The 60,948-nt window shown below is 45.9% G+C and overlaps 1 long non-coding RNA gene across 1 annotated transcript; it reads left to right on the top strand.

Annotated features, from left to right (window-relative positions):
* Positions 1-348: 348 nt before the first annotated feature.
* On the top strand, positions 349-5,949 carry LOC137528440 (uncharacterized). Its single transcript, XR_011023395.1, has 2 exons — positions 349-450; positions 5,028-5,949. It is a non-coding gene; the product is annotated as an uncharacterized lncRNA (long non-coding RNA).
* The last annotated feature ends 54,999 nt before the right edge of the window (positions 5,950-60,948 follow it).

The following is a 60,948-nucleotide window of genomic DNA, read 5'->3' as shown; positions in this document are numbered from 1 at the left end:
GATTGAGTTGGTTGTGGTTTGTGGAGTTTGGAGAATGTGTGATTTGGAGGAGATTGTGCTTTTGTCCATGCTGAACAATTTGCAGTTCTTCATGGAGAGGATGCGGAGGAGGAGGATGATTCCACCTCGTAGGAGACACCGTTTTTGGGTGCATCCTCTGGTGGTGGAGAGGCCTCTAAAAGGCCAGTTTACACTCCTTTATGATGATATCCGTAGCCACCCTGTGAAGTTTTTCAATTATACACGGATGAGTACTACCACATAAGTATTTACTGTATCTTAGTTTTAAGCTGTATTCGAATCTGTGGTATGTATTGTAAATGCTTGTGGTATTTTGTTTTCAGTTTCGTTTACCTGCTGCAGACCTTGGGATCACATTTATTTAGGGAGAATACCTGGTACCGTAATGCGGTGATCCTGGAGGAGAGAGAGACTTTTGGTGACAGTAAGGTGAGAAGGTGCACTCTTAAATGTCTGTCATCGGTACATTGTTAAATGCTCGTCCTTAACAGCCGCTAGGTGGTCCATGCACGTAGCCAAAGTCTCTCTGTCTTCACTTCCACTTACATCATCAATGCAGCAGTTAAGGCTGAGAGGCTTTGGCAACCTGCATGGATCACCCAGCTGTTCACAAGGACTATTTACTGTTGTTCAGCACTGTCATCAATGGCTAAGCAGCTATATTAACAGCTTGGTTCACATTTGTGTTTTCCTTTTGAACTGAGGTCAAAGTAACACTGTCCAAACCATACCGATGTAAATGGAGGCAATGTCGAGTTGTGGATGCATTTTCACCTGCCTGTTGCTACGGGTAGGTTTTGGAGCACGTATTTCAAAAGTGCACAATGGCACTTAATCAGAGGGTCAGGAGGTAGTGGGGTTGCTGCAGTAGGCTGGCGGGCTCCATCTTCTTCTGGTTCATGTGGGCCACACACATATTACTTGACTTTAAATGGTGAACAAAGTACACAGACAACAGTAATACATGAATCATTTTAATATCATGTTTTAGTAAGGTATTGAATGTTTTTAAGGCTATCTTGTGTTGTAAGCACAAAAACAGTGCTACACTAGCAAGTAGTCCAACGTGGTATCAAGAGCTACCTTTTGTTCACATTCGCAAGGTTTTTAACCAAAATCTAAAAAATTAAACATAATAGAAAGTGCAACCAAAACATCTGCATCAGCCTTTCAGACATTCTTATTCATAGCATATGTTGAATGGGTGTTCAACTTTAAACATACAGTGCCGTCATGAAAGGTACAGCAAGGAGAAGTATACAGCAACATCAATGGTTTATCAACACATTTGCATGTTTTTCACCACATAAGTGGATATATAAAGTTTTACAAATGAAGGGCCAACTTTTTGCGGCCACGTAAGGAGCAGATCCTGCTGTTGCAATCTGGACGTCATCGATCGACTTACCCTCCACAACCGCATTTCTTTGTGATCCCCCAGATGCAAACTCTGTGGTTCTTTTTGACAGCTGAGTCATGTGAGTGTGTCAGGAGCCGCTTTCATTGCCTCCTGACCCAGTGTTGCGATGTAAGGCAATGGGAATGGCTAATACACAGGGTAGGGAGGCAATGAAATAGGCTTCAGAGTAGCTCACATGACTGTGCCGTAATACAGACAGACAGAGCCTGTGAGATGTGGTGTGAATGGTCTGCTTTCATCGGCCCAATCGGCATGGAACTGAGGAAAAGCGGGATGGCCGCAGCTACAGCTCATTCAGATGTACTCCCAGACAGGCAGGAGGCAAACAATAGAGGCCTTACATCTCAATCAGTACCGTCATAAAGTGAAGGTGGCTCCGGGTCCCCTTTTCCGTGCTGCACCGTATGCTACAATCCCGCACCACTTGTCCGCATCCCAGCGTACACTATACTTTCTGTGTCACTCCGGTGACCAGAAAGTTCAAATACAGGAGTGACACAGGAAGTATAGTGTACGGTGGGATGCAGACAAGTGGTGCAGGATGGTAGGATGCGGTGCAGCGCAGACAAGAGGACCCGGAGCCACCTTCAGGTAATGTATAGGGGGGGGGGGGGGGGAACAGCCGCCAGGAGCAGCAGCTCAACAGATTTTGATTGTTTTCATGCTGAAATCGAATCGCAATCTGATTGCAGTAAAGGCAGCCATACGAACCCTCTCTGATTACATTTCATCAGATAGTGATCTGTCTGTTGGTTGCATCTGATGGCAAATCAACCAGTGTATGGCTTTACCAACTGATTATAAAATGTAAAAAAATTAGAAGCCCAGTCACAGTGGTCCTGGAATAGTTTACCTTGCTATTCATCACATCAGTAATCATTTGTCTCCTAATGTTGGTATGATGGCTTAGGTACCTGCCTCTGTAGTGCAGTCAATGCACTGTGCATAATCCAAATAAAAACAAAATAATGAAACTAACAACAGCAAACATGTAACATGTTCGATTTACTCCGTAGCATCATAATCAAACATTAATCTTGTCATGGAGATTTCTGTCGGTTGTGAAGCTAAGGATGCTGATTGCTTATCTAATTTATGATAGGAACGTGTTTCAGGAAGTGGAGTTGGGTTCCTATTATACAATTCGGGCAATTCTGGTCCCGACCGATATGTTGATGATGTTTCTCTGTGTAGCCGGGGCATTGAATGCATCTGTGAGTGAGGCATGTTACTGTACGTTTGCCCTTGTTGTATCCACGAGTGTTGAGACTCTGACCTATGAACTGGCATTGAGTTATCAGAGGGCCAACACTCTTGGTAGGTACCCTGATTGTGACCACGATAACCACTACCCTCTAAGTTGGACCCCTGCTTATTACCCTGGTTTTCATCACGGTCTTTCCGTGTTTTCTCTAGTTATTTTCTAGCCACTTGAATGAATTCCACATGTACATCGGCATAGTAACGTGGGTCAATGTCCTGTAGTTAAGGGACCACTGAGGTAGCTATTTTGTATGGCATATTCTCCACGGTTGCCCTTTGTCACTCACGGTTTTCTTTGAAGTAATCCAAAATGTCCTGATAAGTTTTGTTAATTTGTGCCATATGTGCGTTCTCCTCCTCCACTGCTGCAGGCCTCACTCTTTTTGGCCTAGTTGCTGCTCTAGGTTGCAGTCTCACTGTGGTAAGTGACGAGTTTACACTCCCACTTGTATGAGTGGATGCCACCTCGGAAATATTTTCCCCAACATCAGAGTTGGTGTGTGCAGAAGCACAACTACTGTCGCTGTCGCCCTCCACATTAGCTGAAGTGGTAAAACTATCCTCTGTTCTGAAAAATAAAAGGAAACAAAGACCCCAGTGTTTCATTATATGTGGCAACAGATGTGGTGTACATTACTAAATTAGCCAGTATCCATGGCAACAGATATCTAAGTGGATTGGGCATTTACATACACATGGGGGTACAGAGTTTGGTTGAGGGAGACCTGACACTTGTTTTGGTTGTAGACCAAACTGGCCTTTCAGGCCTGATAAATATGTGATGTACAAGCTAAGCAGCTGTTAGGCCTCCCTCAGCCATACTATATATCTCAACATGTGTGGCATTGGCAAATGTATGTGTGTGTTGTAATGGATAGTGGCTAATAGGGATGGTTGGAATGCCAATTTCCGATTCCGTGGTAAATCCGCATTCCGTCATGTACCAATTACCGATTCCGCTTTCCGCTACCAATTTCCGCATTCCAAAGCGGAATTTCAGCTGGAAATCGCGGAAATTCCGCCCGACTTTAACATCGATTTTCTCAAAAACTATAAGGTATTTTTGAAAACTTTTTTTGCATCTTGTTAAGAAGGTTCTGTTTAATGAACTTTGAAAATTTGGTGTTTCTAGGACTTACAGGGGCTTTGCTATTAACCACTAAAGTCGGCGGATTTTTACTGTAATGTAAAAAGCAGAAAACAGGCAGATGCAGATTTTCTGCATTTTACATTACAGTAAAAATCCGCCGACTTTAGCGGATAATAGCAAAGCCCCCTTAAGTCCTAGACACACCAAATTTTCATGGTTTATGAAACTGAATCTTGTGAACAAGATGCAAAAAAAAGTTTTCTAAAAGTCCTTATAGTTTTTGAGAAAATCAATGTTAAAGAGGAACTGTAACGACAAAACGGCCCCTGGGGGGTACTCACCTCGGGTGGGGGAAGCCTCAGGATCCTAATGAGGCTTCCCACGCCGTCCTGCGTCCCTCGGGGGTCTCGCTGTAGCCCTCCGTACAGCCGTGACGCAATATTTACCTTCCTGGCTCCTGCGCAGGCGCTCTGATGCCTCTCGGCGCCGAAGTAGGTGGAAATACCCGATCACCGTCGGGTCTGCTCTACTGCGCAGGCGCAAGTTTCCGGCGCCTGCGCAGTAGAGCGGACCCGACGGACATCGGGTATTTCCGTCTATTTCCGTGCAGAAGGTCAACACAGCGCCCCCGCTGGAGCCAGCAAAGGTAAATATTGAACTGACAGTCGGCACAGTCGCCGGCTGTTCGGAGGGCTGCGGCGAGACCCCCGTGGGACAGAGGACGGCGTGGGAAGCCTCATTAGGATCCGGAGGCTTCCCCCACCCGAGGTGAGTACCCCCCAGGGAATCTTTTTAATGTTACAGAGTCTCTTTAAAGTCGGGTGGAATTTCCGCGATTTCCGGCGGAAATCCGCCTACGGCACTTGCATTACTGATTTCCGCATTCCGATGCGGAAATGCAATTTCCGATAGGGAATTTCGGAAATTGCATCTCCGGGGAATCCGAATGAGCATCCCTAGTGGCTAAATGGTTTTATTAGGCAACAATTACCAATCTGAGATGTTACTTTACCTTCGTGGTTCATATATGGTGCGCAGAAAGGACAACAAATTCAAAGTTCTTGTAGGTGGGTGCTGCTGTAGCAGCACTACCACTTTTCTCCAATTTCCTTAGTTTCGTCAATTCTTTTTTGTAAATGTCCCTTACGGATCTCCACTTATTCATATAGAATTTGACTGTAGAGAAAACAGAAGGAAACATAACATTACTGGTACATTCCTTTTTCTCCATAGGTTTTTGGCCAATGTCCAATCTTTTGCATCATTGCATTTCGCCTACTGCTTTGGAAAGAGTACTATCTCGTACATTGTGAAGGAGACGTGTCTCTTAATCTGTAAAGAACTTCATGCCACTTTTATGCCCGTACCTAACCGTCAACGTTGGGAGGACGTCTCTAATAAGTTTTGGAGCAAGTGTCGGTTTCCCAATTGCATTGGAGTAGTGGTTGGCAAACATATACGACTCGTGCAGCCACCACACAGCAGCAGTCAGTATTTCAACTATAAGAATTTTTTTTCTATTGTCCTTATGGCAATTGCTGATGCCGATTACAAATTTCTTTATATTGACGTTGGGGCGTATGGAACAGCAAGTGATTCACAGATCTTCAGGAACACCAACTTGTGCTTTCGCATGGACAATGGCATGCTGGACTTGCCGCCACCAACCCCATGGCCTAGGACCACCAATCCACCATTCCCCTACACCTTTGTGGGTGACGAGGCATTTGCTCTATCAAGACATGTAATGCGCCCATACTCATCCACTCACTTGAATGACCGGACAACACATTTTAATTACCGCTTAAGCATGGCCAGGCGAATGGTGGAATGCAGTTTTGGAATTTTGACAAACAAATGGAGGGTGCTTCATACACCTATCAATTTGAAAGTTGAAAATGCGGTGGCAGTGGTTAAAGCTGCATGCATTCTTCACAATGTGGTTATTGAAAAAGAAGGAATCTCGGTGGAGGAAGTGAATGCACTTGACGTTCCACCGCTAAGTGGCATCACTTGGAGTGGAGGTCAGCACACTAATGAAGCACTCCGTAATCGTGACTGTATGTCTCATTTCTTCCAAAGTGCAGCTGGCAGATTGTAGAGCTATACGCATTTCTGACATGCATTATACAAATAAAATGTGAAAAGTTTACAATGTTGTTGAATGATTGACTGTAAGCACTAACACATTCATATACATCAGCCTTCTGGGTGCTATGGTTCTTTGACGTTACATTACTGTACATTTGCAGCCGAATGACATCAACCTACCTACCTATACAAACTGTAAGCACACCTCACAAATGCTAGGCATACATGACATCAGCATGCACTGCGTGTATTGCTTTGGCTACGGGCGGCACACGCGGTGCAGGATCATCCCCCGGTTATCGACTGCAGAACCGCTGGGTTGTGCAGTTGCTCTCAAACATTATCAATTTTGCAGCCAGATATACATGAGTCCCCTACTAATGGGGTGGGGGTGGGGGGGGGGGTGGCAGGGTGGAATGTTACACCCGGGGTACTAACTGCATTGTGACTGTACAGTGGCCTGTGGCAAACACGAGGCAAGCATGTGGCATTCAAATTATGGCTCATTATGCAAATTAAATGTTATCAAACAATCCACACAAAGCATATCACAAGTGCACAGATCAGCAGTCACCTTCCAACTTTCTCTTGGTAGATGACAAGTCCTCCCAATCCGGAGTGAATTCCTCTGCTATGTTTTGCCAGGTCCTTGTAATCAGTGCTTTGTCCTTATAGCCTGGAAGGGTTTTATCATAAATAAAAGGATTTTCCTGTACCAAGTCTACCAGGCTCTCTATTGTATACTCCATGCCTGCCAGGCGTTTTGGAATAAAGACACAGGAAGCAGGAAAACAGGCATTTGTGGAGGAGGGGGGGAAATAAAATAAAAAAATAAATAACTAAATTTATTGTACGCGTTTCCGCATGCGATTGAGCATAAAAATACGCATGTGGATCCGCATGCGATTTCCCTATTAAATAAATTATATGCGATTCGCATGCATTCCACTTGCAGGCAAATTCTGCGGCTCTTTTGTGCATTTTTTCACCGCTGAAAAAAAACGCACCTCACCAACGCAACAGTGGAAACAGGCCCAATCACTTGCATTACATGTGCGAATCCGCATGCGTTGGACGCATGCGGATTCGCGATAGTGGAAACGAGCCCTCAGGTAAAATTGCATATACATGTGCTCCTCATGGAATACAGCCATATTGCATATTATTATTCCATGAACTTATAAGGGCAAGGCTCTCTACCCAACTATGTTTTGTTATATGCCTAGGGGTTTATATTTACCTTGTATGAAATGTATTGCTTGCCTGTGTATTTTTTACATTGTTCATATAACAGAAATTGCAGAAAAAAAAACCCATCAGCTTCTCTAAGTGAAATCTAAATTATTTCACTTAGCATTATAGATATACATTTGTTCAGAAACAGTTTTACATTTTAGATGGTATGACTAAGCGTTCCCATTTTGAACCTTAGTGGTTGCTGCTTGTGGAAAAAAAAACTGTATGAATTTTAGTCTAGTATGAACTACTTTGGGGTAGAAAAGGTAGTTTGCCACAGCATGGTTTGCCAGTGGTGTACTTTGATCCCATAACACCCAGCATGTCTTGGAGTCAGCTGGCCAATGGGGATGGAGGTCACTGTGGTACTTAAATGGGTTCTTCCGCGAATGAGGAAAAAAATAAATAGTGGTTTATGCATAAACTATTAAACATCCTTCTAAAATAGTGTAAAAAGTTTTTTTATATAAAAAATGAATGGTTTCATCAATATAAGATGTATTGTAAATAGTGACCTATGAAGGACTGGGAGGCTAATCCATTTGCTAGGGGTGTTTTTTTTATTTTCTTTTACAACCATAACTGCTGCCTACATAGTTTTTAGTGGTATAACCCACTTCTAGCAGGAATAGCCATTATAACCCTAACTGCTGAGCTCTGCTGAGCTGCTGAATATGTGTTTACATTGTTGCTAGGCAACCAGCAACCAGATCTGCAGAGACTCCTTTTGTGAAAAGAGTCATAAGCAGCTGGGAGAATCAGTCCCATCTACATCATATGATTCTTTGTCAGATTGGATTCAATTTGATTTGATTCATTGATTTGATTCAATCTGACATGTCCGATTCATGATTCGATTCAAGTTGATTCAAATTGAATCGAATCATGAATCGGACATGTCAGATTGAATCAAATCATATCAATGAATCAAATCAAATTGAATCGAATCTGACAAAGAATCATATGGTGTAGATGGGACTGATTCTCCCAGCTGCTTATGACTCTTTTCACAAAACAAGTCTCTGCACCAGGGTCTGGTTGCCTAGCAACAATTTAAACACATATTCAGCAGCTCAGCGCAGCTCATCTATTAGGGTTATAACGTCAATTCCTGCTAGAAGTAGGTTATACCACTGAAAACTATGTAGGCAGCAGTTATGGTTGTGAAAAGAAAGTAAAAAAAAACACCCCTAACAAATGGATTAGCCTCTCAGCCGTCATCCGTCACTATTTACAATACATGTTATATTGATGAAACCATTCATTTAAAAAAAAAAATCTTTTTACACTATTTTACAAGGATGTTTAATAGTTTATGCATAAACCATTTTATTTTTTTCCTCATTCGCGGAAGAACCCCTTTAAATGAATGCCATTTTCCAACTGACTTCAGGTCAGGGGTCATGCTGGGCATTATGGGATGGAAGTCCGCTGCTGCAAAACTACCTTCCCTATTTGAGGAATAAGAAAAAGTCCTTCCGGTTTGTAATTATCCCCATATGGCCCTTATAAATCGGCATCCATTGCAGTGGGATGCAAAAGTTTGGGCAACCTTGTTAATCATCATAATTTTCCTGTATAAATCATTGGTTGTTACGATAAAAAATGTCAGTTAAATATATCATATAGGAGACGCACACAGTGATCTTTGAGAAGTGAAATGAAGGTTATTGGATTTACAGAAAGTGAGCAATAATTGTTTAAACAAAATTAGGCAGGTGCATAAATTTGGGCACCACAAAAAAGAAATGAAATCAATGTTTAGTAGATCCTCCTTTTGCAGAAATTACAGCCTCTAAACACTTCCTATAGGTTCCAATGAGAGTCTGGATTCTGGTTGAAGGTAATTTGGACCATTCCTCTTTATAAAACATTAGAGTTGGGCCGAACCTCCGATTTTAGGTTCGCGAACCGGGTTCGCGAACTTCCGCGGAAGGTTCGGTTCGCGTTAAAGTTCGCGAACCGCAATAGACTTCAATGGGGATGCGAACTTTATACAGTGGCGGGTTCACTGAACAGAACAGGTATGCAGTGGCGGGTTCACTGAACAGAACAGGTATACAGTGGCGGGTTCACTGAACAGAACAGGTATGCAGTGCCAGGTTCACTGAACAGGTATGCAGTGGCGGGTTCACAGTACAGGTATGCAGTGGTGGGTTCACAGTACAGGTATGCAGTGGTGGGTTCACAGTACAGGTATGCAGTGGTGGGTTCACAGTACAGGTATGCAGTGGTGTGTTCACAGTACAGGTGTCACGAACTGTCTCCTGTCATTTCCTGCTGCCTGTTGGTGGTAGTAGCTTGGACTGCCCTGGACATTCATTGCTCCACCAGCAGAGGGCTCTAAGGACTTTGCCTTATCCTGAACCTCCACCATCCACCAGCAGGTGGCCTGTTACTGCCTTCACAAAGACTTGCAGTTCCCTGTTTGGCCTCTGGATAACTTCATGGGAGCTCTCATTAAAACTGTTCACCACCAGCTGCATCCTGTGGTTGCTGATCACTTGGACTATTTAAGGACTGCCTTTTCCCCTTGCTAATTGCCAGAACTTTAAGTTTCCAGGTCTGAGTTTCTGGACACCCTGGTTCCTGTTCCCTGCTCTGATTCCTTTGTATGCCTTCCTGTTGCCAAACCTGTTTATTCTGTCTGAGACCTTGCTTTTGTCTAATCCCTGGTACCGTGCTTTTCTGATTACCTGTTGCTGACCTTGTCTCCTGCTGACTCTGATATTCTGCCTAATCCCTTTTGTACTGCGATTGTGTATATATTTCCTGTATATATAATTATGCACTTAGTTAGATAGTCAGGTGTTGTATATATTTGTCACTGCTTCCCGGGTTATTTGTATATATTGTGTGCTGTGCATATGTTTGTGTGATATTTGCATTATGCTTGCATGTATGCTTGCATTATTGCATTCGCAATAAATCATTATTTTGCACCTTAACCACTTAAGGACTGCAGTCATAAAACCCCTTAAGGACCAGAGCCTTTTTTTCCATTCGGACCACTGCAGCTTTCACGGTTTATTGCTCAGTCATACAACCTACCACCTAAATGAATTTTACCTCCTTTTCTTGTCACTAATACAGCTTTCTTTCGGTGCTATTTGATTGCTGCTGCGAGTTTTACTTTTTATTATATTCATCAAAAAAGACATGAATTTTGTCAAAAAAATGACTTTTTTAACTTTCTGTGCTGACATTTTTCAAATAAAGTAAAATTTCCTATACATTTGAGCGCGAAAGTTATTCTGCTACATGTCTTTGATTAAAAAAACAACATTCAGTGTATATTTATTGGATTGGGTAAAAGTTATAGCGTTTACAAACTATGGTGCCAAAAGTGAATTTTCCCATTTTCAAGCATCTCTGACTTTTCTGCGCACCTGTCAGGTTTCATGAGGGGCTAAAATTCCAGGATAGTACAAATCCCCCCCAAATGACCCCATTTTGGAAAGAAGACATCCCAAAGTATTCAGTGAGAGGCATGGTGAGTTCATAGAAGATTTTATTTTTTGTCACAAGTTAGCGGAAAATGACACTTTGTAACAAAAAAAAACAAAAAAAAAAGTTTCCATTTCTTCTAACTTGCGACAAAAAAAAATGAAATCTGCCACGGACTCACTATGCTACTCTCTGAATACCTTGAAGTGTCTACTTTCCAAAATGGGGTCATTTGTGGGGTGTGTTCACTGTCCTGGCATTTTGGGGGGTGCCTAATTGTAAGCACCCCTGTAAAGCCTAAAGATGCTCATTGGACTTTGGGCCCCTTAGCGCAGTTAGGCTGCAAAAAAGTGCCACACATGTGGTATTGCCGTACTCAGGAGAAGTAGTATAATGTGTTTTGGGGTGTATTTTTACACATACCCATGCTGGGTGGGAGAAATATCTCCGTAAATGACAATTGTTTTATTTTTTTTACACACAATTGTCAATTTATAGAGATATTTCTCCCACTCAGCATGGGTATGTGGAAAAATACACCCCAAAACACATTATACTACTTCTCCTGAGTACGGCGATACCACATGTGTGGCACTTTTTTGCACCCTAACTGCGCTAAGGGGCCCAAAGTCCAATGAGTACCTTTAGGATTTCACAGGTCATTTTGAGAAATTTCGTTTCAAGACTGCTCCTCACGGTTTAGGGCCCCTAAAATGCCAGGACAGTATAGGAATCCCACAAATTACCCCATTTTAGAAAGAAGACACCCCAAGGTATTCCATTAGGAGGATGGTGAGTTCATAGAAGATTTTTTTTTTTTGTCACAAGTTAGCGGAAATTGATTTGAATTGTTTTTTTTCACAAAGTGTCATTTTCTGCTAACTTGTGACAAAAATAAAATCTTCTATGAACTCACCATACTCCTAACGGAATACCTTGGGGTGTCTTCTTTCTAAAATGGGGTCATTTGTGGGGTTCCTATACTGCCCTGGCATTTTAGGGGCCCTAAACCGTGAGGAGTAGTCTTGAAACCAAATGTCGCAAAATGACCTGTGAAATCCTAAAGGTACTCATTGGACTTTGGGCCCCTTAGCGCACTTAGGGTGCAAAAAAGTGCCACACATGTGGTACCGCTGTACTCAGGAGAAGTAGTATAATGTGTTTTGGGGTGTATTTTTACACATACAGATGCTAGGTGGGAGAAATATCTCTGTAAATGACAATTATTTGATTTTTTTTACACACAATTGTCCATTTACAGAGAGATTTCTCCCACCCAGCATGGGTATGTATAAAAATACACCTCAAAACACATTATACTACTTCTTCTGAGTACGGCGATACCACATGTGTGACACTTTTTTGCAACCTAGGTGCGCTAAGGGGACTAACGTCCTATTCACAGGTCATTTTGAGGCATTTGGATTCTAGACTACTCCTCACGGTTTAGGGCCCCTAAAATGCCAGGGCAGTATAGGAACCCCACAAGTGACCCCATTTTAGAAAGAAGACACCCCAAGGTATTCCGTTAGGGGTATGGTGAGTTCATAGAAGATTTTTTTTTTGTCACAAGTTAGCGGAAAATGACACTTTGTGAAAAAAAACAACAATACATATCAATTTCCGCTAACTTGTGACAAAAAATAAAATCTTCTATGAACTCACCATACTCCTAACGGAATACCTTGGGGTGTCTTCTTTCTAAAATGGGGTCATTTGTGGGGTTCCTATACTGCCCTGGCATTTTAGGGGCCCTAAACCGTGAGGAGTAGTCTTGAAACCAAATGTCTCAAAATGACCTGTGAAATCCTAAAGGTACTCATTGGACTTTGGGCCCCTTAGCACAGTTAGGCTGCAAAAAAGTGTCACACATGTGGTATCGCCGTACTCAGAAGAAGTAGTATAATGTGTTTTGTGGTGTATTTTTACATATAACCATGCTGGGTGGGAGAAATATCTCTGTAAATGACACATTTTTGATTTTTTTTACACACAATTGTCCATTTACAGAGAGATTTCTCCCACCCAGCATAGGTATGTGTAAAAATACACCACAAAACACATTATACTACTTCTCCTGAGTATGGCGATACTACATGTGTGACACTTTTTTGCAGCCTAGGTGCGCTAAGGGGCCCAACGTCCTATTCACAGGTCATTTTGAGGCATTTGTTTTCTAGACTACTCCCTACGGTTTAGGGCCCCTAAAATGCCAGGGCAGTATAGGAACCCCACAAGTGACCCCATTTTAGAAAGACGACACCCCAAGGTATTCCGTTAGGGGTATGGTGAGTTCATAGAAGATTTTATTTTTTGTCACAAGTTAGTGAAAAATGACACTTTGTGAAAAAAACAATAAAAATCCAATTTCCGCTAACTTTTGACAAAAAATAAAATCTTCTATGAACTCATCATACACCTAACAGAATACCTTGGGGTGTCTTCTTTCTAAAATGGGGTCACTTGTGGGGTTCCTATACTGCCCTGGCATTTTACGGGCCCAAAACTGTGAGTAGTCTGGAAACCAAATTTCTCAAAATGACTGTTCAGGGGTATAAGCATCTGCAAATTTTGATGACAGGTGGTCTATGAGGGGGCAAATTTTGTGGAAACGGTCATAAGCAGGGTGGCCTCTTAGATGACAGGATGAATTGGGCCTGATCTGATGGATAGGAGTGCTAGGGGGGTGACAGGAGGTGATTGATGGGTGTCTCAGGGGGCGGTTAGAGGGGAAAATAGATGCAATCAATGCACTGGGGAGGTGATCGGAAGGGGGTCTGAGGGGGATCTGAGGGTTTGGCCGAGTGATCAGGAGCCCACACGGGGCAAATTAGGGCCTGATCTGATGAGTAGGTGTGCTAGGGGGTGACAGGAGGTGATTTATGGGTGTCTCAAGGTGTGATTAGAGGGGGGAAATAGATGCAAGCAATGCACTAGCGAGGTGATCAGGGCTGGGGTCTGAGGGCGTTCTGAGGTGTGGGCGGGTGATTGGGTGCCCGCAAGGGGCAGATTAGGGTCTAATCTGATGGGTAACAGTGACAGGTGGTGATAGGGGGTGATTGATGGGTAATTAGTGGGTGTTTAGAGGAGAGAAGAGATGTAAACACTGCACTTGGGAGGTGATCTGATGTCGGATCTGCGGGCGATCTATTGGTGTGGGTGGGTGATCAGATTGCCCGCAAGGGGCAGGTTAGGGGCTGATTGATGGGTGGCAGTGACAGGGGGTGATTGATGGGTGGCAGTGACAGGGGGTGATTGACAGGTGATCAGTGGGTTATTACAGGGAAGAACGGATGTAAATAATGCACTGGCGAATCGATAAGGGGGGTTGAGGGAAATCTGAGCGTGTGGGCGGGCGATTGGGTGCCCGCAAGGGTCTAATCTGATGGGTAACAGTGACAGGTGGTGATAGGGGGTGATTGATGGGTAATTAGTGGGTGTTTAGAGGAGAGAATAGATGTAAACGATGGATTTGGGAGGTGATCTGATGTCGGATCTGCGGGCGATTTATTGGTGTGGGTGGGTGATCAGATTGCCCGCAAGGGGCAGGTTAGGGGCTGATTGATGGGTGGCAGTGACAGGGGGTGATTGATGGGTGGCAGTGACAGGGGGTGATTGACAGGTGATCAGTGGGTTATTACAGGGAAGAACGGATGTAAATAATGCACTGGCGAATCGATAAGGGGGGGGGGGGGGGTTGAGGGCAATCTGAGCGTGTGGGCGGGCGATTGGGTGCCCGCAAGGGTCTAATCTGATGGGTAACAGTGACAGGTGGTGATAGGGGGTGATTGATGGGTGATTGATGGGTAATTAGTGGGTGTTTAGAGGAGAGAATAGATGTAAACGATGGATTTGGGAGGTGATCTGATGTCGGATCTGCAGGCGATCTATTGGTGTGGGTGGGTGATCAGATTGCCCGCAAGGGGCAGGTTAGGGGCTGATTGATGGGTGGCAGTGACAGGGGGTGATTGACGGGTGATTGATGGGTGATTGACGGGTGATTGACAGGTGATCGATTGACAGGTGATCAGGGGGGATAGATGCATACAGTACACAGGGGGGGGGGGAGGGTCTGGGGGGGTCTGGAGAGAATCTGAGGGGTGGGGGGGTGATCAGGAGGGAGCAGGGGGCAGTTTAGGGACTAAAAAAAAAAATAGCGTTGACAGATAGTGACAGGGAGTGATTGATGGGTGATTAGGGGGGTGATTGTGTGCAAATGGTGGTCTGGGGGGTGGGCAGGGGGGGGTCTGAGGGGTACTGTGGGCGATCAGGGGGCAGGGGGGGGGCAAATCAGTGTGTTTGGGTGCAGACTAGGGTGGCTGCAGCCTGCCCTGGTGGTCCCTCGGACACTGGGACCACCAGGGCAGGAGGCAGCCTGTATAATACACTTTGAAAACATTACAAAGCGTATTATACGCTTCCTATCCGGGGATCGTCGGGTTAACAACCCGCCGGCGCTTCCGATTGGCCGGCGGGTTGACGTCGCGGGTGGGCGGAGCCTATTGCCGGTGGATGCGCGCGCATCCCAGCGCGCGATCCCCGGCCAGAGAGTGCCCCAGGACCTGACGCCAATCTGCGTTACGTGGTCCTGGGGCTGCCACTTTGCCGCCGCCAATATGAAGTAGGCGGTCGGCAAGTGGTTAATTCCTGGTTCCAGTGTCTGTATACTGCAAACAGTGGTCAAACCCTGTTTCTCCATTCAGGCTCCTGACAGAAAGTTCTGGCCATATATACACTGACCACTGCAGCTATACTGCACACTGATACCTGGCTGTTATGTCCAAAAATAGATCTGCAACAAATTGATTATTATGCATTGCTTGCTGATGAGGATGAAGCTGAGTGTCGTGCAGATTTTGCTGATTTCTCTAAAGCTGAATTGCAGCAGTTGATTAGCCAGACATATAGTTATGTCAAATTAGGAATAATTCGTACAGAAGCTATTGAAAATTTAGCCAGGATCTGGAATGATCTTGCATACCCCAAAATGACAAATATTTGCATGCAACCTGATTCTGACCAAGGTGTAGTCAGTGATTATGATCCACCGTTTGACAATTATGCCATAGAAGCTCTGATTAACTTGTTTGAAGATGACAGGGAATATTTTCTTGATCATTACTCAAACAAAGGTAAACAGACCGTGCAGGCTTGCATAGATTCCCTCCAGTCCCTGATCACTCAGGGAAAATGCAAGTATGGGAAAGCCTCCCTTTTGCTAAATGCATGGCAGAGAATTATCTCTGCAGGTTCCACAGCTCCTGCCTTACCTGTTATAAGTCCTGTCCAGGTTGATTTTACTTCTGAACAAGTTAACATGTACTATAGTTATTTGAAGACAGACAGAAAAGCATTTTTTGACTTTTACATTAAGCAAAGCTTTGCATTTGTTTCTGGATGTAAATGTGCGGTTGAGAGTCTATTGTCTGACAGAAAATGTAAGCCTGAGTCAGCCCATGCTTTGATCAATGCATATTCAGAAATCTTGTCATTATGCACACCTCCTGTTAACCCTCTGAATGCCACTCACTCCCAGCCCACTGCAGTTAAAGAGCTGCAAAGTCAGTCTCCCAGCAAAGAAGAATTTAATTTTATTTTTGACTCTGAACTGATTGATTTGTTTGATTTTCTGAGAAAGGATAGAGAAGGATTTATTAAGTATTACTGTGACAAAAGTGAAGGTTTTGTGTCTGCCTGTATACGAGCAACTGAGACATTGATTGCGCATAGGCTTTGCAAGTATGAATCCGCTTCTGCCTTAATTGCTGGCTATTTAGAAGTCCTGCAAGTAATAAATTCTTCAGTTAACCCTCCGAATGTCTGTCACATTCAGAATCCTCAGCCCACAGCTACTAAACAGCTTAAATGCCAATCGCCCATTACAAAACAATTTGATTTCATTTTTTAACTCTGATCAGATTGATCACTTATATGGTTATTTAAAGAGAGACAAACAAGGGTTTTATGAATCTTACTTTGAGAAGGGGGAATTGTATGTGTCTGCCTGTGTTCGTGCAACTGAGTCATTGATGCTGCATAAGCTCTGTAAGCGTGAATTTGCTTCTATGTTGATTACTGCCTGGCGTGAAATCCTTTCTTCCTGTTTCCACTCTCCTCCTTCTGCTCATTCTCCATGTATCTCTTCTTGTGCCCAGAACTCAGAACCTGCAATAGTTAAAAAACCTGTAAAAACAGCAACATTACAAACCGCTATCAGATCCACACCTTGGTCCTGGCAGTATCCAGTTATATCAAGAGAACCTGCTGTTCCAGTTTCCAGAGTGGTCACCAAAACCAGACGCAAATACTTTCCTACAGCTTCCATTACTCCAGTCATCTCGCCTTCCGTGCAGCCTCCAGTCATCTCGCCTTCCGTGCAGCCTCCAGTCATCTCGCCTTCCGTGCAGCCTCCAGTCATCTCGCCTTCCGTGCAGCCTCCAGTCATCTCGCCTCCTGTGCAGCCTCCAGTCATCTCGCCTCCTGTGCAGCCTCCAGTCATCTCGCCTCCTGTGCAGCCTCCAGTCATCTCGCCTCCTGTGCAGCCTCCAGTCATCTCGCCTCCTGTGCAGCCTCCAGTCATCTCGCCTCCTGTGCAGCCTCCAGTCATCTCGCCTCCTGTGCAGCCTCCAGTCATCTCGCCTCCAGTCATCTCGCCTCCTGTGCAGCCTCCAGTCATCTCGCCTCCTGTGCAGCCTCCAGTTAATGTTCCTGTGACACTTGTTATACAGACTCTTGCCTTCCTCTCACAACTCTTGCAGACTTTGTATGCTCCAGAATCCAGTCCTGCCGTTTATTTGTCTACAAAGCCTTGTCTCCAGCCTGCAGAGATTTTGCCTCCGTCTCCAGAGCCTTGTGCTCAGTCTGCAAAACCTCATTTCCAGTCTGCAGAGACTTCAAATCAACCTGCAGAATCCTGCTCACAGTCTGCAGAACCTTGTTCCCAGTCTGCAGAATATTGCCTCCAGCCTGCAGGGACTTTGCCTCAGTCTGCAGAACCTCACTTCCAGCCTGCAGAGACTTTGATCCAACTTGCAAAAGTTTGCATCCAGTCTGCAGAAACCTGCACCCAGCCTGCAGAATGTAGCCCTCAGTCTGCAGAATCTCGCCCTCTGCTGGTAGAGACTTTGCCTCAAGATACAGAAAACTGCATACAGCCTACAGAACCTAGTATCTTGCCCACACAGTCTCAGTGCCAGCTCACACAAACTGTATCAGGGTCTCAGCCAAAGGTCCAGTCAAGTGCTCAGCCAACGGTTCAGCCATGCGCTCAGCCAACGGCCCAGCCAAATGCTAAGCCAAAGGTCCAGATCCATGAAGTTATACAGTCTGTTGCCCTGCCTGAAACTACTGAGCCTGTTAACCTGTCTGAAGTTTTCCTGCCTTCTGTTTCACCTGATGTTATGCAATCTGCTGCTCAGCCTCCACAGACTTCTGCTGCTGCCCAGCCTCCACAGACTTCTGCTGCTGCCCAGCCTCCACAGACTTCTGCTGCTGCCCAGCCTCCACAGACTTCTGCTGCTGCCCAGCCTCCACAGACTTCTGCTGCTGCCCAGCCTCCACAGACTTCTGCTGCTGCCCAGCCTCCACAGACTTCTGCTGCTGCCCAGCCGTCACAGGCTTCTGCTGCTGCCCAGCCGCTAGAGACTCCTGCTGCCAACGCTCCTGATGGTGCCAAAACTACTGTCTGCCCTGTTGGTACCAAGCCTGCTGCATCGCCTGATGTCTGCCAGTTCCCTGCTCTGCCTGAGACCTGCCAACCTGTTGTCCAGTCTCCTGCCAAGCCTGATGATCCTGTCCAGTCTCCTGCTCAGCCTGGTGATGCATGCCAGTCTCCTGCCAAGCCTGTTAGTACCCGCCAGTCTCCTGTTCAGCCTGATCCTGCCAAGCCTCATGCCTGCCAGTCTCCTGATCAGCCTGATGATGCATGTCAGTCTCCTGCCAAGCCTCTTGGTGCCTGCCAGTCTCCTGTTCAGCCTGATCTTGCCCAGTTTCCTGCTAAGCCTGATGATCCTGTCCAGTCTCCTGTCCTGCCTGATGTCTGCCAATCTCCTGTTAAGTCTGATCCTGTCCTGTCTTCTACCAAGCCTGATGATGCGTGCCAGTTTCCTGCTCTGCCTGAAACCTGCCAACCTGTTATCAAGCCTGATGCCTGCCAGTTTCCTGTTTCACTGCTTGATGGTTTCCGGTGTGTGTTCCAGCTTCCTGAGGTCCAGTTTCCAACATTGCTGGCTGTTCAAAGAATTCTGGTCATATTTTGGTTGGCATTGTTTCCCTCCCTGCCCACCCAGGTCTGGCATTTGCTGTTTTCAGTACTTTTTGATTTTTTCTGGGTCCTGCCTGATGCTATACAGTTTTTCATCCAACCTGTTTCCCTGCCTGGTGATCTTCATGATGCGTTCCTGTTTTCAAAAAACACAGTTGCAAAATTTAATTTTTTGTTTACTTCCCTGATCACCCAGCCATGGTATCCACTACGAACCCTATTTAAAATTGTTTTGCCTGCCGTCTCCTGGGACCCTGGTGGTGGGTTTGTAAGGTCATGGTGGAGCGTCCTGAGGCCGCTCCTTAAGGGGGGGGCTATGTCACGAACTGTCTCCTGTCATTTCCTGCTGCCTGTTGGTGGTAGTAGCTTGGACTGCCCTGGACATTCAATGCTCCACCAGCAGAGGGCTCTAAGGACTTTGCCTTATCCTGAACCTCCACCATCCACCAGCAGGTGGCCTGTTACTGCCTTCACAAAGACTTGCAGTTCCCTGTTTGGCCTCTGGATGGCTTCATGGGAGCTCTCATTAAAACTGTTCACCACCAGCTGCATCCTGTGGTTGCTGATCACTTGGACTATTTAAGGACTGCCTTTTCCCCTTGCTAATTGCCAGAACTTTAAGTTTCCAGGTCTGAGTTTCTGGACACCCTGGTTCCTGTTCCCTGCCCTGATTCCTTTGTATGCCTTCCTGTTGCCAAACCTGTTTATTCTGTCTGAGACCTTGCTTTTGTCTAATCCCTGGTACCGTGCTTTTCTGATTACCTGTTGCTGACCTTGTCTCCTGCTGACTCTGATATTCTGCCTAATCCCTTTTGTACTGCGATTGTGTATATATTTCCTGTATATATAATTATGCACTTAGTTAGATAGATAGTCAGGTGTTGTATATATTTGTCACTGCTTCCCGGGTTATTTGTATATATTGTGTGATATTTGCATTATGCTTGCAGGTATGCTTGCATTATTGCATTCGCAATAAATCATTATTTTGCACCTTAATTCCTGGTTCCAGTGTCTGTATACTGCAAACAGTGGTCAAACCCTGTTTCTCCATTCAGGCTCCTGACAACAGGTATGCAGTGGTGGGTTCACAGAACAGGTATGCAGTGGTGGGTTCACAGAACAGGTATGCAGTGGCAGGTTCACTGAACAGGTATGCAGTGGCAGGTTCACTGAACAGGTATGCAGTGGTGGGTTCACAGTACAGGTATGCAGTGGTGGGTTCACAGTACAGGTATGCAGTGGTGGGTTCACAGAACTGGTATGCAGTGGTGGGTTCACAGAACAGGTATGCAGTGGTGGGTTCACAGAACAGGTATGCAGTGGTGGGTTCACAGTACAGGTATGCAGTGGTGGGTTCACAGAACAGGTATGCAGTGGTGGGTTCACAGTACAGGTATGCAGTGGTGGGTTCACAGTACAGGTATGCAGTGGTGGGTTCACAGTACAGGTATGCAGTGGTGGGTTCACAGTACAGGTATGCAGTGGTGGGTTCACAGTACAGGTATGCAGTGGTGGGTTCACAGTACAGGTATGCAGTGGTGGGTTCACAGAACAGGTATGCAGTGGTGGGTTCACAGAATAGGTATGCAGTGGCGGGTTCACAGAACAGGTATGCAGTGGCGGGTTCACTGAACAGGTATGCAGTGGTGGGTTCACAGAACAGGTATGCAGTGGTGGGTTCACAGAACAGGTATGCAGCCAGGGACAAGCTAAGCCTAACTAATCTTTCCCTATGAGAGAGAGTGTGCAGCAGCTCGCCCTACTCTCACTAATGCAGGCACACGAGTGACCATAATGGTCGCCGCTGCCTGCCTTTTAGTAGGGGGGAGTGGCTCCAGGGGCTAGTGTAGCCTAATTGGCTACACTGTGCCTGCTAACTGTGATGTAGAGGGTCAAAGTTGACCCTCCATGGTGCATTATGGGGCGAACCGAACTTCCGCAAAGGTTCGCCTGCGGGACGCGAACCACGGAAGTTCGCATGGAACCGTTCGCAGGCGAACCGTTCGGCCCAACTCTACAAAACATCTCTAGTTCATTCAGGTTTGATGGCTTCCGAGCATAGACAGCTCTCTTTAACTCACACCACAGATTTTCAATTATATTCAGGTCTGGGGACTGAGATGGCCATTCCAGAACGTTGTACTGGTTCCTCTGCATGAATGCTTTAGTGGATTTTGAGCAGTGTTTAGGGCTGTTGTCTTGTTGAAAGATCCAGCCCTGGTGCAGCTTCAGCTTTGTCACTCATTCCTGTACATTGGTCTCCAGAATCTGCTGATACTAAGTGGAATCCATGCGTCCCTCAACTTTAACAAGATTCCCAGTCCATGCACTGGCCCATAAACTCCAGAGCATGATGGAACCACCACCATATTTTACTGTAGGTAGCAGGTGTTTTTCTTGGAATGCGGTGTTCTTTTTCCTTCATGCATAATGCCCCTTGTTATTCCCAAATAACTCAATTTTAGTTTCATCAGACCACAGTACCTTCTTCCAAAATTAAGCTGGCTTGTCCAAATATGCTTTAGCATACCACAAGCAGCTCTGTTTGTGCTGTGGGTGGAGAAAAGGCTTCCTTTGCATACAATACAATACAATACAATAACATTTCTATAGCGCTTTTCTCCAATAGGACTCAAAGCGCTTAGGCTCTCTCATATTCAGTAATTCGTAGTAGGATGAAGTATTCACACAACAAAAGTTATATAAAAAAAACACAGACCCAGGAGCACCAATGCTGGCTTCTAAAGTTGAAGTGTGCCACGGTCCCACCCCTGTACCAAGGGGTCACAGTGATAAGTAGCTTCAATGACCGGCACCACACAGAGAGTGTTATAGCTCAATCAATTTATTCTGCCATCCAATCGCAACGACAGACTGCTGTTTCGACCATATCCTGGCCTTTGTCAAGTTGCAGATAACATACAAAATCACAGTGCTCATGTCAGACATTATATAGGAGATAAAACACACCCAAAATATCCCACAACCAATCCCAGCAGTTGTACATAAACGGACCTGATGGGAGACTGCATAGCCGTTAAGGCTACCCATCAGCAACAATAGTTCAAAAAAACAGCCTACCAATGGGGTGCAGCCCGAAACCGCCGCTCCAATAGCTGTATAATCCGTATCAGGGTGCTCATTACTCCGCCGACATCCTCCGTACAACCGGAAGTGAAGTCATGGAACATCTTCCCAAAGAAGAATATAATATCTATATGGAGGCACATGGGAAAAGGATGGAACTCTTTACTAAAACTCTTGAGGATGGCAAACGAGCTAAGTTTAACCGTGACAAGACGGATTATTCAACAGGCTATGTGTATCCGTGGCAGAAAACGTCTTCAAATTTACAGAAGAAACCTCAACGCCGTCCAAGACGGTTTCCATCAAAGAAACATCCAGCCTCCCTCAGGGACAGGCTCTTCCGAGGAGGCCGGTACCTCTAGAGAACCATCCCCGGCTCGCCCCCAAGAAGTAGGAGACGGAGGGGGGGCCGCCGGAGGAGGTCCAAAAGGGAAGCCACCTATGAAGGTGATGAACCTCCGCTCCAGGAGGGGGCACTGATGGAGAATTCTCTTGTGGTAAATATTTCCTCATATACTTTGAGTGGGATAGAGGAACGAGTACTCAACTATGGTCTAACATTCAGTTTGACTAACTTGCCTGATTTTTTTCTATTGGAGCAGGATTTATACCGTTTTTTTCGTACCATCAAGTTGAAAAACTTTTTTTGCAATATTCCACCCTCGGGGACATTCAGAGAACATGATAGTGACACTGATGGTCAATTACATCTGAGGGACTCGGGTCTTCGTAATGCGAGTTCCTTCAGACCGCCGAGTCATGCATTAATTGATTCTTATGTTGCTAAGGTCAGTGATGACCTGAGGAAACTAGAGTCAGATTTTAAGGCAGGCTCCTTTAGAGTTTCACATAATCTCACTAAAGCTGAGGATCGAGCCCTCAAAGGTTTGCAAAAAAACAACAACATCATTGTCTGTCCTGCCGACAAAGGTGGGGCCGTAGTTGTGAACTATTTTGAACTATTGTTGCTGATGGGTAGCCTTAACGGCTATGCAGTCTCCCATCAGGTCCGTTTATGTACAACTGCTGGGATTGGTTGTGGGATATTTTGGGTGTGTTTTATCTCCTATATAATGTCTGACATGAGCACTGTGATTTTGTATGTTATCTGCAACTTGACAAAGGCCAGGATATGGTCGAAACAGCAGTCTGTCGTTGCGATTGGATGGCAGAATAAATTGATTGAGCTATAACACTCTGTGTGGTGCCGGTCATTGAAGCTACTTAACAAAAGTTATATTTCTGAAAATGCCAAACTGAACATGTGGGTTTTCAGTCTAGATTTAAACACCTCTAAACATCTGACTCTTGCATACAGCATCTTCTTATGTAAAGTGTGCCGAATGGTTGAACGATGCATAGTGACTCCATCTGCAGCAAGATGATGTTGTAGGTCTGTGGGTTGACTCTGACTGTTCTCACCATTCGTCGCTTCTGTTTATCCAAGATTTTTCTTGGTCTGCCATTTCAAGCCTTAACTTGAACTGAGCATGTGGTCTTCCATTTCCTCAATATGTTATTAACTGTGGAAACAGACAGCTGAAATCTCTGATACAGCTTTCTGTAAACCATGATGGACCCTTAGGCTTCTTGCACACCAAGACGTTGCGTTAGGTGCCACGTTAAGGTCGCATAACGTGCACCTAACACAACGTATGGTGCTGCAAGAGCCGACGGTAGAGTGAGCCGCGTTAGGCGGCTCGATTCCTATAATGTCTCCCAGAGTGGCGCTGATTGGCCAGCGGGACCACGTGATGCGGAGCGAGACACTCCGCATCACGTGGTCCCGCCGGCCAATCAGCGCCCGCCAGTGCAGTGAATATTAAGTAGCCATGTGCGCGGCTACTGTAGCTAGCTCTCCCCGCCTCCTTTCCGCCCCCCACTGCGCATGTGCAAACAGTCTAACGCGGCTATAGCCGCTCCAACGCCGTAGCATGCTGCACTTTGCGGAGAACGTGCAGCGTTACATGTAACGCAACGTGGGCTGTGTGAACAGCCCACTTGTGTTACATTGCTGTGCGTTGGGGGAGCGTTACAGGCGCACTAACGTGCGCCTGTAACGTCTTGGTGTGTAAGCAGCCTTAATGTTGCTACTCTTCAGAGAAAATGAAAACGGAGGGAAACTTACAATTGACCCCCTTAAATACTCTTTCTCATAATTGCATTCACCTGTGTATGTAGGTCAGGGTTCACTGAGCTTACCAAGCCAATTTGAGTTCCAATAATTAGTTCTAAAGGTTTTGGAATCAATAAAATTACAACAGTGCCCAAATTTACGCACCTGCCTAATTTTATTTAAACAATTTTTGCACACTTTCTGTAAATCCAATAAATTTCATTTCACTTCTCAAATATCACCATGTGTGTCTCCTATATGATATATTTAACTGACATTTTTTATCATAACCAACGATTTATACAGGAAAATCATGACAACAAGGCTACCCAAACTTTCACATCCCACTGTATTTATTCATTGTTTCAGCAAAGTCAGTGAACATGTGAAGATACTATTGCTATTCCCACAGTTTGCTGGACAATAACAAAAGGTTTTGCAGTGAAGTTCTTGCATTGGACTAAGTCCACGTCTGGAGCTTTTTATGTATGGAAGAAACATAAAAATACTACAGATTTTGTTTAGGAGATTTTGGTATAAGTTCCTCAGTATGATGTAGGTGTGGCGGATGGAAAGTATTCCTGACTCAGTACAGAGTGTGTGAACCTTTCATGCTATATGAGTGATTCCTCACTGTCATGGTCCTGGAACCATCTGGCTTGTCGTGGGAAGGAATATTATGATGCATCCGGAGAGGCAGCTACGCTAAGCGGACCCTAGGGAGCATATTCTGAGCTGGTTATTTTGCATGAGGGTGTGTGATGGCTGAAGGTCTCTGACCCAATTAGACAGGTAATTGTGAAAACATGCTGTATCACTTTTCACATAGGTAATACAGTAATGTGCCTCATATGTATGCCATTACATAACCAGCCAGTTTTTGCGTACAACAGTCATTTTATAATAGGTTAAAGAAGAGCTCCGGTCACAAATATAGAAAGCTTGTTCAAGGCAAATATTATGACTATAACCTGCTATTTTTCATACATTTAATCCTGTTTGTTATGTAAATAACTTACTGTATATATACACTGATTAACAATAACATGAAAACCACTGGCAGGTGTCAGCTAAGGAGTGGGATATGTAAGGCGGCATGTGTACACACAGTTACATAGTTATTTGGGTTCAAAAAAAGACATCCATGCATCGCGTTTAACCAGAGAACAAAGTACAACACCAGCCTGCTCCCTCACATATCCCTGTTGATTCAGAGGAAGGCAAGAAACCCTTACAAGGCATGGTCCAATTAGCCCCAAAAGGGAAAAAATTCCTTCCCGACTCCAGATGGCAATCAGGCATTACCTAGTAATTATAGCCCTGGATGTCTTTCATTGCAAGGAAAGCATCTTAGACTACTTTAAAATGCAGATATAGAATTTGCCATAACTACTTCCTGTGACAATGCATTCCACATCTTAATCACTCTTACTGTAAAGAACCCTTTACTAAATAAATGGCTAAAACGTTTTTCCTTCATGTGCAGATCCTGTCCACTAGTCCTTTGTGAAGGCCTAGGGACAAAAAGCTCACTTGCCAAGCTTTTATATTGCCCTCTGAGGTATTTATACATGTGAATTAGATCCCCTCAAAGGAGTCTTTTCTTTAGACTAAATAAACCCAGTTTATCTAACCTTTCTTGGTAAGTGAGACCTTCCATCCCTCGTATCAATTTTGTTGCCCGTCTCTGCACCTGCTCTAAAACTGCAATATCTTTCCTGTAATGTGGTGCCCAGAACTGAATTCCATATTCCAGATGTGGCCTTACTAGAGAGTTAAACAGGGGTAATATTATGCTAGCATCTCGAGTTTTTATTTTCCTTTTAATGCATCCCAAAATTTTATTAGCTTTAGCTGCAGCGGCTTGGCATTGAGTACGATTATTTAACTTGTTGTAGATGAGTACTCCTAAGTCCTTCTCCAAGTTTGATGTCCCCATCTGTATCCCATTTATTTTTTATGGTGCTAGACCATTGGTACTACCAAAATACCTGCCATTTATGTGCCCATATAGCCATCCTATCCAGATCCTGTTGCAATATGTCACTATCTTCCTGAGACTCAGTTGATGATTCTGCACGATTTTGTATCATCTGCAAAAATAGCAACATTGCTTTGTACCCATTTTGAATATGATCCGTTGACCACAACTCTTTGTTTTCTGTCCATTAACCAGTTCCCTATCCATGCACACAGACTCTTCCCCAGTCCTTGCATCCTCAACTTTTGCACCAGACTTTTGTAAGGGAACAGTATCGAAGAAGGCCTTTGCAAAGTCCAAGTATATCACATCTACAGCATTCCAAATAACCACATTAGCGTTCACTACCTCATAAAAGCTGAGCATGTTAGTCAAACAGGACCTGTCTTTAGTAAACTCTTGCTGATGCTGAGAAATAAGATTTTCTACTATGAAGTCTTGTATAGCATCTCTTAGTAGCCCCTCAGATAGTTTGCATACAACTGATGTTAAACTTACAAGTCTATAATTTCCTGGATCTGATTTTTTGCCCTTCTTAAATAAAGGGAAAACGTGGGCTGGATGCCAATCCACTGAGACTCTGCCAGTTGAAAGAGTGTCTTACAAGTGATGTGGTGCAAGCAGTAAAAATGGAAAAGTGTAAGATTTTAAATAAAGCTACATACACAGTCTTACAGTGCCACATTCTAATGGTGTTGCCGCACTGCAATGCACCACCTGTGCAACATTGAGGGCCCTTTTACACTTAATGCGCTGCGTTGAGTTGTGTTGAGTTGCATTGAGTTGCGTCGCATTGGATCGCATTGCATCCCATTTGCCAGGATGCAACTCAATGCAACACATTGGCCTCGATTCATAAAGCATTCCCGCATTCGGAAATGCTGAAAACGGCTCACTTTACCGACCACACAGCAAAATCTGTATTCATAAAGGCTTTTTCCGCATGAAAAGCCGACATTCGCGAGCAGAGTGATAAATCACCGCCTTGTGCGGTGATTATCATAGCAAAAATAACAAGTAGTCAATTCATAAAGATTAGAGGTAGCGGTATGCGGACGGGTATTACCGCTACCTCTGATGTGGCGAGAAGCGTGCGGAATACAGTGCAGTGAATGGGACAGACCTCCCAAGCAGCTGCAGAGAGAACACCGCACGAAGGGACTCCGCCTGCTTCTCCTGTTTCCGCATGTCTCCCGACAGCCTTACGCCTGCCTACAGCGGAATGTCTCCGCACGCCTGTCACAACTAGCAACATTTTTATAAATTACCACCCTGAAGGCGGAAATACCGACAGCGGTGTTTCCCCGCTCGACTTTACCCGCTCCACAGCACTTTTATGAATCGAGGCCATCAAGTGTAAAAGTGTTAACAGTGCAGCATATTTTTGATTCACTGTGTGCGACTCAACATGCAGATAACGTGTGGTGCACTTTCCCACTCCGTTGAACTTTTTTTTTTTATTAAAACAATAGAAATCTTGAGAATTCGCCATGTGGAGATGGTCTAGTCCAAAAGCTGTCACTATAATGTTCAGAGCTGTTAGATTAATACTACCCACCTATTTTTTTTAGGGTCTGAAATACTGGCAGTTCAGGAAATGACCCCTCACCTTAGCCTGCATGGATTGCGGTGTTTAGTCCATCACACATTGCCCTTTTCCAATTTAAAGAAAACCTGAACTGAAAATTAAAAGTCAAAATAAACGTACGCAGGTCCAACTTACCTCCCCTGTAGTCTACTCCTCAATCTCGTTCTTCTCTTCTGCATCCTGTTTGTCCACTGTGGTCAATGGAATTCTCCGTCCGCCATTTTGAAAATGGCCATTACCCCATAACAGCTTTCTGGTCAGCACACTGTTAAACTAACATCGCCCACTTAAGCCATAGGGAAACATGGATATTACCTGGCACATCAGTTGTCCTAAAAACACATGGGGCGGTCCTGCTAGCGACGCAATCTTGCGATTTGCGTCCAACTGAAGCCTCCCACCTGAATGCTAATGGCTGCTAGATGTGGTATGGCAGGTAAAGGGTGTATGACAGTGCATCCTGATTGGCTGACGAGCACCTGCTGACGACTCAAAAGTAGCTGCATGCATGTATTGCTGTGTTCTATTGCTTGTGTGTGTCGACATCAGTTGTCCTCTCAGCTATAACTGACAGCAACTGATATATAACTGACAGCAATTGATATATTTCAGTTCTGACAAAATGTTGTCAGAACTGGAAGGGATTGTTGGCAGAAGAAAATGGTGAGCTTCTGAGAGGAACTGACAGCGAGGTAACTATTTAATGTTCATTTGAAGTTACCTCATGTGTTTATTTTAAATAATTTTACTCAGTTCAGGTTCCCTTTAATGACAAAGTTATCTATCTGGAGAAAGAGACCACTGGCCACTACAGAGAAAATAAAAGAGGACAATGTAAACCTGATTCAAAGCAAAAAATTAAATACATAAAATAAATAGCACCTAAAGAATATATCCAGTAGCAATGGGCTTGGTTGTGCACTCTAACATCTGTCTGCATGTGGTCCACTCTAGAACACTATAGGCTGGGTGTTTTGCTCTAATCCAAGAGTAGACCCACACATACAGGGGGAGTACATACAAACCCCATGCAGGTAGTGACCTAACTAGGATTAAATTGGTGCCTGAAAATAGCCATATACCCAGCCTACCTGATATACACCTTTTTTTTTTAGAACTCCTGGTTCATGTTTAACTGTATTGAATGCAGGTCAGACCATTAGCAGACCATTCAAACCAAGCCTCAATGCACCTTTGTAACTCCCATCTACTGGCTAACTAAACTATCCACCTACAAAACAATCTTTAATAGCTAGTCCCATATTAGCTTCTAAACATTTTTTCCCCACTTCTAGACTAATATTTTATAGCCCCCACCCCCCCTTTCTTTGACACTACAGTTGATTATATGGATTATTTATTACCGTATTTTTCGCCGTATAAGACGCACTTTTTCTTCCCCAAAATGTTGGGGGAAAAGTGGGTGCGTCTTATGCGGCGAAGGTACGGATTTCGGGATGCAGAGGTGTGCAGGGAAGCACTATATACATTACCTGCTCCTGCCGCCGCGCTCCTGGCTCCAATCCTGGCTCCCCGATCCTCTTCTTCCATCTACCGCTGCCCGCTGCTGCCCCCGCCGAACATCGCTGGCCGGTCTTAATTAGCCGCAGGGATACGCTATGAGCACACCACGTGCCGGGGTCACGCATGCCGCCGAACGCTGGCCGGTCCTAATTAGCCGCGCAGGGATACACTATCAGCACACCACGTGCGCCGGGGTCACGCATACGCATGTGTGACCCGGCGCACGCTGATAGCGTATCCCTGCGCGGATAATTAGGACCGGCCAGCGTTGTTCGGCGGCATGCGTGACCCCGGCACGTGGTGTGCTGATGGCGTATCCATGCGGCTAAGACCGGCCAGCGATGTTCGGCGGGGGCAGCAGCGGGCAGCGGTAGATGGAAGTAGAGGATCGGGGAGCCAGGAGCGCGGCGGCAGGAGCAGGTAATGTATGTGTACCTGCACAGGGGGACACCGGCACTGGAGGACACACGGATAACGGGGCCACAGGCACAGGGGACGCTACCACAGGGGACACTGCTACAACAGGGGGACACTGCCACAACAGGGGGACACTGCCACAGGGGACACTGGCACAATAGGGGACACTGCCACAGGGGACACTGCCACAACAGGGGGACACTGCCACAACAGGGGGACAATGCCACAACAGGGGGACAATGCCACAACAGGGGGACAATGCCACAACAGGGGGACAATGCCACAACAGGGGGACAATGCCACAACAGGGGGACGGGGGGCACTGGCACAAGGGGCTGCAGGCAGAACAGGGAAACACGGCAGGCAGAACAGGGGGACACAGCAGGCACAGGGGGACACAGCAGGCACAGGGGGACACAGCAGGCACAGGGAGACACAGCACAGGGGGACACAGCAGGCACAGGGGGACACAGCACATAACACTGTCCCCATATGTGGTGTAATAGTATGTAATGTAACTGGAAAGGGGGAGGTAGTGTTGGGCGAACAGTGTTCGCCACTGTTCGGGTTCTGCAGAACATCACCCTGTTCGGGTGATGTTCGAGTTCGGCCGAACACCTGACGGTGCTCGGCCAAACCGTTCGGCCATATGGCCGAACTAAGAGCGCATGGCCGAACGTTCCCCGAACGTTCGGCTAGCGCTGTGATTGGCCGAACGGGTCACGTGGTTCGGACCCGAACGCGCTCTGATTGGCCGAACGGTCACGTGGTTCGGGTAAATAAATACCCGAACCACGTCATATCTCCGCCATTTGTCTGTGGGTTTAGCTTTGGGTAGGCAGGCAGGGTAGTTCGCGCTCCAGCCACGCTAGCCAGGGTCCCCCCTGTCATTGTGTCACTGCTGGGAACAGTAGTACACCGCTTGCTCAGCCACACTATATAGCATTCTGTTTACTGCCACTCTGTGTACCTCGCTCAGCCACACTATATAGCATTCTGTTTACTGCCACTCTGTGTCTGCTGGGAATAGTAGTACACCGCTTGCTCAGCCACACTATATAGCATTCTGTTTACTGCCACTCTGTGTACCTCGCTCAGCCACACTATATAGCATTCTGTTTACTGCCACTCTGTGTCTGCTGGGAATAGTGGTACACCGCTCGCTCAGCCACACTATATAGCATTCTGTTCACTGTTCTGTGTCTGCTTGGAATAGTGGTACACCGCTCGCTCAGCCACACTATATAGCATTCTGTTTACTGTTCTGTGTCTGCTGGGAATAGTGGTACACCGCTCGCTCAGCCACACTATATAGCATTCTGTTTACTGTTCTGTGTCTGCTGGGAATAGTGGTACACCGCTCGCTCAGCCACACTATATAGCATTCTGTGCACTGTTCTGTGTCTGCTGGGAATAGTGGTACACCGCTCGCTCAGCCACACTATATAGCATTCTGTTCACTGTTCTGTGTCTGCTGGGAATAGTGGTACACCGCTCGCTCAGCCACACTATATAGCATTCTGTTTACTGTTCTGTGTCTGCTGGGAATAGTGGTACACCGCTCGCTCATCCACACTATATAGCATTCTGTTCACTGTTCTGTGTCTGCTGGGAATAGTGGTACACCGCCCGCTCAGCCACACTATATAGCATTCTGTTCACTGTTCTGTGTCTGCTGGGAATAGTGGTACACCGCTCGCTCAGCCACACTATATAGCATTCTGTTCACTGTTCTGTGTCTGCTGGGAACAGTAGTACACCGCTCGCTCAGCCAGAGTATATAGCATTGTGTTTACTGCCACTCTGTGTACACCGCTCAGCCAGACTATATACCATTGTTTACTGACACTCTGTGTACACCGCTCAGCCAGACTATATACCATTGTTTACTGACACTCTGTGTACACCGCTCAGCCAGACTATATACCATTGTTTACTGCCACTCTGATTCTGCTGGGAACAGTAGTACACCGCTCGCTCAGCCAGACTATATAGCATTGTGTTTACTGCCACTCTGTGTACACCGCTCAGCCAGACTATATACCATTGTTTACTGACACTCTGTGTACACCGCTCAGCCAGACTATATACCATTGTTTACTGAAACTCTGTGTACACCGCTCAGCCAGACTATATACCATTGTTTACTGCCACTCTGATTCTGCTGGGAACAGTAGTACACCGCTCGCTCAGCCAGACTATATACCATTGTTTACTGACACTATATAGCAGACTATATAGCATTGTGTGTACACCGCTCAGCCAGACTATATACCATTGTTTACTGACACTCTGTGTACACCGCTCAGCCAGACTATATACCATTGTTTACTGCCACTCTGATTCTGCTGGGAACAGTAGTACACCGCTCGCTCAGCCAGACTATATACCATTGTTTACTGACACTCTGTGTACACCGCTCAGCCAGACTATATACCATTGTTTACTGCCACTCTGATTCTGCTGGGAACAGTAGTACACCGCTCGCTCAGCCAGACTATATACCATTGTTTACTGACACTCTGTGTACACCGCTCAGCCAGACTATATACCATTGTTTACTGCCACTCTGATTCTGCTGGGAACAGTAGTACACCGCTCGCTCAGCCAGACTATATACCATTGTTTACTGACACTATATAGCAGACTATATAGCATTGTGTGTACACCGCTCAGCCAGACTATATACCATTGTTTACTGACACTCTGTGTACACCGCTCAGCCAGACTATATACCATTGTTTACTGCCACTCTGATTCTGCTGGGAACAGTAGTACACCGCTCGCTCAGCCAGACTATATACCATTGTTTACTGACACTCTGTGTACACCGCTCAGCCAGACTATATACCATTGTTTACTGCCACTCTGATTCTGCTGGGAACAGTAGTACACCGCTCGCTCAGCCAGACTATATAGCATTGTGTTTACTGCCACTCTGTGTACACCGCTCAGCCACACTATATAGCATTGCGTACTCTGCCAGTCAGTGTGTATATTGCTGGGATCAGTAATACTCCACTCACCGTCAACCACTATATGAGCTCAACATGAGTTCCCCAGAGACCTCCGCTGTGAGCAGCACTCCCAACAACAGCAACAGCCAACGCCCCACGCAAGCTATAACATCCACCCCAGCAGCCAGTGGTCAGCAGCAGCCCTCCCCGGAGGAGAACGTTGTGTCCATCAGTCCGTCGCCAGAGCGATTAATGAGGGCTGCCATTGAGGAGATGATGGGGCCTGATGTGGAGGAGGAGGTCTGGCTCAGGCCAGCATCCCAAGTTAATGTTGAGGACGATGAGGGGTCTGTGTCTGGGGATGTTGGGGTGGCAGAGGTGGTGGGTGGGTCAGACTCAGGAGAAGAGTTGTATGATGAGGATGATGATCGGGACCATCTGTATGTGCCTCAGAGTCCGACCCCGGAAAACATGTTGTATCGTGTGTTTAGGTACTAAAATCTGCGTTCCCTCCCAGTAGTGTTGGGCGAACAGTGTTTGCCACTGTTCGGGTTCTGCAGAACATCACCCTGTTCGGGGTGACTATATAGCAGACTATATAGCATTGTGTTTAATGCCACTCTGTGTACACGGCTCAGCCACACTATATAGCATTGTGTTTACTTCCACTCTGTGTCTGCTGGGAACAGTAGTACACCGCTCACCCGCCACTGTATAGCATTGTGCTCTGTGTCACTGCTGACAATAGTGGTACACCGCTCACCCACCACTGTATAGCATTTCTGTACTGCCACTGTACTGCTGCCAGTCAGCGTGTACTTTAAGGATAAGTGAAATGAGGAAGAAATCCGGTGAAAGAGGGAGGGGCAAGGGAAGAGGTGTTTCCCCTGACGGTTCACGTACAGGCCACAGGGGAGCACCCAAGAAAACCCACTCAATACTGCCCATGTTGTCCAGGACAACAACCCTCACAGATCCAAAAGAACAGGACCAGATAATTACTTGGATGACCTCTCAAGCGTCCAGCAGTGGGTTAAGCAGCACCAGCACATCACGCACGAGGTCCGAGTCCTCAGCCAGTTAAAGTCTGGGCTTTCTTTGAAGACTGCACTGAGGATGTTACCATGGCGATTTGCAAGGTGTGCAAGACCCGCCTGAGCAGGGGGAAAAGTATTAACAACCTCTCCACCACCAGCATGAGCCGCCACATTCTATCCAAACATCCCACTCTGTGGGCAAACGCGGCAGGACAGGGTACCACCAGCAACACTGCCTCCCTTGGGTTCACCAGACTCACCACCAGACCCGCCTCAGCAGCAGCAGTAGCCCAGCCATTGCGTGGTTCACAACATTCACAAACATCAGACGATGCTGACACTGTCACTTTCCGGACTAGTGCTCTTGAGGTCTCCCAGTGTTCATCAAACACAACAACCAACAGCCCTTCGGTGTGCAGCGCTACGGTTGAGTTGTCTGTCTCTGAGATGTTTGAGCACAAGAGGAAATTGCCAGCAAATGACCCCCGGGCCGTGGCAGTAACAGCCAGCCAGCATAGCCAAGCTTCTGGCCTGCGAAATGCTGCCATATCGAGTGGTGGAGACAAACAGCTTCAAGGGCATGATGTCAGTGGCCATCCCACGTTACGTTGTTCCCAGCCGCTACCACTTTGCGCGCTCTGCAGTGCCTGAGTTGCATGAGCACGTGGTCAGCTAAATAACCCGAAGCTTGAAGAATGCCGTTGCCTGCAAGGTTCACCTCACCACTGACACCTGGACGAGTGCGTTCGGCCAGGGTCGATACATCTCCCTTACCGCGCACTGGGTGAACCTTGTGGAGCCTGGCAGCGATTCCTCACCTGCTACGGCGCGGGTGTTGCCCACGCCGCAAACAGCTGGATAACAACAGCAGCACCTACCTCTCTGACTCCTTCTCCTCCAACGCATCTCAAAGCTGTACCTCATCCGGAAATGCTAACCCAGCACCAGCAGCAGTAGGATCGTGGAAGCAGTGCAGCACAGCTGTTGGCATGCGTCAGCAAGCGTTGCTGAAGCTGATCTGCCTTGGGGATAAGCAGCACACAGGGGAGGAAATTTGGAGGGGAATAAAGGAACAGACGGATTTGTGGCTGGCACCGCTGGACCTGAAACCGGGCATGAAGCTAGACACCTGGCACGAACTGGCAATGTACGCAATAGAGGTGCTGGCTTGCCCGGCAGCCAGCGTTATGTCGGAACGCTGTTTCAGTGCTGCCGGAGGCATCATCACAGATCGGCGTATCCGCCTCTCCACAGAAAATGCAGACCGTCTGACTCAAATTAAAATGAATCAATCCTGGATTGGAAACGACTACGCAACACTCCTGGACCCCAACCAAGTAACATGACCGATGAACATCTGGGATGGTTTAGCGTTTCCGGTCCCTGTTTATTGAACCTCTCATCTGTATTACATTTATGACTGCATGGCGGCAAAAAGCATTGCTGCTATATCCGCACGCTTTTTGTCCTCATGCAAGGCCTGGGTTGTTGTGTCTCACAAAGCGTGGCCTTCTCCTCCTGCGCCTCCTCCTGTTCCATCACGTGTGCTGCTGCTGCTGCTGCTGCTGCTGGGTTACCGTTGCCGCGTGGTCCCTGTTTATGGAACCTCTTATCTTTATTACATTTATGACTACATGGCGGTACAAAGCATGCTATCCGCACGCTTTTTGTCCTCATGCAAGGCCTGGGTTGTTGTGTCTCACAAAGCGTGGCCTTCTCCTCCTGCGCCTCCTCCTGTTCCATCACGTGTGCTGCTGCTGCTGCTGCTGCTGCTGCTGGGTTACCGTTGCCGCGTGGTCCCTGTTTATTGAACCTCTTATCTTTATTACATTTATGACTACATGGCGGTACAAAGCATGCTATCCGCACGCTTTTTGTCCTCATGCAAGGCCTGGGTTGTTGTGTCTCACAAAGCGTGGCCTTCTCCTCCTGCGCCTCCTCCTGTTCCATCACGTGTGCTGCTGCTGCTGCTGCTGCTGCTGGGTTAGCGTTGCCGCGTGGTCCCTGTTTATTGAACCTCTTATCTTTATTACATTTATGACTACATGGCGGTACAAAGCATGCTATCCGCACGCTTTTTGTCCTCATGCAAGGCCTGGGTTGTTGTGTCTCACAAAGCGTGGCCTTCTCCTCCTGCGCCTCCTCCTGTTCCATCACGTGTGCTGCTGCTGGGTTAGCGTTGCCGCGTGGTCCCTGTTTATTGAACCACTTATCTTTATTACATTTATGACTGCATGGTGGTACAAAGCATGCTATCCGCACGCTTCTTGTCCTCATGCAAGGCCTGGGTTGTTGTGTCTCAAAGCGTGGCCTTCTCCTCCTGCGCCACCCTCCTCCTGTTCCATCACGTGTGCTGCTGCTGGGTTAGCATTACCGGTCCCTTTTCCTGGAACCTCTTATATGTATTACATTTATGACTGCATGCCGACAAAAAGCATGTTACCTGTGCAAAGAAAACAGACATTTCCCGCATTTAAAAGACAGTTTTCCCTTTGAAACTTTAAAATCGATTTTCTCAAAAACTATAAGCTCTTTTTGCTAAATTTTTTTTTCCTCTTGTACCCACTCCCAAGGTGCACATACCCTGTAAATTTGGGGTATGTAGCATGTAAGGAGGCTTTACAAACCACAAAAGTTCGGGTCCCCATTGACTTCCATTATGTTCGGAGTTCGGGTCGAACACCCGAACATCGCGGCCATGTTCGGCCTGTTCGGCCCGAACCCGAACATCTAGATGTTCGCCCAACACTAGGGGGAGGTAAAAAGCCCTTAAGACACCCCTGCATCATAGACACACCTAGGTTTAGTTTTTTCTTTTTTTCCTGATTTTTGCCCTCTAAATCTGGGTGCGTCTTATATGCCGGAGCGTCTTATACGGCGAAAAATACGGTATTTCTATGTGTAATATTATGGTCACACCATCACTATTAAAAAATAGGTAATTAAATAATGACTATAGTAGGTGATATAATTATCATCTTGGCAATTCACACTCTTTAACCATTTTATATAGGAATAACGGATTTGAAATCATATAAAAATACATAAAACAGATAATTTTGTGATGATGTAGTTGTCCTGAACTTTTTCTATGCTTTTGAAGGCACGTTTATTGACCTAATGAAGCAGCTTACGCTGTGAAACGCATTACTGTGAAATGCATCGTTTATTGACCCGATGAAGCAGCTTATGCTGTGAATCGCGTTGTCCTAGTGCAAAATAAAGATAAGACTTTTACAAACTACTTTTGTGAACCTCCAGGTTTATGGTAGGACCACTTCCTGTTTTTTACGCATCCGCTATAGTGTCTTGGTAAGATACTTTTTACTTGTTTGGCCGCTTCCAGCTATTTCTGAGTTTTTGAACCGCAGTGTTGCACTTTTCAATGTAGTGCAACGGTATGGGCCCTCCATCTGCCACTGCTCCCGCACACCGCAGATCGATTTCTTCTGTTCAGTACGATTGATTAATTTCGGCCAAAAATCATTCTCATGATCTATCAAGCTGGCATTTTGGGGCATCGATTTCTAGCAGATTCCATTCAATGATTGAATCAGCTGGATAATGCCGGAAAAAGTTGATAAGTATATGGCCGCCTTTACAATAGTTGTATATCCCCAGCAACCTCAAGTATGTCACACTAGATTTAGACAATTAGTATATTATACATGAATACATGTTATACATGAAATAGGAGGTTATGCCTAAAATCTATTTCCAAAGCTGAGTGACTCAGTTAAATAGATTCTAAAATATTACATCCTTTGATTCTCTGGTGCTGACAGAAGGATTACACCTTATTAGAAAAGAACAAAAGAGGAGAAAAAGGAAAATATAAACCTTTTCCACATAAACCCCACACCTTTAGGGCTGCTGAAGCACGATTTGCTATTCATTTTGGCACAGGCTGCAAAGATAACTGTCAAAACGTATGTCATTACAAGAATTTCACTGTGATCACATCGTTCCCATTGACGTAAACTCTGTACAGCTTTCTGTCTCGGATCAGTGACCCAGATTAATAAAAAAAATCTCATCTGAATATTTGAAATAGTTTTGTGTCTTCAGTATGTGTCTGTATGAAGTTAAGCTACAATTTGTTGAGCCACCTGGCTGGAATGGTTTTTAGGGCTAAGAATGGCCCAGATAGGGCATGCTGCTAGTTTTTAGTATGTAGGAGAACTCTGTACTGCCTGGAGGAAACACGAAGAATGCAAAATTGTGTCCTGCCCATACATAAGTCGAGGGGCAGATCGACCATGAGACAGATCTCTCTCTGATTGAATCTGATCAGAGAGGGATCAAAAGTATCAGATAAGACCACTGTTAATGATAGACTGGGAGAAAGGTTAAAGCACCCCTTTTTATCCTCTCATTTTTGTCACATAACCAGAGGTAAATGCTAAAATATGCATTGAAATATTATTTTTGGTGAGACAGCATTGGTTTTGTGTCTGCCATTTCTCCATGGGCTCTTTCAGCTTGGATTTGCCCAAAGTCCAGTGCCATCTGAAAGGGGAGTTATGGCCAAAGCACCACTCAACCTCCTTTAACCTCTTGAGGACTGCAGGGTTAAACCCCCCTAGTGACCAGGCCATTTTTAGTAAAATTGGCCACTGCAGCTTTAAGGCCAAGCTGCAGAGCCGCACAACACAGCACACAAGTGATTCCCCCCCACCAACAGAGCTCTCTGTTGGTGGGGTCTGATCGCTCCCCCATGTTTATATTTTTTATAATAAATATTGTTTTTTTTTTTTTTATATAAAAATCCCTGTTTCTTTAAAACCCTTCCCTCCCTCCCTCCCCACAGCCAGCCAATTGCGGCGATCGGCTTTCATAGGCTTCGCTCTCGTCCCCCAGGGGGACAGCCGTGTCACACGGCTGTCCCCAGTGCAGCGCTGCTGCTGATCGCAGCACTGCACAGTGTAAATAGACACGCCGTCTAACAGTCTCCCGAGCGGAAGAGGGGGCGGAGCTCCGCCCTCCGAGCATGAGATGCGCGAGCAGCATGCGCGCGATCTCATGCAAATTACAGCCCCAGGACTTTATGCCAATCGGCGTTAGGCGGTCCTGGGGCTGCCGCCGCGGCCACGCCCATTGGCGTGACGCGGTCGGAAACAGGTTAAAGAATACCCAGGGTGACATGCAACATGATGAGATAGACATGGGTATGTACAGTACCTAGCACACAAATAACTATGCTTTGCTCCTTTTTTTCTTTCTCTGCCTGAAAGAGTTAAATATCAGGTATGTAAGTGGCTCACAGAGCGGTTCGGCTGCGTTTTGCGATCCGCTTGCGGCTGCGGATACGCTTGGTTAATTGTATTTCAATGGGCTGGTGCACACCAGAGCAGGAGGCGTTTTGCAGAAACGCATACTCCCGCGCTGCTGCAGATTTTGGATTGCGGAGGCGTTTCTGCCTCCAATGTAAAGTATAGGAAAAACGCAAACCGCTCTGAAAAAACGGCAGTTCAGAGCGGTTTTGCAGGTGGTTTTGTTACAGAAGCTGTTCAGTAACAGCTTTACTGTAACAATATCAGAAATCTACTACACCAAAAACGCTTCCCAAAACCGCAAAATGCTAGGCGAAACGCTACAGAAAAATAAGAAAAAGCGTTTAAAAATCTGCTAGCATTTTGTGGATCTGCTAGCGGTTGTGACTACAGTGTGACCCTCAGTGATAAGAAATTCCAACTATAAACCACTTTCCTAGCAGAAAATGGCTTCTGAGAGCTGGAAAGAGATAAAAAGGGAAAATAGTTCATAGATTTTAGCTCTGGCATACTTCAATGAATGTGGATGTCCTTTAAAGAATACCTGACCTGAGGCAAAGCTACCTAAGGTAAGCACAGAGGTATGTCTTCGCTGGATTTACATATCTCTTTGCGTTGTTAACCCATCATCTGCCACTAGCTGCCACCCACTGTCTGAAATGACTTGTCACTGACTTTGCATTGCTATCTCTCATATGCTATATTTCATTGCATTCTTTGTGTCCCTATCGCCTTCCTCCCTCACAATTTGCTTGTGATGATGACAGCCTAGAACATGACAGATGCGAAGAAGAAATCTTTTTACTTAATTTTTGCTTTGGTACATGCCTGGTATGTGCAGTAATTGTTGTAGTCCCATAATTAAAGACTCTTGCGTTCTGTATTCAAATAATGGCACTTGAAATCTAGTTATTTTTTTTATTTTACATGTGAAAGTTCAAACATTATTTATGCTTTGAAGTACTCATGTGGATTTCTTTATGTGGGCAAACCATTAAGAAAGTCCATATGAGGACACGTGAGCAGCAAAGGTCTGTAAGGACACACTTCGGCCTAGTGCACACCAGAGCGGTTCGGTAGCGTTTTGCGATCCACTTGCGGATGTGGAAACGCTTGGGTAATGTATTTCAATGGGCTGGTGCACACCAGAGCGGGAAGCGTTTTGCAGAAAAGCATACTCCCGGGCTGCTGCAGATTTTGGATTGCGGCGGCGTTTCTGCCTCCAATGTAAAGTATAGGAAAACCGCAAACCGCTCTGAAAAACGGTAGTTCAGAGCGGTTTTGCAGGTGTTTTTGTTACAGAAGCTGTTCAGTAACAGCTTTACTGTAACAATATCAGAAATCTACTACACCAAAAACGCTTCCCAAAACCGCAAAATGCTAGGTGAAACGCTACAGAAAAATAAGAAAAAGCGTTTAAAAATCTGCTAGCATTTTGCGGATCTGCTAGCGGTTTTTGGTGTGCACCAGGCCGAAGGGCTGGTTTCCACTGCAGATCAAAAAATCCAGCTGTAGTCGCAAAGCAGGGCAATTTTGTAATGTGATTTGGCTGTGATTGCATTTCGCCATTTTTACTAGATACTTGTAGTGGTGTAACTACAATTCATGGGGCCCGCAGCAACACTGTGATGCCCCCCCCCCCCCCCCCCCCCCATGTTCACAACCCTTCGCTTGCTTCCCCATGTAGCCCTTCACAGCCGTGGAGCCCAACTCACAAGGGTCATAAAACCAGTGGACGACGTCCATTATGAACTTCTCACTCATAACAAGTGTAGCCACAAAAACACCCGATCTGATGTATCCTGTATCCGGGTATACACGATGTCACGTTACGGCAAATGGGCATGAAGGAGAGTTCAGGCAATTGCGATACTTTGTGCGGGAGTCATTGGAGATCTTAAAGATCCGATCTGCCATTACAGTCAATATTGCCACGTGTCGTTAAGTGTCATCTGTGTAATCACACGCCTGTACCCACATCGCGAGATCATGGCAACTACAGGGAGCTGCAGATAAAAGCCTGGAGGAAGTTTCATGTGGACTTGCTTTGTCTTATAAGAGAAGGGACACTGTCAGACTGTAACGATTGGGGAATAATCTCCACGGTCAGCACACAACGTGTACGCTGACACTGAGGGGATCTCCCACAAGCGCTCAGACAGAGGACCCCAGTTATGGTGCAAATGCACCTGTGGAGGAACAGACCAGCCAGCAGGAGGAGCTGTGGAGCACAAGGGATTAACACCTCTGAATGTCCCACAGATGTCAGAGATTGCTCAGTGCAAATGTAGCAATGAGTAATACTTAAAGGGCTGGAACCCACAGGAGCGCTTTTGGCAGCACTGCGATGCGCTAGCAGTTTGCCAAAACGCTGGGCTAATGTTAATGGATGGGGCAACTTCCACAGGAGCGTTTGCGTTTCTCAGAAACGCAAACGCAGGACGTGCAGCATTTTGTGAGCGTTAGCGCTTCAATGTAAAGTATTGAACCGCTAGCGGAAACGCTCAGCAAAACCTAAACTGAGCGGTTCAGCACACTGTAACAAAATGAAAAATAATTCACAGGACCAATCAGGATAAAAACGCAAAACGCTACGCACCCGCTGGGCAAAAAAATACAATGTTGCAAAACACGACCAAAAACGCACATGAATCCGCTTGCAAACCGCTCAGACAAAACGCAAGCGGTTGCGTTTGCTGATTTCAGTGGGTTCCAGGCCAAACACTATAGAAACAGAACAGCTTTGGAACAGATCAGATGCAGGTCTGTTAAACTGATTACAGACTTTGTGAGGACAGACATTCACACACAGAGCAGATTAGAAACAGATCAATGATAATAAACAGCTGATAGTGGCGAGGGCCCACTATCAGTATACCATCTGCCAGTGGCAAGGGCCCACTGACAGGCAAGGATGACTAGTGACTGTGGCGAGGGCCCACAGTCAATATACCATCTACCAGTGGCAAGGGCCCACTGGTAGGTACAAGTAAATAACAGCTGGCTGTGGGGAGAGCCACAGCCAGTACACCATCTGTCAGTGGAAAGGACCTACTGGCAGGTACGGAAAAAGTAGCCGGAAATGTAACTGACCAGAACTGGTCAAAGACAAGAGTAGTAAGGAAAATCGAGACACAGAAATACAACACAGTAATTCACGAACACCATGGAAAATAACAAACGCGCTGGTCTGCGCATACACTGGCGAACCAGCATATGACGCAAACCAGCGATGGCTAACAACTAAGCTACAGTACGGAAACCACGTAATATGTAAAATAGTCCCAAGCATACTGAATGCCCTAACTAACAATAACAGATACAAAACGATATCTCTCTGCACTAGAAGGAGAGCCTAACGCACTCCAAAGGGTTAACTAAGATAAACTAGACTTGGAGCTCACTGAACTAGGAGAGGCAAACGCAACTCCACAAGATTAACTAGACTAAATATTACAGGAAGAACAAGACATGAAATAACATGAACCCGGAACCGCAGTCAGAGTGAACTGACAGTATGTCGGGCAACGAAGCAGAGTCAGGAAGTGACATTTATGCATGCAAGCACCAATCAGAAACAAACATGCAAAAAGCCAAAGAAGCAATCTGCATTCACTCAGCCCGCCGACTGCAGGCTGAGAGCAAGAACTGCATCTCATAAACTCATGCATAATTATGCAAACAGCATAACATTTGGATTCAGAATAGCAGGCCAGACTATAATGGAATGCGGAGGAATTGCAAATGGACAGAACACTCACTGTGAATGCCAGAAAAGCCATGCAAACAGCAGTCAGCATTGCCTGGCTGCAGTAGTGTCTGAAAGCAGAATGGACACCACAGGGGAGATCATCACACAGACTTTATATTTTATATTTTTTAATTTTATATTTTTTCTGCTACAACTTTTTATCTGCAGCTCCCTGTAGAGCGCCCTGTTTTTACTTCATTTATTACTTTTAGATAGTGGCACACACACACCTGATGCAGGAGCGATTCAGGTTAAAAGGAGTGAGACAATTTTCATAGGAAAAACCACTTGAGGAGCACACATTTAAGGTTTTGTTTTTTTTATATAACTATTGCTCAACACTCAAAAATTTTCAAAACGGGCGCCAACACACATGATTAGGGATGGTCAGTGAACGATAAATAATACTAACTTGCATGCGAATATAATGAAAATGACATGTAGCTTGGTACTGGCCCAATCCAATATTGATTTTGTTTTGCCCAATTCCAAGCTGTATACAATTTATATTATATTTGCATGTAAATCATATTTATTTGCATTTTAGTAACCATGTCTTTGGCAAAAATTGACAGTGGGTTTTTGATTTCTTTGTGTGGACAGTATTTAGCTTAGCCTGGTAATGTGACAGAGTGGTTCAGACCAGCAAAGGACAGCCAGTCAGGGGTGGAGTCACAAAGCATACTTAATTTTCACCTTAAATCTGTCAACTTGGTGGCCAATTGAACATTCGCTGCTATAATCATTTTTGAATCGGATTAAAGTCGGTACTGCCAAGAGCATGCCTGTTTGACAATTGGACCAATTTCAAATCAAAACAGGTCGATTGTATCGATCGGACATGCTGGGAAATCTTGGGCCCATGGGGTGAGGTGACAAGATAGTGTCACAAGGCCAATTCCCAAAAGATTTCATGCTGTAATCTATTGGAAATCAGCCTGCGTTTCATGGCAGCCAGTAGATCTGTCTGATCAGATTCAATCAGAGAGAGAACTGTCTCTTGGTCAATTGGCTACCAAAATCGCTAGATGTCTGGGCACCTTAAAGGGACACTTAAGTCAAACAAAAAAAATGAGTTTTACTCACCTGGGGCTTCCAATAGCCCCCTGCAGCTGTCCGGTGCCCTCACCGTCTCCCTCCGATCCTCCTGGCCCTGCCGGCAGCCACTTCCTGTTTCGGTGACAGGAGCTGACAGGCTGGGGACGCGAGTGATTCTTTGCGTTCCCAGACACATTAGCACCCTCTATGCTGCTATATGGTATATGATATATGCTATGGCAGCATAGATAGCGCTATTGTGGCCAGGAACGTGAAGAATCACTCGCGTCCCCAGCCTGTCAGCTCCTGTCACCGAAACAGGAAGTGGCTGCCGGCGGGGCCAGGAGGATCGGAGGGAGACGGCGAGGGCACCGGACAGCTGCAGGGCGCTATTGGAAGCCCTAGGTGAGTAAAACTCATTTGTTTTTTTTTTTACTTAAGTGTCCCTTTAAAGTGAACCCGAGGTGAGAGTGATATGGAGGCTGCCATATTAGTTTCCTTTCCAACAATATCAGTTGCCAGGCAGCCCTGCTGATCTATTTGGCTGCAGTAGTGTCTGAAGTACACAAGAAACAAGCAGCATGCAGCTTATCTTGTCAGTTCTGACAATATTGTCAGAAACACCTGTACTGTTGCATGCTTGCTCAGTGTTTAAAGCTGAAAGTATTAGAGGCACATGATGAGAGGGACAGCCAGGTAACTGGTATTGTTTAAAAGAAAATAAATATGTCAGCCTCCGTAAAAAACTCTCACCTTGAGTTCACCTTAACTGTATGGAGAGCTAATGCATGAGATAAACAAATAAGGTGAGGTGATTCATGAGATAAACAGGTAAGTAGATATAAATCACGAGTTAAGTAAAATAAAGAGAGATAAACCATGAGTTAATGAATTGTGAGTTAAAGAGAACCCGGGGCGGGGTTCTTCCATCGCAATCTATATACAGAGGCTGGGTCTGTCTATAGAGCCCAGCCTCTGTTGCAAGTTTGTTTCCCTCAAAGCCCCCCCTGCGCGCTGTCAGACCCCATAAAACACAGCCGCGCTGGCGACACGCAGCGTGTCGCAGCCGGCTGTGTTTTGCTCACTACTGTCAGTCTCACCACTCCCCCGCCTCCTGAATCGCTCCGGTCCCCGCCCACGTCCCTTCCCTCGCCGCTGATTGGAGGGAAGGGACGCGGGCGGGGACCGGAGCGATTCAGCAGGCGGGGGAGCAGCCGAGACTGATAGTAGTAAGGTAAACACAGCCGCGTAGCGCGGCTGTGTTTTATGGGGTTTGACAGCGCGCAGGGGGGGCTTTGGAGGGAACTAACTAGCAACAGAGGCTGGGCTCTATAGACAGACCCAGCCTCTGTATATGGATTGCGATGGAAGAACCCCGCCTCGGGTTCTCTTTAATAAGTAAGAAAAGAAGAGAAAAAGAAAAGCTTTGTGAATCAACCCTACAGTGTCTAAAATATGCCATAGTAGGTAGACCATGAATAAATCCTATACCCAGAGCATCCTTAAGGATAGAATCATCAAAGAGTGGTAATATTTCCATGCTTGCACAGCGCACGGCAATATTACTGTTACTTCTTCTTGCATTCACTGTGCTTGGTTAATGTAATATATTAAAAGTTTTCTCGGTATATATCTGGCCTTCTTTTTAAATCTTTGCAGATGCCAAGTGAATGAAAGGGATCCTTTTTTTTTTTGTCAGAATCAGAATCATTTATTTCGCCAAGTACAAAGAGAGAGTGTGTGTGTGTGTGTGTGTGTGTGTGTGTTTGTGGGTGTTGTACCCAGAAGTGGTTTTGGCTCATACAGGTTCTGGAAGGGGGGAGGGAGGGTTGGATGGTGAAAGTAAAGAGGGAAATGTCCAAAAGCCAAAGGTAGAGGCTGCTATGCTACGGCACCACCAGTCACACTTAGCAATCAGAGGGCCTCCCTCAGAGGGAGGTAAAGGTTAAGCAGTGATGGCCCAGTTCTTTATGAAAGAAACAGGCGGTGATGGCCGACGCTGCTGCGGATTCCGATTGCTGACATCTGGCAGTGGTGGCCAAGGTTTTTCAGCTCAAAAAGTGCAGTAGTGTTAATTTCTGTGGAGGGTCCCAACTCCTGGGCAGCATTTGGCAGGGCTGGTCAAGATAATCTGGCTGTCACAGAAGTGTCGGGCCGCGGCAGCCTTTACTTCTGGGTTATTAGCTTGCATAATGAAGGAGCTGAACCAAAGGTGTCCCTGCTGTGGTGGAGCAGCAGCAGCAGCCGATGGATGGATGGAGCAGTCATCCAGCGAGGCCAAAGGTTTCCCGATCAGCGTGTTGTCTTCCAACCTCAGTGGAGCCTCGGCCTCCTGGGTAGCAGTGGTGGACTCCACCTGCGCAGACAACGGACCAAGGCAGAGGCAAAGTGGAAAAAACTCCAGGTCACAAACTCCCCACGACTCGCACCAATGTCCCAGTGTAACGAATGGTGTCAGCACACAGAGTATTTTTGATTATTGGTGATCTGCAGTATCACCAACAATACAGATGCTATACCCGATTATGTGTGATCTGCAGAATCACCAATAATACCAGTATAGCTTGACACAGGACACCTAATGTGGTAACGTGTTTGGTGCAACAGTAAGAAAAGGTTATCTTCTGAGGAGCGGGAGATACAGACTCTACTGCAGCCAGTGGACCCCTGAGGTGCGGGTGGCCACTGACAGCTAAAGATGACCTCCTCAAGAGGAGGAGAGACAGACTGTACTGCAGCCAAGGATTCCCTGATGGATTGGGAATCAGACTGTACTGCAGCCAACGATTCCCTGATGGACTGGGAATCAGACTGTACTGCAGCCAGCGGACTCCTATGGAGTAGAGCCCCCTGACTGAACTGCAAGAAGGTCTTCCTGAGGAGCAGGTAGCCCTTGCAGCTAATTGACACCTGGAGAGTTAGTGTCACGAGTAGTACAGTAAGGCTGTTCACTCAAGGGACGAGTGACAGCCAGAAGGGTCAGACAGGCCAGGTCGGCAACACACGAGTAGACAAAGTACAGAGACAGAAGGCTGATTCAGCAACCGGGTACAGGCAAGGGTAGCAACTGGTAGACAGATGGGCAGAGGTACCGAATCAGTAAGCAGGAGAGTGGTCAGGAAAGCAAGAGATTATAACAGGTAACAGTATCACAATATCCTAGTCTTAGGTGTGAGGTCCTTGGTCTCAACACCTGGAAACTAGTCTAGAATATAACAGTAGCAACACAGCAATTGCCTAGTCTTAGGTGTGAGGTCCTTGGTCTCAACACCTGGGAACTAGTCTAGTGGATAACAGTAGCAACACAGCAATCTCCTAGTCTTAGGTGTGAGGTCCTTGGTCTCAACACCTGGGAACTAGTCTAGTGGATAACAGTAGCAACACAGCAATCTCCTAGTCTTAGGTGTGAGGTCCTTGGTCTCAACACCTGGGAACTAGTCTAGTAGATAACAATACAATAATACAATAGAAGCAACAGCGGAATCTGACTAAGTTTGAATTCCCATCTCCGGCTGGTTCTAACACACTGTAAGATCTGACTGAGGTCTGAGTGCTCACACGTGAGTATTCGCAACGACAGACAACTTGCAACTAACAGGCAAGTCCTATATATACCTGCAGCGCTCCGCAGCGCCGCCCCAGTCACTCAGCCAATCCGGAGCCTAGCTGGGATCAGCTGATCGGCCTGATCAGCTGATTCCCCATCTGCTGGCATAAAGGTCCTGTCGCCTGGCACGCGCGCGCGTAGCTCTCCATCTGTGTGCACTAGAAGGACCAGGCGAACCAGTGACATGTTGCTGCGCGGCAGAGGCCGCCGACTGGAACGCGGAGATAGCCGCCCTGCCGCTTGAGCACGCAGCAGTATCTCCGCTATTCATTACACCCAGGCTACACCGGACCACACTGCACACCTTCAGGGGGAAAACAAGGTGAATTGGTAGGTAAAACTAAAAAAGGGCCATGCTGAGAATCCCCTATGGAGAGATGGACTAGCCCAAAACCTGTCGGTAATCTCAGATTTCTACTACTTACTGTAAATGCCAGCAACATAGGAGAGAAGTAATTTACGGCTGATTTTACTCAGGAAGAAACATACTTCTTATTTGTATGTGTTTTAAATTGTATAAAAGGTTTTCACGACAGTTCCTCTTTAACCATTTCAGCCCTCAGTTGTTTTTCACCTTATGCATCCGAGCAATTTTCACCTCCCATTCATTCGGCAATAAGTTTATCACTAATTATCACAATGAATTGATCTTTATCTTGTTTTTTCCACCACTAATTAGGTTTTCTTTGGGTGGTACATTTTACTAAGAATTATTTTTTTCTAAATGCATTTTAACAGGAATATTAACCACTTCTCTACCACAGGTTTTTTTCCCCTTCAAAAGTTCTTCCTATTCATTCGGTAATAACTTTATCACTACTTATCTCACTGAAATGATCTATACATTATTTTTTGTGGGACAAAATAGGCTTTCTTTGGGCAGTACTTTATGCTAAGAATTATATTATTTTATATGCATCTGACAGGGAAGAAGAAGAAAAAAATGAAAAAAAAATCACCATTTCTCAGCTTTCAGCCAATGTAGTTTAAAAATAAAATGTGCCATTGGAGATAAAACAGACACATTTTATTTGCCTATTTGTCCTGGTTATTACAATGTTTAAATTATGTCCCTAGTACAGTGTATGGCGATAATATTTTATTTTGGGTTAGAGGTGAAGAAGTTAAAAAAAATAATGAAAATGTATTTCATTTTTATATGGTAAGTGTATTATGGTGTATTTCAAAGTAGTTTTACATTTTGGTCACAAGATGGTGCTATACTAACTCAGTTTTCTAAAAATTGAAAACAGAATCAGGTGTTTACATGTGTTTGTAAACAAGGATGTAGAAAAGTGTGGCAGAAGTTGCTAAGTGGTTAAGGAAAAAAATGGAAAAAAATTATTTATTTCTCAGTTTTCGGCCATTATAGCTTTAAAATAATACATGCTACCATAATTAAAACGTATGTATTATTTGTCCCGGTTATTACACCATTTGAATTATGTCCCTATCACAATGTATGGCGGCAATATTTTATTTGGAAATAAAGGTGCATTTTTTCAGTTTTGTGTCCATCACTATTTACAGGCTTATAATTTAAAAAATATTAGCAATACACCCTCTTCACATGCATATTAAAAAAGTTCAAACCCTTAGATAACTATTTATGTTTTTTTTATTGTAATGTTTTATTCATTAAAAAAAATTATTTGGGTAATTTTTGGTGTGGGAGATAAAAAGTTAATTTTAAATGTAATAGTATGTGTTTATTTAATAAAAAGATGTATGTGGATATAATTTTACTATTTGTCCACAGTCACATTTCTTTTTTTTTTTAGTCCTGGAAGTGAACACTCTCGCTTTCAGGAAGTATTGGGAGGATGGGAACCTTTCTTTTCTTCAGACAGATCGTGGCTTCTCAAAGAAGCCGTCGGTCTTTCTGCCGGGGATTTAGATCAATGAATGAGAACTATTTTCCCATTCGTTGATCTCCGGGCTAACTGGGGGCAACACGGGAGCACGCAGCAGCAGCTGAATAGACGTGACAGTCACTTCCATTCGGCTAAAATGATTAAAGTACAAGTTGGTTTGCAGCATAGAAAAATGAGGAAACTGTTTATTGCAGATCACAAGAAACTAAACATTCTGCAGTGTTACCTCAGTGGTGCAACTCTCATTAATTCCCAAACTATTTTCCTATCTGTAGGCCCCCAGCAGGAAAGTGACAAATGGGTATTTCTTGATAGGCCATAGCAGAGTTATTCTGCGCGTTGTTATTGGCATTAATATTTTTTTGTTTAGTCACTGGGAAAGAGCCATGTGACACTTTTGTATGTGAAGCAATGATCAGTCCAGCCAATCATATTGCTTCACATATCCATAGCTGGCCTAGCTTCACAAGCATATCTGTATCATTTGTGTAGACTCTCTTAGAGCCCAACTGATTACAGGTGCTACTAGCGCTTGCCCAATGATTGGAACTAAATAATAATAATAATAATACCTTTTTTTGTATAGCGCTTTTCTCCTGTCGGACTCAAAGCGCTTGCGAGGCAGCCACTAGAGCGCACTCAGTAGGCAGTAGCAGTGTTAGGGAGTCTTGCCCAAATAGCTCCTTAGTGAATTACTGGCTTACTGAACAGGAAGAGCTGAGATTTGAACCCAGGTCTCCTGTGTCAGAGGCAGAGCCCTTAACCAGTACACCATCCAGCCACTGTGAACTAAAGGTCCATCATGCGCCTTACCGAGGTCCTGCAGTGACTCCGCATGCAGCTGCTGGCGCTGCCTCCATCAGACTCGTACGCTGCCAGTGGTTGGAGTGGTGCAGAAGGTTCTGAGATTCTGCTAGTGGTCATGTGCTGCGACTGGCACAAGGAGGTCCCGTAATTAACCCACACACTCACCTGGCGGGGATCAGCGTGGGATGCGTAGCTCAACACTTCCTCCTATGATGGCTCCTCCCACCTATGCATTTAATATGTAAACTGTGTCTTTTCTGGGATTTCAGGAGTGTTCCCCATCTTCAAGATGACTGAGATGCTTCATTGTACTTGACCTGCAACATTTCGCTGTAGATGTGCTACCCATGGGTGTCCATGAACACTGCAGTTTCTCTTCTTTGCAGCCACTGTATAAATAAATATGTCTCCTGATATAACACAGTTAGTAAAAAAACAAAAACAAAAAAAACCCTAAAAACTAAAAACAAAATACAGAACATCTGTTTTGGACAAACATTATTGCAAGTGGTACGAGCCTTAACTTATTCCAGAAGTATGGGGGAGTTTGGTTGATATGGTTTATATCTTTTAGCACCTATATCAGTGCTGTTTTTTGCTGATGCACAAAAAAAGCACTCTTGTATATTGATGGGCTGAAAATTTTAAAGCATGACTGGGCCAGTGGTATAGTTTGACTAAATAGTTTAATGGCTAAAGGTATACTTTTCCAACTGAGCAAGCCGTAGTACATGGAAAGGCTTTATTATCAATGAGCACTAGTGTATCTAAAACCCTCATCCTCCCAGTAAAAAAAAAAAAAAAGACACCATAATTTCATAGTTAGACAGCTATGGAATAGCTCAAGGAATGTGAAACAAGTGTTTATGTTTTATAGAGACAACTGCTTCTAACATATCAGCAGATCAGTGTTCTGAACCATGTAATACGCACAGTCATGGAAAAGTCTGCAACATTGTCAGAGATGAATGAGTGTTTCTGACATGGAAGGGCTGCTTCACTAATTTTGGCAAGACAAAGTCAGTTCTCTTGTTGACAGCCAACATATATGATAGAAGCACCTTAGATAAATGGATTTCACTTCTGATTATCAACTCTGGGATCTTCTTTTCAGTTCACACCATGGACACACTCTGCAGGAATCTTGTATATTTTCCATATACAGTATGTACTGTAGTTTCTTCAAGAGAGTGTCTGGGAAAGTAATAATCCTAACATTTGTATAGCGCTTTTCTCAAGAGATGCAGCCACTAAGCTCAAGGGGCCAGACTTCTTACTGAATAGGTACTGACCCTAATGCACTGCCTTTTTAAAAAAAAAATCCAGGTATTTGGTGTCCTACCTGAGACAGGTGCTCAGGTGAGAATTAAATACCAATTTACTGAGATGAAGTTGTCCTTCTCTGGGAACCACATGGCTGTGTTGGACTGAAAAAAAACCCCAAAAAGTATCGGTGTTGTGTGGCTTGCGTGTGCTTGTTTTTTTTAAACTTTCTTTTTATTTGCAAAATTCAGAAACATAACATAGATGAAAAGACAACAATACATTCAGTATATTGCATGTAAAATACAGATTGCATGAAACAGTAGGTCAAAAGCTGCAGTCAGATAAACCCCCACGATTGTCGTTTATTGGTCACCTACAATTTCCTCCAGCATTTAAAGGGACACTGAGCTCAACTTAAAAATGAAAATAGTACTCACCCGGGGCTTTCTCCAGTCCGGTGCTGGTCGGGAGGTCCCACGATGGCGTCCTGGCTCCTCTCCTAGTCCCCGCTCTGGAATGGCTGCCCGGCGGTAGCCCGGCGACACTCGGCTGAGTGTCGGGCTCCTTCTTCCGCGTATGACGCGGCTGACATCACCACGCCGCCCGCCAGTACTGGGCTGGAGAAAGCCCCGGGTGAGTACTATTTTCATTTTTAAGTTGAGCTCGGAGTCCCTTTAAAGACCACGCACAATTCAAATGGTGGATCAATAAATCTTTAACTACTTCAAATCGCTTTTGGCTTGCTGATAAGTTTATGTCCTTCTCCATTTTTCAAACAAATTATGACATTCCCTCAACAGAGTTCTATCGATATTTACAGATACAACATTTTTATCTCAAACATTTAGCTCCTTATGCACAGCTTAATTGCACTTTTTATGAGAATTTATATTTATCATTAGAGGTGTACCGAACGGTTCGCCGGCGAACGGTTCCAGGCGAACATTGGGGGTTCGCGTTCGCCTGCGCCAGGCGAACTTTTCCGGAAGTTCGATTCGCCCCATAATGCACTATGAGGGTCAACTTTGACCCTCTGCATCACAGTCAGCAGGCACATTGTAGCCATTCAGGCTACAGTAAGCCCTGGAGCCCCACCCCCCCTTATATAAGGCAGCCTCCGGCGGCCATTACAGTCACTCGTGTGCCTGCTAGAGAGAGGAAAGGGACAGCTGCTGCAGTCTTTTTCTCTTAGGGACAGATTAGTTAGGTTCTAGGCTGCTTTGCTTGTTCCTGACTGATTAATATTGCTTTTAAAGCACCCAGCAACAGCTCTTTTCAGAGCTCAACCTGTACATTTTTTTTTTCTGACACTTTTGTTGCATGCACAGCCTTGCTAATTGATAGTGTGTGTGCCACTGCCAGCAGCCCAGCACATTCAGTGACTGACTGCCTGTGTGTGTGACAGGGAGCTGCACATTGTACTACCCAGTACTGCATATACCCCAGTACCTGTTGTGTTTACTTAACCCACCTCATCACTGCATATACCTAGCTTTGTGTTGAGTGAACCCAGCTCACTGCATCTAACTACCCAGTACCTGTTGTGTTTACTTAACCCACCTCATCACTGCATATACCTAGCGTTGTGTTGAGTGAACCCAGCTCACTGCATCTAAGTCTAACTACCTGTTGTGTTGAGTGAGAACCCACCTCACTGCATCTTAAGTACCTTTACTGTATACTGTTCAGTGAACCCAGCTCACTGCATCTAACTACCCAGTACCTGTTGTGTTTACTTAACCCACATCATCACTGCATATACCTAGCGTTGTGTTGAGTGAACCCAGCTCACTGCATCTAACTACCTGTTGTGTTGAGTGTGAACGCACCTGGCCACCTCACTGCATCTAACTACCTGTTGTGTTGAGTGAGAACCCACCTCACTGCATCTTAAGTACCTTTACTGTTGAGTGAACCCAGCTCACTGCATCTAACTACCTGTTGTGTTGAGTGTGAACCCACCTGGCCACCTCACTGCATCTAACTACCTGTTGTGTTGAGTGAGAACCCACCTCACTGCATATAGCTAGCATACCCCCGAGATGGACAAAATGGACAAACCAGGTAGAGGAAGAGGTAGAGGCAGACCCAGAGGAAGGCCACCAGGCACCGGCAGGTCTGTGGCTGTGGGAGGTGGTGTTGCTGTGATTTCATGCGGACCTGCCCCAAAATACAGTGCTCAGAAGAAGGCACGTGCCATCACTTCCCAAAATCGTGAGGAGGTGATTGAGTATTTAACACAGAACACCTCATCTCCCGCAGCCACCAGCGCTACAACAAGCACCACATCCGCTGCATTTGACACTTCGCAGGAGTTATTTGGTGGTGGTGGTGAAATCACTGATTCCCAGCCACTACTGCAACAACAAGAAGGCGCAGGTACACCACCTCATATGTCTGAGTTAGGTGGTAATAGTATGGACGTAACGTGTGTGGATGGGGATGATGGTGGACCACCTGAAGTTGGTGCACTTGAGGAGGTGTCTGAGGAAAGCGCAGCTGGCCAGGAGGATTATGATGACGATTATACGGATACCACATATGTTCCCGGTAGAGGAGATGACCAGGGGGACAGTTCAGAGGAGGAGTCAGAGAGGAGTAGGAGGAGACGACTCCATGATAGAAGCAGAGGGAGCTCGTCCTCAGAAACAGCTGGGGGCAGTGTCCGGTGCCATGTATCGCCAGCTATGGCCAGACAGCCAACATGCCCTTCAACATCAGCTGCTGATGCCACCGTAGCACCATCAGCCCAGGGGGGCTCAGCGGTTTGGAAATTTTTTCACGTGTGTGTCTCAGATCGGAGCAAAGCCATCTGTTGTCTCTGCCAGCAAAAATTGAGCCGTGGAAAGGCCAACTGTCACGTAGGGACAAGTGCTTTACGAAGGCACCTGGAGAGAAGGCACAAACAGCTATGGCAAGAACACCTGAGGAAAAGAAGCACCCCTCAAAACAGGGGAGGACTGGGACCTTTTGGCCTGGGGGGACAACACAAACTAGAGGCCCGTTTCACGGCACCCCCAGCCCAAAGCCATATCTTTCTTGTGTGCAAATCTTCAAATTGTGATGACTAACAGCCCCAGCCACACACACACACACACACACACACACACACACTATGTACCTGATGCCTAACCCCATTTCTCCGCACAATCTACCTGTCTGTGTCTGATGCCTAACCTTAAAGGAGTTATCAGGCTTTTTTTATGAAAATAAGTGCTACTTACCCAGGGCTCATCCAGCCCCAAGCTCCCAGCATGTCCCTTGCCGCAGCTCTGCAGTCAGCTGTTCGCTGCCGCTGCCTCTCAGCTCCTGGCGATGATGTCAGGCCGACTGCGCCTGTGTGAGCGGCGCTGTCAATCACCGCCACATGGACCAGAGCGTACTGTGCAGACGCAGAACTACTGCACCTGCGCAGTACACTCCGGTTCACGTGGCGGGGATTGACAGTGCTGCTCGCACAGGCGCAGTACAGGCCGACATCCAGGTCGGACTGGTGCCATCGCCGGGGACTGGGAGGCAGCAGCAGCGAATGGCTGACTGCATAGCTGCAGCGAGGGACATGCTGGGAGCGTGGGGCTGGCGGAAGCCCCGGGTAAGTAGCACTTATTTCATTAAAAATGCCTGATAACTCCTAACAACTCCCCCCCCCCCACACACACACACACACAAACCTACCTACCTGGTGATGCCTAACCCCACTCCTGCCCACCCACCATACAAACTACTTGTCTGACACCTAACCCCCCCCCCCCTCCAACTACCTGTTTGACAGTGCCTAACTGCCTACCTCCCCCCTCCCCTGCCGCCAATCACACCACAAGAAGAAAAAACGTTCCCCCTCAGGCCAGGGTCAGAATGGGGATGATTATCACACAAAAAAAAAACTCAGAGGGCACTGGCCTGGGCAGAGAATTGAATTTGACAGTAGTAGCAGGCAGGCAGCAAAGTGTGAGTAACTCAGTGACAAGAAGGGAGAAGAAGTACAGAAACAAAACTTATAAAAACCACCTTCTCCTCTGGCAACCTGGACCCAACCTCCTCTATCCTCCTGTCTCCTCAGTCCTACACCTCCTCCTCCTCCACAGCAGCAAGCAGCTATAGGTGGCATCTCCGACTCCCAGCCCCCAGAGTGTCTGACTCCTCCAGCCAGGACAGCCAGCCAGCCACTCGTAGCTGCAGCTCCAGGCCCCCAGCCCCCCCAGCACAGAAAGCTGAAGAGTGAGACAGCTCACTCCGATGACACCTCAGGCACAGCAGCACAGGGGAGGACTGTGTCCGACTCCTCCAGCCAGCCACTCGTAGCCACAGCTCCAGGCCCCCAGCCCCCCCAGCACAGAAAGCTGAAGAGTGAGACAGCTCACTCCGATGACACCGCAGGCACAGCAGCACGTTGCGGGCGGCAATGGCTCCAGGCGGGGGGCGGAGTCAAGCAGGGTCAACCAACCGGGCCGGAGAGGACCTAAGCTATTTGTGTCCTTGTGCCGCTCACATCCACCGCAGGCGCAGCCACGCACAAGGGCACACCATGGCCGGCCGCCTCAGCCCCTTCTCTGATTGGAGACGGGAAATATCGCGCGAGGTTGCGATCCCCACTGCGAACCGATCAACTGCGGTATGTCTGTGGCCGCTGCGTATAGCAGCGGCTGGCCCTAATTACTTAAGATTTGGGCGGCCCGGGGGGCAATTGCCCCCCGTCCCCCTGGGCCAGTCCTCCCCTGCCTCAAAAGACAAGCAGCGGAGAACAACCGTGGCAGCCGTCACAGGGGGCTTCTGCTGCTCCACGCTCCCATGGTATTGTTCGTGGCTGGGGGGAGGAAGAATGGATACACTTTTAAACAATTTAAAAATACAACCATCTAAACTTTCAAACAATTTAAAAATACAACCATCTAAACTTTCAAACAATTTAAAAATACAACCATCTGAACTTTCAAACAATTTAAAAATACAACCATCTATCATTTTTAAAAAATGTAAAAAAAAGGGCAAAAAAACGTGCCCTCCGTAAAACATTCTTGGCAAATGCTTTCGACTTGGTTTGTCTTCCGCTGGCTCAAGGGTCCATCTGACCACAGATGCCTGGTCTGCAAAGCACGGTCAGGGCAGCTACAGCATGGGTCTCAGCAGGCTCCCACTTCGGGCCGCAATCCAACCTTCATTCCCCGCGGTGACAATGGCAGACTTGCCCTCCATAACGGATTCCCGTTAAAGGATTTAAAGTTAATTCATTTCAAATACACAGCAGGGCCTCGAAAGTCCGCCTCCTGTATTGTTATTTTTGGTCACTACCTTGGGGCGGGCGTGCGTGCCTACCTGCTGCCCTCCTTGGATGTGTAGTGGTAGCCGTTTCTCAGGCTCCACACCGGATTCCATCCCTCATTTCCCGGCCATTACCCGGGGTCACAAATGACAGACTTGCCCGCCTCCATATGATTCTCGTGAAAGGAATGTGGTGTCATCTTTGCCCGCCATAACTGGTTCTCGTTAAAGGATTTAAAGTACATTCATTTCAAATACACAGCAGGGCCTCGAAAGTCCTCCTCCTGTATTGTTATTTTTGGTCACTACCTCGGGGCGGGCGGGCATGCCTGCCCGCTGCCCTCCTTGGATGTGTAGTGGTAGCCGTTGCTCAGGCTCCACACCGGATTCAAACCTCTCATTCCCCGGCCATTACCCGGGGTCACAATGGCAGACTTGCCCGCCTCCACAAGATTCTCATTGTAGCGGTACTGAACAAGTACACAGCAAGTAGAAAATGTAAATTAAAAACAAAACGTAAGCTTTTTAACAATGCCATGGAAAGTTGAGAAGGAAGTCACACATTACCTGACATCACTGAGTGAGGAAGAGCAATCACGCCATGTTGCGCAGTAGTCCAGCATGGCCGTCACTACACAAACAGCTGTTTGCGGTGCGTTACACAGTGAGTTTGGTGTGTCAGTGTGAAGCAGTACTCTAATTACACTCCCTGTTTGATGTATACACATGCAAGATGTTTGAAAGCACGTTAGGCCTGCAATTTAGCATTCAATGTGATTTCTGCCCTTAAAACGCTGCATCCAGATTTTTCACAGGGACTTTTGGCATGTATCCCACTCCGCCATGCCCCCCTCCAGGTGTTAGACCCCTTGAAACATCTTTTCCATCACTTTTGTGGCCAGCATAATTTTTTCTATTTTTCAAAGTTCGCCTCCCCATTGAAGTCTATTGCGGTTCGCGAATTTTTCCGCGAACTGAACCTTCTGCGGAAGTTCGCGAACCCGGTTCGCGAACCGAAAATCGGAGGTTCGCGACATCTCTATTTATCATCTACGCCAACCAGTAATATTATTTCACGCATCTATCAATATATGATTGGAATTATCTCTGATCAAAAAACTAAGATCATTGTAGAATGGGAGACTGACCTTCACCTTGATCTCAATATGGCAGATTGGCAACAAATTGGTTCCAATATAATAAAGGCAACAAAAACCCCTACACTTTGAGACACTGCAATAAAACTGTTTACAAGATGGTATAGGACACCCCAATGATTACATAGGATCTTTTCGACAATATCTCCACATTGTTTTAGAGGCTGTAATGTGGAAGGCTCACTAAGACATTTATTTTGGGATTGTCAAATGGTGCAGTTACACTGGGAACGTTTGAGAATAAAAATGTCTACATTATTTTCACATACGGTTATACTTGAACCTAAACATGTACTGTTATTGGCTCCAAATAATAGTGTTATTAGAAAATGGAGAAGGATATATTATGTGCTGATTTGTGCGTTGTTATGGGTTATTGCTAAGAATTGGAAGAAGCAGTTGGTGCCATTTGATCAGTTTGAAGCAAGGGTAGAGGAAGTGAGATTGATGGATTATATTCATCATACTATGCATGCCACGCTCACTATATACCTGTATACAATGGGATGGATTCTCCGATAGTAGAGGTGATTTTCTCCATAATGTATATGGAATGGATTTTATTAATTAGCTTAGGCCTCGAAGTGAGCAGTGGCTTCCAGGTCTTGGCCAGGATTTCCTTGGATGCATTGCAATTCTGGCCTAAGAGTTTTTTCTGGTGTTTAGACAGTTGAGAGTGGGGTTTGAGAAAGAGGGCTGACCATGGGTCCAGTTGGACCTGCACTCCTAGAACATCAGAGGCCAGCGAAAAGCTAAGGGACCAAAAACTGGAGACCAGTGAGCAACTCCACCAGCAATGGGCCTGGCCAGCTAGGGCATTTCAACCACGAAAATAAAGGTCCGAGGGAACAAGGCCCCATTTAGCCAGTGCTTGCTTGTGTTTATTTGTTTTTGATTGGGGACAACAGTAGGTCTGCTCCCAGAAGAGATTACTTATTTTTAAGTTGTAGTTAGTTATCCAACCAGTGGCATGGTTTTTGTTCATGATGTCTTACCTTACCTCTTTTCTGTAAATATTGTAAATAGTCTGTATGTAGTCTGTACAGCACAAATAATGCAACGTGTTAATACTATACTGTGCCTGTTCCAAAAGAGAAAATCACTCGATGTCTAAGATAATCCAGTCCATGGTTACTGGCTCACACAGACTGTCCACTGCTTTCCAACATTTATAAATCAGGGACTATATTGCACTGCTAAAGGGGTTTGTAAAGATTCCTTTTCAGGTTGTCCCTCTTACCACTGCAATCTCCTGGCACATCACTTTTTTCTTCTTCTCACCAGTATACCAGGTGCTTGCACTACCTCAGTTGTTTGCCTTTGGAAATATTGGTACAATGGACCACCCTCATCAATGCATTATACTGCCTCGGAATGGAGAAGGCAATGGTCCAGCTTAGCATAGTTACTACCTCTATCAGGGTCTCCCCTGGCAACCAGGCTTCCTCCAGTCAGCGTTGCCATTTATGATAACAAGCTGGCCAGTCAGCTCTATCTACAGATAATCTTAATGGTTTAAATAAAATCATAGAACAAATGCAAAATTAATTTCTCTTTACTTTCAGGAAATGATGTGAAAACTGCTGTCTTTTGTTCTGAATCTATAAGAAATATCTCTTCCTAATATTAGTATTATGCACAAATACGCTATGCATATAAATCCCCTAACTCAGCTGCAAGTGCTCCATTTTGTTCCCAGCATATATGAAAACATTACTAGACAGTCATCAGATCTCGGACGTAAAGCTTTATCTGTGGGTGGCACCGGTTCTCACAAGAGTCCACAATGAGGAAAAACTGGCTGAGAGGAAAACAGGATTTGTGCCAGCTGTCAAACTCAACACAAGTGGGAAGATACGGTAAAAAAAAAATGTGGCAACCTAGATATAAAATCCTGTAATATGACATTTTACAATGTGCATTTGTGTATGGGAAAGGAGGTCAGCATCAGAGACGAGACAGATTTCAGAATCCATTGCTCTCTTTCATAAACTGTATAGGCAAGAGTTTACAACGTGGAAACACACAAAGCTGCTTCTATTCATCTGCCTGAGTGAGGGGCATGCGGAGCATCCGAGTGGGATTGAACAGCAGCTTCCAGAAAACAATAAGTGCTACAGAGTTAGAAAAACAAGTTGCTCTTTGTGAGGAGTAGACTGAAGAGGAGTTAATTTATAAAAACAATTTCATTTTTCCATAGAATAAACAAGCACCAGCTTTATGGTTTATTTTCAATACCTGTTTTTTTGCATCTTACAGGACACCTGTAGAGCGAAGGCTGTGGATAACATAGAGCCTCCCCAGTCCTCACTCCATCCTGTCATTCCTGCACTGTGCCCAGTGAAAGCTATGCAACCTTCTAGATCTAATAGCTCTTCAGTACTGTTCGTCAGTGCTGCTCAGCAAGATTTCGGATATCCGGGTTACCCAGATAATCCGAACTTTTTCAGCTATCCGGACCGGATTCAGATTCTGGATACCTGGGCTCAAATCCGGATAACTATCTGCGGATGGTTGGCAGGCAGTCCGGATAGCCACGGATATCCGCAGAAATCTGACTATTGAGATACTGTAACTAAGGAGATGACATCCCTGACATCATTGAGCCAATCAGAGGGCTCCCAGGGGCTCCCAGCAGAAGCCCTAGCAACCAATCACAGAAGGGAACCCTGGCCAGCCCCACCTGACCTCATTGAGCCAATCAGAGTGTTCCCAGCCTAAGCCCTGGCACCCAATCACAGAAGGGAACCCTGGCCAGGCCCCCCTGTATAATAAAGAGGGCTGCCATGATGAGAAATATCGTCCTTGCTTGTGAATGCTCACTGAGAGACATGCTCCAGTGCTGCTGGCCTAGCAAGTGCTGTATACAGTGATACACCTAAAGCTGTTCAGTGATTAACCCCTTCACTATCACTACACTATTGTTATATTGTTAATTAGGCATCAGCTAGCTTGATTTCATTCAGTCAGTGACAGTCAGATTGTGTGCTGCAGGGCTGCTGCAGCTGCTATGTGTCTGTGTGCATGCTGTGCACAGACCAGGCCAGCTGCTGCCTGCTGGCCAGCTAGCCTTAGCTACAGTATAGGTTAGGTTAGGGAATAAGATTACGGTGTTATTGTGTAGTTAGTACTGTAGTACTGCAGTCAGTGCTAGTAGTTGTTAGAGTAGTAGTACTACTGTGTTAGCTTACTACACAACTGCTGTGCTGTAAGCAGTGCCAGTGTGACAGTTAGTGTGCGCTAGTGTCTTCTCCTCTGCTGTCTGACTGTCACTCGGCACTTTGAACTTTGCACTTGACACTTTGCACTTGGCACTTTACACTTGGCACTTTGCACTTGGCACTTAGCACATGGCATGTGCCACGTACAAAGTGC

The sequence above is a fragment of the Hyperolius riggenbachi genome, chromosome 8 (assembly GCF_040937935.1).
Source record: "Hyperolius riggenbachi isolate aHypRig1 chromosome 8, aHypRig1.pri, whole genome shotgun sequence".
Lineage (NCBI taxonomy): Eukaryota > Metazoa > Chordata > Amphibia > Anura > Hyperoliidae > Hyperolius > Hyperolius riggenbachi.
Note: the sequence above shows the minus strand (reverse complement) of the source record. Positions and strands in the feature narration are given on the sequence as shown.